The sequence below is a fragment of the Sphaerodactylus townsendi genome, linkage group LG08, assembly GCF_021028975.2.
Source record: "Sphaerodactylus townsendi isolate TG3544 linkage group LG08, MPM_Stown_v2.3, whole genome shotgun sequence".
NCBI classification, from domain to species: Eukaryota; Metazoa; Chordata; class Lepidosauria; order Squamata; family Sphaerodactylidae; genus Sphaerodactylus; species Sphaerodactylus townsendi.
Genome location: NC_059432.1, coordinates 94,396,989 through 94,469,077, shown reverse-complemented (window position 1 = coordinate 94,469,077; position 72,089 = coordinate 94,396,989). Strand labels below are relative to the sequence as shown.

Here is a 72,089-nt window from a genome sequence, read left to right as displayed (position 1 = left end):
AGGAAGGGGGAAGTGAGGATGATGTATGAGTCTGAAAGTGTATGAGTATGATGTATTGTATGAAATTGTATGAGTATGATGTATGAGTCTGAAATTGTGTGTATCGAGGAATGCTGCTGTAAATTTCGTTGTGCGTGCACAATGACAATAAATGCTTATGCTTATGTTTATGCTTATGCTTATGCTTATGCTTATGCTTATGTCTAGGCCATTTTAAAGTTCAAAGGGACAAGGGAGCCAACAATCATCTGGGTCATCTGTTTGGCAGTCCTGATCTCTTTAAATTTTAAAGTGTTATTATTTTATGTAAGGCCTGGCTGTCATAGAAAACAATAACCCTCTAAAACTGAATGGGATCAGGCACTGCCAAACAGCAGTTATGGTACCTGAAAAAAAAATTGGATGCCCCTTCTAAAAAAGCGGAATCCCGATTCCTGAATCAATAAGGGCAACCCAAAAAAATTGGGACAATAAAACAAGTTAATTCCCCCCTGGTAATCCAGATCTAAAATAATACTGATTTTTTAAAAGGACATACTCCTTGTTCCATCTACACAGGTGTAAAATCGAAATGGGAATTTTGAGGTTAAAGCAGCAGGGCTAAGTAATCCAACACCATTCCTAAAACTGGGCCTCCCTGAACCACAGAAAACAAAGCTGAATTTGACAAGTGGGCTCTCCTGTATTCCTTACTGGCCTTTAGTTGACATGCTGCCTGAATCACTGCATAAAGAAAAGGCCGTCCATGGGCATATACTTCCGCTGAGAGAACAGTGTTCCTTGGAAGACTATGACACAGGGTAGTGTAAACAGTAACACACAGCCCCAAGTGGCCTATGTGTGCCCATATTTCTCTTTTTAAAGTTTTTCTTTCTTTTTTTTAAGGAACACCTTCTGCTGCTTGCTGAGAGAAAACAGCCAACTCGACATGCTTTGCCTCAGGCTATCCATTTCTTTATCAGGTTTGCTCTCAAAATACAACTGTACGGATCATTTTCTTATCAGTTTGCAAATGCCATAATTATTTAAGAGGCATTTAGCAACAGGGGGAGACCCAGACTCAATGCCGTGTCACAAATTATCACATATCATGTTGAACTAATTCAGTGGCCATTTATGCATGGGGTTTCTCGCTGCATCAAACTTGCCTTTCCAACTGGGCACATTTTCATTTGCGCAACATCATCCTGGTTCAATTTTCATTTGCACAACTGTCCCGACATAGCTGTGCTGTGGGTGAATGAAAGGTTGAAGTTTCCGGATGTTGGCAAACAGCAATCTTTTTCTCAGTTTTGTCAGGAAAGCGATTCAGAAAGAGTATGCCATGCCTGCCGTGGGTTATGCTCTCTCCTCTCTCCGTCTTCTGCTCTCCAGTGAAGGGGATTGTTCATTCCTCCATTTCATCCACTTGCTCTCTGCCCATTTCACTCGCTCCCATCCCTTCAGTTTTTATACTTGTGAAATTGTTTGGCGCAATTGAAGGCAAGCTGTAAGTGTGTAAATGGCCTCCGCTGACTTTACCATTTTTGGAAGACGCCCTGGAACTGCGTGCACAGAAGCAGAAATCCTGCAGCAAATCGATGTGAAGCAGAGTTTCTTTATAGTGTGGTTATAGGAATGGCAGCCTAGAAGGCAAGTTGTGAGGACTTGGTACTACAGGAGACAAATGAAGTTTTTGCCCACAAGCAAGAGATCAGAGTAACAGCAGGAGGAGCAAACACTGGCAAATAGACTGTTGGAATGGAACAGACAATTGCTCGAGGATACACAGTGTAAATACAAGCATTAAAAACTGCGGTCAGAAAAACTCCATGCAGTCTGCCCTATCCAGAAAGATCTTTCCTGACATTTGTGGTTGAGGTGGTATGTGTGTGTGTGCCATCAAGTCACAGCTCACTTATGGTGACCCCATAGGGTTTTCTAGGCAAGAGACATTTTGAGGTTGTTTGCCATTGCTGGCCTCTACACAGGCTGAGATAATTCTGAGAGAATTGTGACCTGCTCACGGTCACCCAGGAAGCTTCACATACAGCAGTAGGAAATCATCAAACCCAGTTCTCCAAATCAGAGTCTCTTAACCACTAGCCCTTTGTGTAAATCGAACACATAAGTCTTTGTTTTGTGCTATTATCTTTAATTTCATACAATTGTCCTTTTTGGATGAAAGTGGTGGGGGGAATAAGTGATGCAATTGAATGTAAGTGGTGGGGGGAGCTGACAGGGATTTTCAAGGCAAGAGAGGAACAGAAATGTTTTTGCCATTGTCTGCCTCTGACATAAGTAGTAAAGAATATAAATACCCGCACACAAATTCTGTAAAAAATAGCATTACAATGGTGTAAAAGGCACAAGCAACTAGGAAAAATGCCAGCAACAAAACAGATGATATGGCAAGCCGAAACCAAAACAAATATGGCACCTTTGTATGTATTTAGATTGAATTTGGAAACCCTGTACACACAGAGGATGAGGGTGTTGTTGTTTTTTACTGAGCAGTTGTTATGGAATATTTTTTGCCCAAAAATACTCACGAACAAGGTGGTCAGCAGTAAGCAGTTTATTGAAGTGATGACTGCAGTCGCGGAGAGAGGGCACCTTGGTGGGTGCGGCTCTCTGAAGTCTGCATCGCAGTACAGTTCATTTTTAAGGCCCTGCTCTGCCCCTTGCCCACCCCTCTAGTGGACACGAGGTTCACAATCTGTCCAATCAACTTCTAACACATGTCCCCTTGATACATCAGGGGTTTTTCAAGTGTATCTACTAGCTAAGCCAGCATAGCAACAAATAAGTAAGATTTCAGCAGTTTCTATATGTGGCATAAGTATGTGTCAATTTCCCTTGTTCTTAGCTACTGTCTGGCTAGTTCCTTTTTCTCTACCCACTAGGTCCTCTTTTCCCATGGCTTCAATTGCCATTTGGATAAACAACTGAACTGTGACCATCACACTCAAGAAGGGACTTTCCATATCACAGTCACTCTTTTCCTAGGTTTGAAAAAAAACAGGCAGTGTTGCGTTCACAAAATAATATTGCTCCCTTATTTGCTACAGAAGTGTGATGGTCCATAGCTTTATATATGGAGCCAGCAAGGTGTAGTGGTTAAGAGCAGGTGAATTCTAATCTGGATAACTGGCTTTGATTCCCTACTCCTCCACCTGAGTGGCAGAAACTTATCTGGTGAACCAGATGTGTTTCCGTTCTCCTACATTCTTGCTGAGTGTCCTTGGGCTAGTCACAGTTCAGAACTCTCAGTTCTTCAGAACTCTCTCAAGCCCACCTACCCCACAAGGTGTCTGTCGTGGGGAGAGGAAGGGAAAGGAGCTTGTAAGCCACCTTAAGTCTCCTTATTAAGAAGAGGACTGCTTATAAATGAAAGCAAGCTTGACAACTATTTGAAAAATATATGGAATTCATTTTTAGTCAGGATGATTTACAGATTCTTGTCTCTGCAGTTTTGGCCCCAATGTCTACATGGGCCAATACTCCCATCTACCAGAGGCAGCTGTCTCGAAATCAACCATTTGTTATTTCTTGTTCTAAGACAGCCCACGTGTAACATGACATCTGCAATGCCATTTTAAAATTTTCATACCTGCTCAGCATTATTTATGGGATGCAGGCAATACCATGTCTGAGACATCTGCTTTTTCCTCACATCCTTTTTAAAAAATTTTAATATCCAGCCTGATGAAGGAGTCTGATGAACTTGAATGTTTGCTTACGTTTTTTGTGCCATTTTGGTCAGCGCAAGTAAAAGCTATTACAAGGTTCCTGTTCTTGGTTTCAGGTGAAAGGCCTGTAATTCTTATTGACCAAAGACAGATATTATGAAGCTAAATCTATTAAACATTTGGAAATATCCTGTGCTTGCAATCAATGTTTGCACTGTTCCAAAAAAACATATAACATGGAACAAGGTGATAGAAAACCTAATCTTTAGTGCAATTTCATTTATTTTTATTGTCTTTCATTGATGATTTCTTCCCTAAAAAGTCTTGAAAACATTTTATTTCTCTCAACCTGGGTTTTTCAAAAAATGACTGAAATGACCTTCTCCCCCCCAACCTTGGGGGAGACGTTTCCTGCCTGCTGAGTGAACAAAAGCAGGCAGGAAATTCTTTATTTCTCCTGCTCAAACCTCTTATTTTCATTTTTGCCATTTATGCCTACCATTTTCTGTTCTGCAGTAGAGATTCTCTGAAGGTTTCCTCTGCTTGCAGTTCATTTGTGCACGATTTCCATGTAGATGAATAAAATTTGTTTTGCCTAGCAATCCCACAAATGTGTCATTTTTCCTTTTTGTTTGTTTTAGGGGTATGTCTGTGAAGCTACATCATCAGGATTAGAGAAGCTGCAATATGTGCACATTTGTGTCACTGTATCTTTGCAGACATTCCCCGCAAAACAAAACAAAAAGGAAAACGACACATGCGCTGGATTGCTATGCAAGGCAGACTTTATTCATCTACTTACATGGAAATCATGCATGAGTGAGATGCAAGCAGAGGAAATCTCCATGGAAAATCTTCACCAAATGGCAGAGGCGCACAGAATCTGTGCAGCAGCATGCAAAATGGCGAATGCAACTGTGAAATTGACAAGCGTCGATTCCCCATCCACCATTAGATGTGCGCTCCTCACGGCAAATACCCCGGGGTCCTGCAGCACTCCCCACTACATCAGCAGTGACAACGGAGAGACAACACAGTCACCCCGATTCTGCTGCTCCTCCCACACCTCAGTGCGCGTCATTTCAGATCCTGGTCGGAAGTACACCTTTTTGAAACCGCGCGCCAAACACGGAGCAGGGGTCCCCTCCACTTTCACTTTTGAAGTGGGGGATTGAGGAAGAGCTCCGTGCAGCGGGCAGGAAAAAGATCCATTTTGGTTGGCAACTCTTTTGGCTGGATATTTTTGGCGGGCTACGTGCAAACTAAAAAAAAGCTGAAACAGATCTGTTTAAAACTTCTGCAGAGCATTTTATTTCTGCTGTGTGGAAAGGGACCCTGTTGGCCAGTAGGGTTGGTAAGATTTGAAATGTTTAAAATAAGGCACCTGGTTGCAGTCTGGAGAAGGACTCAAGCATGGATCTTATATATACTCTCCAATGGATTAATTTAAATTCTTTCTGGCATTCATATCAGTGGTGGGATTCAGCAAGTTCGCACCATTTTGGCAGAACCGGTTGTTAAAATGATGCTTGTAAACAACCAGTTGTTAAATTATTTGAATCTCACCACTGGAACTGGTTGTTAAATTATTTGAATCCCATCACTGATTTATACATTTATTTCATGTGGTTAAAAATCCCTGGCACCAAACAAACATACCACAAACCTTTTTTTCCAGTTTGGGTTTGTGCTACATTTAACCTTAGTTTTTTTTAGGATTCCATGTATTGTGTACCAAATGTGGAAATATGCCTGTTGTTCTATTCAGACCAAATGGTGACCATGTGTATTGGGAAAATCAGAAGTTGCACACTTTCCCCTAGTGGCTGGGTACACCCAAACATAAACATTGGCAAAAGTCTACAAAGCAAACCAAGTTCTGACAGACTAGACTAAACCCTCAGTCTTCATTTTTCTTTTACACATAAAATGGAGGATTCTACCCCTGGCCTGAAATGACTGTAGTGACTGCCTCATTTAAATGCTGCTGGGCAAGTCATGCTTTCATGTTGTGAGGGGGGAAGGGCAAGGAGATTGTAAGCCTCTTTGAGTCTCCTATAGGGGAGAAAGGGGGGATATAAATCCAAACTCTTCTTCTTCTTCATTGGGTAAGAGTTAGGTGAGCACTGTGGCAGAAGGGGTCACTGGCTGAGAATTACTCAGTGGATCAGAAACTACCCATTGGAAGTTGCTGTGCTTCTCCTTGTTTCATGATGTCATCATGAACCTTTATCACTTGCTGGCAGCTGCTGCCACTCTGTTCCTGGCCCTTCACCACACTCACTTGGACCACAGCCTCTGGTCCAGAAGGACCACAGAAGCAAATAAAGCACCACACTCTCTGCAGCAGCAGAGCTGACGTAGTATTTATTTATTTATTTATTTATTTATTTATTTATTTATTTATTTATTTATTTATTTATTTATTTATTTATTTATTTATTTATTTATTTATTTATTTATTTGGGTGCTGTGTGGTTTCCGGGCTGTATGGCCGTGTTCTAGCAGCATTCTCTCCTGACGTTTCACCTGAATCTGTGGCTGGCATCTTCAGAGGATCTGATGTTGGGAAAGCATTGATTGATTGATTGATTGATTGATTGATTGATTGATTGATTGATTGATTGATTGATTGATTGATTGATTGATTGATTGATTGATTGATTGATTGATTGTTAAACTTATAGACTGCCCTCCCCCCGGAGGGCTCAGGGCGGTTTACAACAACAACAAATAATAACAAGTAATACGGTGGCACAATAAGTACCGGTACAAATTAAAACATAGCATTTAAATCATAATATAAAATTTCAGAATAGCAAACAGATGGCGCCTAACGGCTAAAACTCCTCTAAGAGGGGGACAGCAAGGTCCCAGCTGTTAAAAGAAGGGGGAAAGGGAGGGGTATCAGCGGCTGGCCTCCCCAAAAGCCCGGCGGAATAGCTCAGTCTTACAGGCCCTGCGGAACTCATTAAGGGCCCGCAGGGCCCGGACAGCTGGTGGGAGAGCATTCCACCAGGCAGGGGCCAGGGCGGTAAAGGCCCTGGCCCGGGTGGAAGCCAGCCGCATCATGGAGGAGTTGACATTGCTTGCCCCAACTACAGTCTTTGGCTCTGTTCCTCGCATTGAAGGGGGGTGGAAATTTTGAATTTGCGAGCCTGTGTGTATGGAAACAGCGTCTGCTTCTGCCCCAGCCTCTTTTTAGCCTCAATGGATATGTATGAGGAAAAAAGAAAAAACCATTTTAAAGTAGAAATGCATATGTTATTGGAAGACTTGATGAAAGAGAAAATTGTCTACCGCTCTCTCTCACTTTTGCCTGGCATTATTTGCCTGAAAGAAACCAACAATCCACAGTCCACAGTGGACCTTTCTTCCCTGTGCATTTGGTAATGCTGTTTGCTAAAGTCAATCATGTTATGCATTAGCTAGCTGAGATCTGCCCTTGGTCAATAATCATCATACATATTTTAACACCCAGCTCTCTGTCTTCTATTTAAAGATGGTAAGCTCTTCCCCGTACTCCCGACAATGGTTGAAATTAAAGAATTAAACCTTCTTTCTGCAGATTTTAGTAACTTCCATCCATTCTAGTTTGCATTATACAATATGAAATATCATATTATATTATATTACATTATATGCTAAATTGTTAAGAACCGTGGTCTATACTACTGTGCTTAGCTTACTGAAACTACTACCGTGTGTAATTTTTGGTGTGTGTGTGTGTGTGTTAATACTTACGTTTTGCTTCTGTTCTGCTTTTAGATTTCTGATTGGACCAGCAGCCCTAATCCTATGGTATTAAATACCCCATCCTGTTGATTGCATTGACTCCTTTTGTGTAATTTGCCTAAAGTCCAAGGGGAAAGGCAAATTATTATTATTATTATTATTATTATTATTATTATTATTATTATTATTATTATTATTATTATTATTATTATTATTATTATTATTATTATTATTATTATTATTGTTATTGTTATTGTTATTGTTATTGTTATTGTTGTTGTGGTTGTGGTTGTGGTTGTGGTTGTGGTTGTGGTTGTTGTTGCTACTGTTGTTGTTTATTGGATTTTGTATCCCGCCCTTCCCCTCACAGGCTCAGGGCAGCTCCCAATGAATAAAAATGCATTGAAATAAATAACCAATTACAAGTGGGTTGGCTCCTGAAGACTCCAAGGGCTTGATGAACAGGATTCAACATGATGAAGGTTTCCAGGAGAACTCTCACCCATTACAACCACAAAAAGAAACCCTGAAACAATAAGCTCAACATTACAACAACATAGCAAAATAAACAACAATCTTCCAGTAGTTCCCAACAACATTGCAGTTACCTTAACAGGTGTTAGGAGTCTTATAAGCTCAAAGGTCCAGTCTGCTTGTCTCCTCAACTTCATGAGCTCTGCAGCCTCCTGCTGCTTTGAGTCTCCACCCCTTTCTGGGTCAACCCATTCTGAGCATGGGGTTACACAGGTTTCAGTCCCCATTATGTCACAGAAGCTTGCTGGGTGGCCTTGGACCAGTCACAGTCCCTCACCCAATCCTTCCTCACAGAGATGTTGCTGCAGCAAGAAAATGGACTGGGAAGAAAAATGTTGTAAGCTGCTTTGGGTCCCCATGGAGGAACAAAGCAAGCTGTAAAATAAATTTAAAGTGCTGCATGTTTCTTGACAAAAATAGAGGGGGAATTGTGGGTGTGGATGTGCATGTGAATTGAACTTAAAGTTGACATAAACAATTAAAATAGTATTGGGTTTGTGGCTGTGAAGCCTCACTATCAACAATATATGTGTCATCCTGTGGGAGGGAAAAAAGAAAGCTAGGGGTGGGTGAGAGAGAACATGAAGAGAATGAGAATCACAGGCCTTCATACCTTATAAAATAATCGTTCAAACCACTCACAACCACTTTCCTAGCTATTTGCAAGTGGATTTTGCCATTCTGCACAGCTTCAAAGAGCACTGAAAACAGTTTGAAAGTGCATTATTTTGCATGTGCAGAATGAGCCACAGAGAGAAAGAGGGAGAAAGACAATCATGGTGTGTGTGTGTGTGTGTGTGTGTGTGTGTGTGTGTGTGTGTGTGTGTGTGTGTGTGTGTGTGTGTGTGTGTGTGTGTGTGTGTGTGTGTGTGTGTGTGTGTGTGAAAGAGAGAGAGTATTTGAAAGAGACGCATGGTAATGACATGAGGAAGGGAAAGTCATGGGTGACATCAAGAGAGTGCACCAGGAATGGAAATGAGACAACACTGGAGACCACAGAGATTCTCTCTCCATTTGCTGATCAGGTAGCTGGAGGAGGGAAGGTTGTATGTTAAGGAATTATTGGTGACAACAGGCCCCTTGCCTGTTTTCACATGTTAGCTATGACCAACTAGTCCCAAGCTGCCAGATGAAGCGAACACATGAAATCAATTGTGTGGCAATAAATATGCGGGACTAGTTTACTGCAAATTCTTTCACATCAGTTGGCATTACGTTTATATTGCATATGATGCCTCTTTGCATATATATCACATAGCAGTAATTATGAGCTGGGTTTTGAGTTGCACATAGATTAGGAGCTGGGAAATAGGAGATGAAGCAAACTCTGATCTGAAATTAAGTGCTCGGGGAGCCAAGTGAAATTGTATATAAATTTAAGGAGACTCAGTGGATCATCTCAAACTACTTCCTATTTGCAGATAAGCTATCTGTTACATACAACAGGACCAATAATGGTCAAAGGCAAACAGCTATCTAATCTTGAAGATCTAAAGCTTCACTTTTCTGTTGTTGAGTTGTACCCAGAACAGAGATGTTTTCCAGATGTTTACCAGACACCAATGTCTCAATTCATGGACAGGTATTTATTTAGTATCTGGGAAGAAGGACTACTGGGCTTTTTCCCACAGGGGCAGTTTTCCAAATACTGTATGGTTTGAGGCTGTTGGATTTTTGCTTTGCTTTGCTTTGCTTCTGCCATCAAGTTGAAGCTGATATGATGAACCCATAGGGTTCTGGACTTCTTTAGATGTCTTTATTATTATTATTATTATTATTATTATTATTATTATTATTATTATTGTTGTTGTTGTTGTTGTTGTTGTTGTTGTTGTTGTTGTTGTTGTTGTTGTTGTTGTTGTTGTTGTTGTTGTTGTTGTTGCTACTGTTGTTGTTTATTGGATTTTGTATCCCGCCCTTCCCCTCACAGGCTCAGGGCAGCTCCCAATGAATAAAAATGCATTGAAATAAATAACCAATTAAAACTATTCCCCTAATTAAAACCAAAATAATGGTAATATTAATATTTCAATCCCACACAGTCTCCAACAATACATCCCAGAGGGGATAAACATAGGTGGAAAGAAGGAAAGGAGAAGAGAGGCCAGATAGTAGCAAGCATAACTGCCTCAACCGTATGCCTGGTGGAACAATTCTATCTTACAGGCCCTGCAAAATTGCATCAAGTGCCTCAGGGCCAGGGTCTTGCTAGGCAGAGCATTCCACCAGGTTGAGGCCAGACTGAAAAGGCCCTGGTCCTGACTGAGGCTAGCCAGACTTCTTTTGGGCCAGGGATCATAAATGATATAAAAATAAATAAGCCTTCGACAATACATTAACAATAAATAAAATATTACGTTACATTATAGCTGCCATGGCGTGATGGTTAGAATGATGAGCTGGGATCTTGGAGATACAGGTGTAACCTCTATCTGTGGGTTCTGTGGGGCAGAACTTGGAATGAGTTTGCAACAACACATTTTTAAAAACAAAATGGTTTACTTTCTTAACATATAACATATAACATCAACATTTAACATCACATTTCAAGGTCCTGTTCAGGTTGCATTTTCAAGTCCTTATATTTACAGTCTACTGATACTGCCAAGTCCAATTCTTCTTTGCAAGTGGGTTGGCTCCTGAAGACTCCAAGGGCTTGATGAACAGGATTCAACATGATGAAGGTTTCCAGGAGAACTCTCACCCATTACAACCACAAAAAGAAACCCTGAAACAATAAACTCCAACATTTACAACATAGCAAAAATAAACAACAACCTTCCCAGTAGTTCCCAACAACATTGCAGTTACCTTAACAAGGTGTTAAGGTCTTATAGAAACCAAGGTCCAAGTCTGGTAGCCTTGTCTCCTCCAACTACATGAGCTCTGCAGCCTCCTGCTGCTTTGAGTCTCCACCCCTTTCTGGGTCAACCCATTCTGAGCATGGGGGTTACACAGGTTTCAGTCCCCATTATGTCACAGAAGCTTGCTGGGTGGCCTTGCTGTGTGGCCATGGTCTGGTGGATCCACCAGACCACAGCCACGGCCACACAGCCCGGAAAACCCACCAGAACCAGTTGAATCCGGCCCTGAAAGCCTTCTGCAATACAAAGGTTTTTCAATATATTTTATTTTTCACAGTAACATAATAATAGTATGAAAGCAGCTAAATAACCAATGTTGAAAACGTCAATGGGCAAAATGACACAAAAAATAATCAGTGCAAAAAATGAGCAGTCAGAGATGTTTGAGCCGAATAATCAGGGATGCAAACTGCAATCCCGATTCTAATGTCCTGCTTTCCACCTACCAGCAAACCAGGAGGAAACACAGACTGACAGACAGTCTTGCAGAGGTGTCGGCTATTCTGATTATTAATAAAACAATTACCACTGCATTTTGTGAATTGTCTAAGCACACGCATTTCTCTCTCTCTCAGGGCTGATGTGAAGGCAATGTCAGGGCAATCAGATGGGGATGAACACAGACGGGGGAGGACGGCAACAAATCGTCTTCTGTGCGTGGGATCCAAGCCGCCTCCTCCTTCCAGCCTGGGAATAGCATGACTAATTCTGAGAGGCCGCTGTCACTGCTGCTTCTGTGGGAACAGTGTTCTCTGATCCCAACCCTGAATTCTTCTGCTAGCTGTAACCTTTTGCTGGTCGCCAGCCAAGCTCTGGGAGAACAACAGGGCATGAAAGCGCCACCTGGGGGCGCCCGCGGGCATCCGCAGTAAAGCAAAACCAAGCCGGGATGATTGTGAAGAGGGAGATTCGTGAGATGCGGCGGGGGTTTTCCGGGAGGGGAGGGGGGGCAGAATTGTCAGTTTGAAGAAAAACAACAACACCTTGTGCAATGCAGATTTTTGGGTGTGCAATTATGTGCGTGGATATTCCTTCCCCCCAGGCCTCTGGGAGTGGGGTGCGGGGAGTCCTAAACAGACGTTTCATTTGCAAATATTTAGAAGTCGGAGATTGCTGTAGGATCCATTTTTAGATGAGATGCTAATGTTGAAATCGCTGTTTCTGGAATGTTATGAAATCACGCTCCTTTCTCGCCTCCTCATTTTATTAGATTTGCAGCACGGACTAGCTACCGTCCTCCCTTCCTGCTACAGTGGCTGCGTCGCTTTCCCCCTTCCCAGCCGGTTTATACACTCCTGGACTTCTTCATAACTATGTGCAGTTCCCGCCTGCAGTTCTGAGCTGCAGAGATGCGTGGAAAATAAGGTTGCCGACCCCCAAGAAGGGTCTGGGGTTCACCTGCAAATACAACTGATCTCTAGAGTACAGAGATCAGCTGGAGAAAATGGCAGTTTCCAGGTGAAATCACTCCCTAGTTTTCCCCCTCTACAGGTAACCCCCCCCCCCCCAATATCTCCAGGCATTTCCCAGCCTAAAACTGGCAACCCTACAGAAATTTGACTAGTTACACTGGATTTCCTTTTAAATTCATTGAATAGTCCAGTTGAGTAGAAAAAAAAAATCTACATTTGCTCTGAATCCAGTCAGATTTTATGAGAGGAGTATGTGGAAACAGTAGATAGATAGATAGATAGATAGATAGATAGATAGATAGATAGATAGATAGATAGATAGATAGATAGATAGATAGATAGATAGATAGATAGATAGATAGAAAGAAAGAAAGAAAGAAAGAAAGAAAGAAAGAAAGAAAGAAAGAAAGAAAGAAAGAAAGAAAGAAAGAAAGAAAGAATTTTGTTAAGGCTAGCCCTAGCAAAACTCTTTTAGCATTATATTCAATGAATCCAGTTTTCGTTATGTAGGATTTTCCCACCCACTCATTACTGTAATTCCCATTTCAGATGAAAAGAGGGTTGCTAATCTCCAGGTGGGGCCTGGAGATCTGAAATTTCAACTGAACTTTAGACTACATTGATCAGTTCCATTGGGAGAGTGGACTGAATCCTTTGGACGGTAGTACCTCTCCCTTTCCCAACTCTCCAATGCCCAGCAGCCTCCCCCCACCCCCCAGCAGATCTCTAGGAATTTTCCATCTGAGAGTTGGCAATCCAAATGAAAGTGGCAGTTCTGTCGTGGTAATTCTGACTAGGGATGGGGGATTCCCCCACTTTTCGTTCCTTCTCCCAGATGACCAGTGGGGTGTTACTAGGCTTAAAATGAGGCTTAGGCCTTGATGTTGCTGGTGTGATGACATTTCTTGAAGTGATGACATCACAGATAATGACAGGGGGACACTCTGGTATTTGGGCAAAACTCTATGGTAGAAGCTGCTTCTACTATACTGTTTTTTGTCCAATACCAGAGCATCTCTCACATGTAATCACAGAAGTGATGTCATCACACCAGCACATTAAGTTCTAGACCTCATTTTAAACATGGTAAGATTCCCAACCCCCCTTCCCTGTCAACAGGGAACCTGGCAACCCTGTTTCTTACCACTCAATATCTTACCTAAACCCTTTCTTCAGAACGTGGCTTTCTACACTTTCTGCATCAGTTAGGCCTACAGCAATCTGGGCTCACAATCTCGTTGCTCTTTTTCAATAGAGTAATGAACCATACTTTGAAAAATGTTGAGCCATAATTGTTTATAGGCCTATTACCAGTGTGATATACACCACTGCTTACACACCATCTTTACTTGTAAACTTTACCTCTAGCAGGCTTACCCTCTAGTTTGAGAAACAAAGGATCAACAACCCAATCCTATTGGTGGGGGTGTGAATTTATTTGTGGAGCTTGCACAAGGCTGGGCAATGCATTTGCCGCCCTGCCCCCCAACCTGTGCAAGGGACAGCTATGCCATGGCCCAGGGCTTGGACTTAGCGCTATGGCTAAAGGCCATTTAATTCCAGTGTTGGGTTTTTTCTGTTTTTTTCCTGCCTCCCTGTGCTGTTGGAAGGTGATGGGCCAATGCAACAGCAGCGCCATCCCTGGCCACCTCAGGTTGTGGACAGTGGTGGGATCCAAAAATTTTAGTAACAGGTTCCCATGGTGGTGGAATTCAAACTGTGGTGTAGCGCCAATGGGGCTGGGCGGGGCACAATGGGGGCGTGGCCGGGCATTCCTGGGGCGGGGCTGTGGCAAGGAGGCAGCCGCTGTGCTGGTCCTTGGGCAGGAAACGAATGCACACAGGCGCAGGCTACCACACACACTGGTGCACCTCCTGCTAGACTGCTTCAAGTTCTGTGTGCTACTGCTGAGAGGAGGGGCATAACTAAGGCAAAAATCACGTGGCAAAATCACCAATTAGTAACCCCCTCACGGCACACACAAATAATTAGTAACCTACTCTCGGGAACCTGTGAGAACCTGCTGGATCCCACCTCTGGTTGTGGATTGGGCTGGCCATTTTTTTTAAGCAGTGCCATTAGTTGTTTCTCAGAGTGTCTTTAGAAATCGTAAACTTTCTCTGTATGACATTACCTCAAGAGGATGCAACCTCTCAGAAGTTACAGAAGCCATATAGAACATATACAGCTTACAAGTCCTGAAAAAGAAAAATAGGAAGAAGAATTAGTTATTCTGGCAGGAAGAAGGAGAGGAGCCACCCCCCCCCCCCATTGGCTTACCTGAGACATCTGCCTTAGCGGACCTTATTATAAACGCTGTCCTGCCACTAAAATACATTATTTTAATCAGGTATTTGGGCTGGTGCAAAGAAGTGACCTGTTTCGACTGGCCTGTCTATATGTGATTTTCTTTCTGTTTGTTATGAACTGAATTTCTAATAATAAAAATAAGAACTGAATTTCTAAAAAATAAAAATTGTCAAAGGCTTTCGCGACCGGAGTCAACTGACTGTTGTGGGTTTTCCAGGCTGCGTGGCTGTGGTCTGGCAGTTTTAAACTACCAGACCACAGCTACACGGTCCAAAAACCCCACAACAGCGGCAGCCAGTAATAATAAACAAGAGGTTAGAAAACACTTCCTTCTATGTGAGATACTTACAGTGCTATCTTAAACCATAGAATCAACCAGCAACCATTTTATCGGGAGGGGGAGGGGTCTCTTTTGTCTGGAGATCAGCTGTCATTCCAGATCTCCAGATCTCCACTGGAAACTGGCAACCCTATCCTAAACAGATGTATACCCTTCAAAAGAGCATAAAAGGTTATATCTCCCTATAGGATTACACCATTAATATAGAACATGTGTTTAGGGCAATCCAGAAGCTTATTAATCTAGAAATATGTTTTCAGGAGTAGCTGAGATATAATACATCATAATTATTAGCAAAATGAGGAAATAATTCCAAGAAATAGAATGTCATTTTTAACTTTTTTTCCCGTAGTAGCAGAAGAGGTCTAACAATATTTATGTTTCACTGTTCCTTCACTATTTTTTTTTCATTTTTTCTTATTAAAAAAAGATTATTCTATTTAAAAAAATTTGTGTCCTAAATAAAATTATGAGATAAATGTAACAACATTCCAGAATTAACAGAACCTTACCCTATTTTCCATCCATCATAAATAAAAATCTGCATTTTTAATTTTTATTGATTGCGAGTGGTTTAGTTGTCATTTGCCTGATTTCTCTCCCTCCCATGTGTTAGTGAGAAATTAAAACTGAATGCGGTTTGGTGGGTGGATTCTATGTTCAGGAATACAAAATGCTTCCCTTCAATTTCCCCCACAACTTCTCTGTCCACATAGTAAATGTTACTGAATATGTTTCATGGGCTGCTATTCTATAATTACTAGTCAGCTCCATTGTGAGATCTAGTTAGGGTATTGATACACATACTGCTTAGGTGCAAAGCAGGCTTTTGTAGGGTAAATGAACAGAAGATAGAGAAGAACCAGAAACATATCAAGGAGGGAAAGTGTCTGATTCACTGGTGCATCCTCTGTCCCTGTCCTGCCCCAGAATGCCCCCATCCCAACCTGGAACGCCCCCACCACGCCCTCACAACACCCCCACAGAAACGTGCGCCCGGTGCGTCCCCCCTGTCCCCTTGGAGCTACGCCTCTGAAGAGAACATTAATCAAAGTATAACAGAAGGAAGGTGTGGATTTCACTATTGCTGGTGTTGGATTAGAAGTGTTACAAACACACATGATTGGTTTTTTTTTTAATTTCCCTTAGCAGCCAGTGGGGTGTTATAATGGCATAATGCTTGGTGGAAAGAGAGGTGGGGCTATCATGCACTTTGTGGCAAGCGCAGCAAAGCAAGGGTAAAGATACAAACTATGTTGATCCAAATTCCCTAGTTCCTTGAAGTGTCAAGTAAATGTCTCAGATAAAGGGATAGAGACAGAGGTGGGATCCAACCAGTTCTCACCACTCCTCTAGAAGTGGTTACTAAGGGGTTACTAAAGCAACCTCCCTGCCCAATAGGGACTGGAGGTGCGTGTGTGCGGTGGCGCCACTGTTTGTATCCCACCACCATCGGAACCTGTTATTAAAATTTTTGGATCCCACCACTGGATAGAGAGCCAGCATGGTGTAGTGGTGAGAGTGTTGAACTAGCATCACAGGTTTGAATACCCACTCTGCCATGGAAGCTTGCTGGGTGACCCTTGTCCAGTTACACATTTTCAGCCTAACCTACCTCATAGGGTTGTTGTGAAGATAAAATAGAGGAGAGTAGAATGATGTGAACTGCATCACCATTGGAGAGAAAGGTAGAATATAATCAAAGTAAACATAATATAAAGATCTCTAATGAGGTTGAGTGTCAAGCTCTGTGTGAGATGGGAATACATTGTTGAAAAATGATGGAAAGCTATTCAGGATTTATGACAGGGCTGGTGTATTCTAGGACAACGGGCTCTTGATCAAGAGATAAATATTAGATGATTCAGATGACAGAGTGGTTGGAAGGTCCTTTGGAGGTCTCACAAAACCCAGGCCCAGAGGAGTAAATCATTAATCTTTTTTCCCCCATAGTTGGCCCTGGGTATTATGTAAATCTTGAGTTCAAGGTGAACTGCGATTGTATTAACCCGAGCTTATCTGAATGAATCCTTAGGAGAAAAAAAGAAAAAGGGCACTCCATCCCCCCCACCCTTCAAAAGAGAGGGTTGTTTTTGAAACCTTCAGCTCTACATTGGGGGCAAACACGCAGAGAGATTGCTGACAGTTGTTTGTGTGACTGCAAGTTCCCAGTTAACTTTGAGATGGTTCAACTTGCACCGTAACAAATCTGTTTCGATTAGGATTGCCACGATATGCGTTTGTGGCTTTATATATATTTCAGTGCAAGTCCTGAGGATTAGCGTGCCCTTGAAATCTCCGTAAGCTGCTTTCCCTAAAATGTGCTTTATAAGGATAATTCGTAAAACTGCATGAGATAAAGCACTAATTATGGTTATAAAAACGAGAGTGTATTGTTTTGTTCAGATCTGTTCTGATGTACAGTTCCTCCTTTTTACACGCACACAAACAATCTGGGTAAATTGAAGAGGAAATTCAAAACATCACACGTCTGTCATTAACTGTGAATGAAAGCCAGGAAATAAAATTCCTTTGTTCCATTTATCAAGTACATTCCAATGAGCTTCATTCTGCACTGCTTTCTGTCTCGCCTAAAAGTGTCTATAGTGTAAGCTACAGTTTCAAACGGACAGATTTTTAAACCCTCTTTGAGTGAACATGATTACTCATGGAGCAAGCTGAGAAAATATTTGTCAAGCTCATACTGCAGTGCACACTGGAACAGTGGGAAAATCAAGGTTGATGCTCACCTTTGCACCAGAGTAGACACATGTAAAATTCATGCATCCTGCTGTCAAGTGTGAAGGGTTGTCACAAACAAATGAACAAACAAACAAAAAAGCTGATCTAGCTGGGCTTCTTGCTTTGGGGCCAGTCGCCAAAAAAAGCAAGGTCTTTCCCCTCCCTTATTTGCTTTTTTAAAAATTGTGCATCTTATTTTGCTGGGATGTACCGGGGGTGTGTGTGTGAAGTGCCGTCAAGTTGCAACTGACCTATGACAACCCAGTACAATTTTCAAGGCAAGAGACAAGCAGAGGTGGTTTGCCATCGTCCTCCTTTGCATAATGACTCTGCTATTCTTTGTTGGCCAACACTGCTTAGCTTTTGAGGTCTGACAAGATCAGGCTAGCCTGGGACATCCTGGTCAGGGTAGGATGTACCTTCAGCTCCACCAAAATGGCTGTCTGTCTGCCAGAACCATCAAAATCCTCTCAGCTCTGTGTCTGGGTCTAGAAAAATGCTTGGTTCCATTTCCTCGGTATGTTTGCCAACTCTGAGTTGGGAAATTTTTGGAGATTTGGGGATGGAGCCTATGGAGGAATCTCGTTGGGATATAATGCCATAGAGTCCATCTTCCAAAGCAGCTGTTTTATCCAGGGGAAATGGTCTCTGTGGTCTGGAGATCAGATGTAATTTGGGGAGGTCTCCTGGCTCTCACCTGGAGCTGACATCTGTAATTACTTTAGTGCCCTACCCCTCGACCACCCACCACCAGCTAACAAATATGGCTGCCAGTTCTTGATTTCAAGAATTGGCAATCTTCACTCTTCCCTAAAAAGGCCCAGTAAAGCAAAGCTTCCTCTCTCCCTTACCACGTTTGATCAATATATAGCTATTAAATATGATCAAGATGGTGAGACACAACATAAGAAGCAGTGCTGGATCAGACTAGAAGTTCATCTAGTCCAGGAGTCTGCAACCTGCGACTCTCCAGATGTTCATGGACTACAAATCCCATCAGCCCCTGCCAGCATGGGGTCCATGAACATCTGGAGAGCCACAGGTTGCAGACCCCTGATCTAGTCCAACAGCCTCTTTCACAAAATGGCCAACCAGTTGCCTTGGAGGGCTAGCAAATAGCATATGGAGGCCAATACTTCCCTGTGATGTCAGTGCTATCAGAACTTTACTGCTAATAAATATTAGCAGCTACTCCGTTCGCTTCATCTGAATAATCATCTGTGCAGAGTTTCTTTTTTTAATTATATAATCAACAGCTGACACAGCTCTTTCAGAAGTGCTGATATTTAATACATTACAAGTGTTTGTGAAATGAAGGAAATTACTAAAAGTTTTATAATACAATATGTCACCGTTTTTGCATATTAATAACCTGGAACTCATCAGCTGTCTCTGTTGTTAGGAGAATTGTTAAGATGTTTAATGTTAAGGAATGTCTTTGGGTTCACTCCAATTCAGTTTATAGATCATTATTATTTGAATGACACTGTGTATTTATTGAAAGACTGAATAATGCAAAGCTTTGACTGACCTCAGTGGAAATGTTCTCCTTGTAAAGAGAAATTAGGAAGGTGTTTGTTTCAGTCCCCAATGTACAAACCTAAACAACTGTTTAGAGTGAATAAACACAAAGACTAATTGATGACCCAAAGAAAGAAAGAAAGAAAGAAAGAAAGAAAGAAAGAAAGAAAGAAAGAAAGAAAGAAAGAAAGAAAGAAAGAAAGAAAGAAAGAAAGAAAGAAAGAAAGAAAGAAAGAAAGAAGAGTGAAGGAAGAAAGGATTGGGTGTAGGTACCTGTGCTGGCACTCAATGAGGCAGTGGGGGAAATGCGAGGGGCAAAATGGAATCCATTGATGTTGCGATATCACTTTTAGCTATGTAATTGGAAGTGATATCACTGGGTCAGTGGATGTTCCCGGCGACAATGTCACGATTGTAGAAGCTGCAATATGTACATATTTGCGTTGCCGTCGTTTCACAGAAATACCCTCAAAACAACAAAAAAGCAAAAAAAATGACACGTGCACAGGATCATTAGGCAAAACAAACTTTATTCATCTATTTTTTTTGCACAGAAATTGTGCATAGATGAGCTGCAAGTAGAGGAAACCTCAGTGGAAAACTTTCACCAAATGACGAAGGCAGGAGAATCTTGGGAGCAGCACACAAAATTTCAGGCACAACTCTGAAACTGACCAAAGTTTCATTGGCCAGCAGGCGGGAAAAAAATAACCATTTTGACTGGAAACACTTTGTATTCTCGGCTGTGGGAACACAAAAAGCCAAAAGAGACCTTTTCTTTAAATGTCCTGAAGATGTTTTATTTTTGCTCTGCAGAAATTGCCAGTGTGGCAACATGATTATGTACTTGGTAGTGAAATCATGGCATCTCTGTGACATTCTAGGAATTTCCTAACAGAGCATCACTGCAATGCTGTGACATCACTTCTGGTTATATAGTAAGAGGTGATGTTAGTGCCCCACCCCAAAAGCCCCCAGAGCATTGTAGCAGCTGGCGGGCAATCCTATATTATACATTTAATTTAAAAAAATCCCCTGGTGGCAGGATGAGGACTGCCATTGCTGCCATGTGGGCACAACCAGGAAATATGAATTTGACCACCCAAAGGGCAACCATCCAGGTATTGTTGCCAGCCCTTCTGCTATGGCAAGAGATCTCCCACTGGCAACCCTCTGTTCCCATCTCCATTCATTCAAATGGCAGGAATTTTTAACTGGAGTTTAGAGTAGCATGACATCACTTCCAGGAAATGATGTCACGTTGCTTTCAGAATTGCTGAAAACTCTATCGTTTTACTATCGATTTTCCAGGGATTCCAAGAGCAGTGTGATCTTCATTTCTGTTTTCACTGGAAGTGATGTCATGATGGGCATAATGCTGGCATGCCTTCTATTTTCCTGCCCCCCCATCTCCCATTGGATGCCAGCCATTGGTTGGCTACCTAACATCTTGGCCTTGATACAATTTTTTCCCAAAACTTTCATGAAAAGCAGGTTGGGAAAAGACTGAAGACGAGCTGGGGAAACCCTGAGAAGTGCACAAATGCACCATGATGCAGAGAGGAATCCGGGAGAAGAAAACCTACTTTCTAACATCACTGAACCTGGGGCATATGACATATCATCCCAAAGAAGCAGATATACTCCAGCCCAGAAGGAACAAAGCTAGGCATGACTCTGGAGGTTTGTCTCTTCCTTGCCATCTCTAAGATCCTACCTAGTCTCGTTATTTACCATAATGTAAATGGCTAACCACCTTGCAGCTTTTAGTTTGTATGACTGATGCCCCTCGGTGAGGCAGTGCAATTTGTCAGTATTCACTTTCCTTGATTATTTGTTGCTGCCACCCCGACGTATTATTTTCTTTAATAAATAAATTAGTAAATCCAACCAGTGCTCTGTGTGGTTTGTCTTGATCTTGCTCGAATCACGAACAGAGCCGGGGACATGGTGATCCCACACAGCAGAGCGTAACACAATATAATGAGCTTCCCCATCAAGCGAGCTGTGAAGGCTGCAGTTCCTGGAGAGCAACAGATTTTGGGTTATCATTGCTGTATCTAATTGAAAAGTAGGTGACTCAAGTCAGTCATGAAAACTGTGAAATTAGGCCTTCAGCAAGGGTTTATTTATTTGATTTATAGGCTGCCCTTCCTCATCAGCAGGTTCACAGCGGCTCACAACAATCCCAACATGTAACAATAAAACCAATCGCTAATATATAATACATTAACATAATTATGTTCGTGCACCGTAAGTAATAGGTGGAAATCAATCAGGAAGGAATAAGAAAGGGAAAGGAACGGAACGGAAGAAGGGGTAGGGGCAGGGGCAGTAAAAGGGAGGCCTGTCAGGTTGAAAGCCCATTGCTACCCTCTGTCTTACAGGCCCTACAAAACTGAAACAAATCCTGTAGGGCTCTGGTCTCATTTGAAAAAGCCTTCCATCAAGCTGGGGCCAGAGTGTTGGTATTTGCAAGCGTCTGTCACAACCAGTCATGAAAGTGGGTCAGTCACAGATCTGTCTAAAGTTTAACTCTTAGCCTCTCCTGCCTCAAAAAGTGTCTGTTGTGAGGAGAGGAAGGAAAGGTGATTGCAAGCCACTTTGGGACTCCTTTAAAGGTAAAGAAATGTGTGATATGAAAACCAACTCTTCTTCTTCCATTTGCATTTACATCAAAGTCAGTACCATTAAGTTCAATGAAAAATACACAAGATAAATTCCCATCATTCAAATTGTTCATTTTTTCTTAGTAACTTCCATTTTGAGGTCTGCCAGGCAATTAACTTTCACTGTTATACTGGGAAGATGCTTCATTTTCCAGTCAGTAATTCAAGTAAAGTCACAGCTAGTCTATGCTACTAGAAAAGGGACTCATTTGTGTGTGTGTTTCAGTAACATTTCCTGAAATATATTGTTTCCTGATCTGATTTTTTTTAATGGCACTTCTAATATCATCTCAGGGTGTAGCAAAGTATGAAATGCTCCTTTAATGCCTGAAGAAAAGAATTCAGCCTATACTCACACTAATGCATTACGGCCGTGGGAAGGGAGGTTAGCATTCTTCTGAACATAACATGGTCATTATGTTAAAGCCAAATGTAAATATAATGAGGTGGATCCAACCACCATGCAGCTCTTTTCTTACCTAAGGTAACGAAGCCCTTTTCTTACCTAAGGAGACTTCCTACCAGCGAAGTGGCTCTTGCTCCAACAGAGGAGCCACCTAAGTTATAGGAAGAGTCAGGTGATGTTTGGAGACCTCCTACTATCTCCAGGCAATAGAGATCAGAGCACAAGGAGAAAATGTCCGCTTTGGCAGATGGATTCTATGGCATTCCATCCCACTGAATTCTTCCCCTCCTCATACCTTCCCCTCCTCGGGCTCCACCTCCAAAATATCCAGTATTTCCCATCCCAGAGCTGGCAATCCAAGTTGAAGGAAGGCTTCAAACTTTGCTCAGTGTAGTGGGACAATAGAGGGTAGAATTTCCCTCAACAAAAGTGCTCATCATGGCGTCGCAAAGTTTTCAGATCGTGAACAAGTTTTATAAGTGTAACCCCCATACCGGTACCGGCGCGGCCCAGAATGGGCTGGACCCAGTAAGGGGGTGGAGACTCGGAGCAGCAGAGAGGCTGCAAGAGCTCTTTTGCAGAAGAAGCAAGGCTACCAGACTTGGACCTTGATTTCTATAAGCCCTTAACACCTTGTTAAGGTAATTTCAATATTGTTGGGAACTACTGGGAAGGTAGTTGTTGTTTTGCTATGTTGTAAATGTTGGAGTTTATTGTTTCAGGGTTTTCTTGTGTGGTTGTAATGGGTGAGAGTTCTCCTGGAAACCTTCATCATGTTGCAACCTGTTCATCAAGCCCTTGGAGTCTTCAAAACCAACCACCAGCAAAGAAGAATTTGGACTTGGCAATATCAGTAGACTGTAAATAGAAGGACTTGAAATGCAACCTGAACAGGACCTTGAATTGTAACGTTAAATGTTGATGTTTTACAAGTGTTAATTGTAAAGAAAAGTAAACCATTTTGTTGTTTAAAAATTGGTTCTTTGCAACTCCTTCCAAGTACTGCCCCACAGAACCCACAAGCTGAGGTTACACAAGCTTCCCAGTGCAATTTGAATATTTCTTTTTCCTTCACATACCCCATTTTCTTTTCTCTCTCCCCCCCCCAATTATTTGGCCATTAGCTACGTATAAATGATGTGTAAATAATGTAAACAAAATTATAGGCATTTATTTATCTTAAATATTTGTGGCCTGCTCCCCTCCCTCCCCCAGTGTAGATCATAGCATAAATCAAACATAAGAATTTCAAAATTAATAACACATGCATTGTGATGAAATGACATGTTATATAAATAGAATAAACTACCATAAGAGAAACAAAGAAATGCTCAAGAACCAATACAACAGTGTGAGAGACCTAATCCAATGACTGGCAACATACAGAATAGGAAACAAACTCAACTGTCTACATTCATCCTTAGTTTAAAAAGTTAATTTCTCTATCTTGAGAGAATTCATGCAAGAGCCTTTTTAAGAGAAAAGGGCATTTGTACATGCTGAGGAAAGTCATACAAGTTACCCGTTTTGACATATTTAATTGTGGTGATTACAAATGAATTAGTTACAGGCATGTAAAGAGAAAACACAACATATTGAAAGAAAAACAAACATTCGCTATGGAAAACGCATTTAATTCTAGGACAGGATAAAATCTCTCTCACACATCACATAAGGATGCATCATTTCTTGTTCCACAGGACATAGCAACATATTTTGGGTCAGCCCTGCCTTACAGAGCAAAATGGAGATATTTCATAAAAGTGGAAGGTCTCATCTTGTGTTCCAAACTTGACAAAAGATCAGGATGAAAGATGCTGGTCCAAGATTTCCACCTTCTACTTTCACAATATAGAAGTTCAAGAAAGGCTTTTCTGTGCTTTGATGATGGAAAGTGCTGTCAAGTCACAGCGGTTTTATGGTGACCCTACGGGGTTTTCAAGGCAAGAGAGGTTTGGAGGTGGTTTGCCACTGCCCTCCTTCATGTTGGCTAAGAGAGAGTTCTGAGAGAACTGTGACTGACCAAAGGCAGAGGCGTTCCTCCCATTGGGCAAAGTGGGCAGTTGCCCAGGGCGCCACCTTGTGGGGGGGGGGGGGTGTGTGCCAAAAATGCAGGTGGGATTTTTTGAATTTTCAGTGTTTTTTCTGTTTTTGGCCTGCAGGGGGCGCGGTTTTTAGGCTAGCAGCACCAAAATTTCAGGGATTTTTCAGGAGACTCTCCTAATGATGTCACCCAGGTTTGGTGAGGTTTGGTTTACGGAGTCCAAAGTTATGGACTCCCATAGGGAGTGTCCCCATCCCCCATTGTTTCCCATGGGAGCTAATAGGAGATGGGGCTACACCTTTGAGGGTCCATAACTTTGGACCCCCTGAACCAAACTTCACCAAACCTGGGTGGTATCATCAGTAGGGGCTCATGAAGATACTCTGAAATTTTGGTGCTGCTATGTTAATAATTGCACCCCTGACAGCAGGCACACCCTAAATTTCCACAGATTCTCCTTTTAAATCCCCTCTTCCTGCCAATGCTTGTTTTTTTCTTTCTTTTATTCTTTCAATGCCTAATAAAGGTTGTTATTGTTGTTGTTGGGGGGGCATCAAACTCAGGTTTTGCCCAGGGCTCCAGTTTGCCTAGGTACGCCACTGCCAAAGGTCAACCAGCAGGCTTCATGTGGAGGTATGGAAAATCACCCCAGTTCTCAAGAATACAGTACACTGCTCTTAACCACTGGCTTTCTTCTAGGCTTTAGATTATAGAAAAATGTTGCTAGTAAGAGTAGAAGACATTGAGTTGGATAGACCAATGACTTTGTTCAAAGCACCATCAAATTTCAACATTTCATCATTCTCAGGAAGCCTGTGGAGAATAGATCTTTAAGGACAAGCTTACCACTGACAGTGACAATATTTGAAAAATCTTTTTTTTCCTTTAAAAAACAAATCAAAAGAGGCTATATTTTAGAAGCTGTTACTGAATGCGGTAAACCAGTTTCCTTAATGTCTATGAAGCATAACAGCATTGAGAAACTAAATTTCTGCCCTGGAATAGAGGAAGTTGATAATTTCTACAGCTCTGATGGGAAGATGTCTGATAATTCCCTGAGGGAATTATTCTGCCTTTGATCCACACATGAAACTCCTTTCCTCATCAAAATGAGTTGTGCTTGCATAACCATAGCAATACATCACCGTAATAAAGGTCAATGGAAAGCTCACATAGAAATGAAATGCAGGATTTACTTGAATAAAAAATGAATAACAGTATTGGATAGATTGCCCAGCGTAGACAGAAATGTTACCATTTAGGACTTAAGTGTCCCCCGAGCAAGGAATGACAATGTAGGCCAGTTGCCTGAGGCAAGATTAAAGAATGGCTCTATGATACTCATATTCTGCACCCAAGAGTGTCTGCTGCATTTTTTAGTCCAAAAGTAAATTTTAAAATGGTGGCTGCAAAAAAAAGAGAGCATACTAGGTGCAGGGGGGAGGGTTCATTAAGGAGGACATCAGAAGTAGTCCCCCCCCCCAACCCTCCATCTGACCACATTTAATTATTTCCTAAGGAGAAAATATATATCTGGCCTCTTCCCTAATTTTATGTATTGACTTCTGTTAGAAATAACAAGCAGGGGATCTGCAAAGTTTTGTGGGAGGGAATCAAATTTTCTCCTTTCTCTCTATTTCCCCTTTCATTTCCCTGAAACCCCACATTGCCTCTCCCTTTTTCCTGCCTCCTTTCCATCCTACCCATCAGCCAGTGACATAGGGTTAGATTTTTTTATGGTGGGGGTTGGGGGCGGGGCCATTTTCCCCTGAGGTGTGGCCATGCCTCCCCAAGCCCCGCCCCCAGCCCCAGTGCTTATAAAAGCAGGCCAGGGACTCCACTGCCCCCCCCCACTGGCTGGGCTCCCAGCCAGCAGCCAGCAGTCCCTTCTGCCCTCCGGGCAGAGGTGTAGCTAAGGAAAATGGAGCCTGGTGCAAAACTTGAGTTTTGTGCCCCCCACCCATGGGTGGCCACTGTGATGCTGGAATCCACTCCCAAACAGCATCACTTTCAAAGATGTTTAAACTAGGGACAGATTCTCCTTTTAAATCCACCTTAAAGGGAGAATCTGGGGTCCCCAGTTAGAAAAAACATTGAAAGTGATGCTGTTTTGGGGTGGATTATCCCCCACCCTGAAACAGCATCACTTTCAATGTTTAAACTGGGGACCTTAGATTCTCCCTTTAAATCCATGCTGAAGGGGGTGGATTTAAAAGGAAAACCTGGGGAAATTTATGGGGTGCCTGTTGTCAGGGATGCAATTGTTAAGCTAGCAGCACCAAACTTTCAGAGCATCTTCAGGAGACTCTCCTGATGATACCACCCAGGTTTAGTGAAGTTTGGTTCAGGTGTAGCCCCCATCTTCTATTAGCTCCCATTGGAAACAATGGGGGATGGGGGCACCTGTTTTGGGAGTCTATAATTTTGGACCCCGTGAACCAAACCTCACCAAATCTGGGTGGTATCATCAGGAACGTCTCCTAACAAATCTCTGACATTTTGGTGCTGGTAGTCTAAAAACTGCTCCCCCTGCAGACCAGAAACCGAGAAACATTCCAAAAATACAAAAACCCACAAACGGGGGGGGGGGGAGCTTCGGACATGTAATGGGGAGGCTGAACCCGAGAACCCCCCCTTGCCTACCTCCTTGCCATCAGCCAACCTACTGTTATCTGTCCTCCTGTATTCAGTTTCCCCTCCTTCTCTATCCCTGGCTGCATCTCCCCACAAAAAAGTCTAGCTTCATTGTGCAATACTGGCTGCCAAGCTCACTTGTGTAGTCCGGAAGCCTTGCAGTGTGTGTGGGGGACTTCATTTTCCTCTATAACTCCCCCCCCCTTGCACTGGCAACCCACTGTGACCCCTCCTTCCTCCTGGCAGCCCCCATATCCTCACCTTTCGCTGCTTCCCCTTTCCTTTCCTTCACACCCACAAATCAAACTATATTTTACCTTCAGCAATATTTATTAATACTTTTCTCCATTCGGCTCCCTTTTATCTTCCCAATAACTGTGTAAAGTAGATTAGGTTGAGAGTGTGTGACTGTCCTAGTGTCACCCAACAAGATTCCATGTCCACATGGGGATCTGAACTTGGGTGTCCAAGGTCCTAGTCTGAAACGCTAACCACTACACAATTCCAGCTTTTGTGGAGTGGCTGCTATTAAATAATGGCAAGCATCTGGGCCTAGGTCATTCATGCAAGTCCGGTGGTAGCAATTCACCAAAGCCTTTCTACTAATTTTCACTCCATTTTCATCTAAATCTAAACCTATTTTCATTTATTGTTCATTTATTGCTGCATTGATCTTTCAGCAAGCCTAACCCTGCTTTAAATTTCCCTTTGGTTTCTTGAATCTTGTGAAACAGATCTCTTCTAGCTTTTTTCTTCTCTTTCTTTACACCAGTTGTTATAATAGCTCTCTCTATGGCATATTTCTGGAATGCTGTATTTAGACTTCTGATTCTATATGAATATTCTTTGTGCATCCTTCCTTGATAATATCTCTGGTTTTAGCCCAGAGTTCTTCTGGCTCATGTTCACTTTAACTTAGTAATGCAAATCTGTTCTTTACATGCTCTTTAAACTCTTCAGAAATGTTAAGGATTGTATTTAAAGAATTATGAATATGTTGATGTTTTTTTCCTTCAACGGTATTCCCAGTTTTTGGACACAACACCAAGGATCTGTACCACAATCAGCTCCTGGTCTTGTTTTAGCAGAGAGAATAGAATAGAATGTTTCCATTCCATCTTTTGCTCGTGATTATGTAATCTATTTGATTTCTGTATTGGCCATTTGGTGATGTCCACATTACAAGTTCATGGGTTGCATGAAACAAGTTCACGATGAACAAATTGATATCTTCACCAAATTCTACGAGACACTGTCCGACTTATTGTAGTGCTGTTACTCCAAATCTTCCAACAATATTTGATTTTGCTCTGTTCCCTAATTTTGTGTTCCAGCCAAATCTGATTGTCAGAGCATCATATTTATGTGTGTGATCAATTTCTTCCTGGACTCTTGTATTATTTATTTATGTATTAAATGTATACCCCACCCCTCCCCAGATAGCAGGACTCAGGGTGGTTTGCAGATGAAATAAAAACATCAAATGGCACTTAGGCTCATTCTGCACATGCAGAATAATGCACTTTTCAAACTGCTTTCAGTGCTCTTTGAAGCTGTGTGGAATGGCAAAATCCACTTGCAAACAGTTGTGAAAGTGGTTTGAAAATGCACTATTTTGCGTACGCGGAAGGGGCCATAGAGAGTAGTAACAAAATGCATTAAAAATTAACTTTTAAAAAACTAACCACGACGGCAGCTAAGGTTACATAATACCTCTTGATATTAAAACAACCATAAGATTAGGTGCAATAAAATTAGGAGGGAAATGTATTACAAGTAGCTTAATTGATGGCTAGAGAGAGGGGCTGGGGAGAGGAAGATAGGAGCAATGGTGGGATTCAGCAGGTTTGCACCACTTCGGCAGAGCCAGTTGTTAAAATGGCAGGACTCAGGGTGGTTTGCAGATGAAACAACCAGTTGTTAAATTACTTGAATCCCACCGCTGGAACTGGTTGTTAAATTGTTTGAATCCCACCGCTGGATGGGAGGGCATATAAAAGGGAAATTTGGGTCCACCAGTAGATGTAATCATCACGGAGGTACAGCTGTTGCTCAGCCATAAGCAGGGTAGAACATATCTGTCTTACAGGCCCTGCAGAATTGAGCAAGATGTTTCAGGGCACAGGTTTCCCTAGACAGAGAGTTCTACCAGGCAGGGGCCACAGACAAGAAGGCTCTGACCCTGGTTGAGGACAATCAGATAGACTTTGGTCCAGGAATTAATAAAGCACCTCCTCAAAAAAACTCCTATCTCTGGCCACTATGTACTTAATTCCACTTCTATGATACCAACAGCCACCGATAGTGTTCATGTTCATATGGGAAGAGGCAGCCTTTCATATATCTTGGGGCAATACTATCTATATGCCCCCATCACCTGAGTAAAAACAGTCTATTTATTTGTATATTTTTGAATGGTGGCAATAAAGCCATTGCTGCTGGTTTCTAAGCTGGGGATTTTAAATTGGAACACAATGACTCAGACTCCAAGAGAAATGTTCACTCGTGGGAGCATTTTGGATAAATTTAAATGCTGTTCCATGTGATAAATGAGCTAATAAAAAAAACAGATTTATTTTTTGTAACAGATTTTTCCTCAGGGCTGAGACAATATGTGGAACAAGGATTCAGTGGGAGTGGATTTCCTCTGAGCCAAGGAGCACAGATGTATCCGAGTGATAGATTGGGAATGACCAAACTGTAAGAACTGAAAGAGTAAAAGAAAAAAAGAGAGAGAAAAAATAAAACCAGGGACAAGTTCATCATTGTGATGACTACATTATATTTTGAGACGCAAAATATATTGATCCTTTTATTTTTGGGTGGTTGTTTTTTTTTCTTCCAAGGAGGAAACACTTTTGTAGCGGACATGGCAAGGAAGTTTGGTAACTTCCAAACATGATCTATGCATTGGTGCTAGCCTGCCAGTACACATGTACATAATGGGCCTTTCCCCACTTACCTTCTGCTGCGCGCTACTTGGACCAAGTAGCGCAGGGTCCCGCAGCACTCCCCACTACAGGGGCGGTGACAACACAGCCACCCTGACGCTGCCGCTCTCGCGCCCCCTCAGTGCGCATCATTCCTGGCGCTCCTCAAAACGGCGCCTTTTGATGAGGGGGGAAGCCCAGGCGCGTGCCAGAAATGACGCGCGCAGTGAGTAGCACGCAGCAAAGGTGGTAGAAGGAAAAGTGGGGAAAGGCCCAATATTTGAAAAGGACTATTGTATTGTGGTGGGAGGGAAGGTGGCATGGTATAGCTGGATATTGTCAGATCTCATAAATTAAACAAGGTCAGTACTTGGAAGGGAGACCACCAAAGAAGACTGAGCAGGGGAAGGCAATGGCAAGCCACCTCTGCTTCTCACTTGCCTTGAAAGCCCCTTATTGAGGTCATCATAAGTTGGCTGTGACTTGGTGACACTTTATGCACACGCACACACACACACACTGTAATGTAGCCATCTCAAAACCACATTGACTCATCTGTGAAAAGCTTTCTTTTGGTGATTACGTACCCTTCCACCAGACTGCTCAGCCTTACATTTGCAACTATGACAGACCCCAGTGGTGTTCATAAATGTTTATCTGTATCATAAATGGAGATCGCAGCAGGGTGACTGCAGAGTCTACTATTCCTGCAATCCAAAATGCAACGGGGGTTGGTGTTATGTAATGTTACATCACTGAAGGAGCTTTCTCCCAGATGAAAAGCAGGAGACTTGACCATGCAGATGCAGGCTTATGTGCCAGCCCAGCGGTCTGAAGGATCAGGCCATGAGGGACTGACCTGGACAAGCAGAAATGCCTAAGGGATAATGTCTAGGTGAGCTTTTGTGGAACATTAAGAAGATCATCTGTCAGGCAAAGGGATTGACCCAGATAGGGTGAAGAGTGTGGAAGGGAATTTTAATGAATGCCTATAGTGCTAAGGCTATGCAGAATGGGAAAGAGCTCTGAGCTATGCATGGTGTCACAATAAAGCACACTGCAGGGAAGTCCAGTACAAGGTCTTAGCGAGGTGAAGCTTGACAAAAGAGAGGAGGTAAGTCAAGTGTTGGAGAAAACAACTCAGCATGCCTGGGCATCGAGGGGGGGGGGGAGCATGCTAAATCTCTCTAAGGGTGTGTTATCTCTTGGGATGTTCCTCTCTTTGTATGTATCTGGGAGCTGACTTCTTTTTGACTCAGTAGCCACTGCTTTTTCTCCACGTGGACTTGCATGGAGGTGGACCCTTCTACAGGTGTCTCCTGTAGAAGCAAATACTTCATATACCCCAAACGTTGCACTCACATGATGCCACAATAGGTGGCTACTTGCATAGAGAAGTATGTTCTTTGGATTAGGATTTCTATCTTTCTTTCAACTGCAACAATAACGTGAACAGAATCTACTTGAATAAATGCATGTTTTACCTTTTGCAATTACTTTTTGGGAAGACTGATGTTACTGCGTTCAGCATCACGTTTCCATGACTAGGTAAAACTCTGCCTCACGGAAAGGGGTCCGGAAGCTGGCAGAATAGAGCCCCATTGCTATTCTGCCTTTCAGAGCAATGACTTGAACAGGTAGGTCTCAGAATCATATAGAGTTGGAAGAGACCCCAGGGGCCATCAAGTCCAACCCCCTGCAATGCAGAAACACATAATCAAAGCACTACGTCCACAGCATTCCCTTCATCTACCAACCTTGTCACTCTTATTTTTAAAAAGTGATACGATTAGTCTGGCATGATTTGTTTTTCAATCTTTTATCCCCCTTGATGGGGGAGGTGGGAAAAATAAAACGTCCCCTGCTCTCTGCACAAGCAGGAGATGTTTTCAAAGCGACTTCAGGATAAAAGTTGCTAGTTTTGTGTTTTCACTAAAAACCAGGTGGAGCTGAAATAAAACATCCTGGAGACATTGTGAGAAGGGGGAAACTGTGGAGTTCCTCCCCAAAGTGCTTCTTTTAACATTCTCAGGATGTTTTATTTCTGTCATGCAGAAAGGACCAATGAGTAGCCTGATCTCCGACGTTCTCTGAAGGACAAATTTTTCCAGCTCTGCTATATACAGTTCTGCAGGGTCTGTAAGATGGCACTGTTCCTCAAGTCCTATGGTTGAAGGCAATAGTATTTCCAAGAAAACTGACCTCCCTGTCCCCTTCCTTCCTTCCTTCCTTCCTTCCTTCCTTCCTTCCTTCCTTCCTTCCTTCCTTCCTTCCTTCCTTCCTTCCTTCCTTCCTTCCTTCCTTCCTTCCTTCCTTCCTTCCTTCCTTCCTTTGTTCTCATCCCCATCAATTAGTCGGTTTTAGTGCCATCGAGGTAGCACACCAAGAACTGATGTTTTAATCTATGTATTCGTTGTAAACTGCTCTAAACCCACCATGGGGAAGGACAATCAATCAATCATTCAGTCAATCAAATAAGCCTGAACCAGAGATCTCCAGAATGGATACTGGGACCTCATGAATGCAAACCTTGTGCCAGACCACTACAATACAGATCCTCTGTTTATTAACTGACTGATCACTAGCACTGGAACAGGGATGTGATTTTCCTTGCCCATATTTGCCAACACTCAGTTTGCACAACCATTTTCTGTGACACTGTGTGGACAGGGGGAGGTACTGGTAGTTGGAGAGAGTGGGCACTTGGGTAGACCAGGAAGTTAAAACTGTTCAGGAGCAAATCCAGCTGAATGGCTCCTATAGCAGTAACAAGTCACATCTGCAGCACTAGTGGAACTATTGAGAAGGGCCTCTGTTGTCAAGGGACATCCAGGGACGGTGCCCACCAGGAGCTTTCTCTGTATAAGCAAATGGCCAGTCTATCCCAAGATGGATGTCTTGTGGGGTCCAACTATGATTTTCAAATATTAGTAACATCTCTAGATGGTCTAGGAGAGAGGGAGTGTACACAAAATAGATAAAAGAAAGGCTTTAGTTTAAAATAATAATAAGATAAACTGGAATTTTATACTTGCTGTTGCGGGTTTTCTGGGCTGTGTGGCTGTGGTCTGATAGTTTTTTGCTCCGTTGCCTTTTGCCTGCATCAATGGCTGGCAGCTTCAGAGACATGTCATGGTAAGATGTGATCCTCTTTGTGGCACAACATATCTTAACCATGGCATGTCTCTGAAGATGCCAGCCATTGATGCAGGCAAAATGTTTGGAGCAAAAACTACCAGACCACAGCCACACAGCCCGGAGAACCTGCAATAGCCAGTTGATTCCAGCCATGAAAGCCGAAGCCTTTGACAATACATGGAGTTTTATCACTAGTGAATGACTCGCTAGATTGGTAATTAGATTTGAAGCCTTCATCAGGTCATGACTGATTTAGAGGAATTATCCCATGATGAAATGCCATATGAGTATCACTGGAGGTTTCCGCCTCATGACTACCGGTGTCCCAAATGAACTCCTGGAGAGTCCTGACATTATGCAGTATTACCGCTAAATTATGCCTTTAATTTTGATAATCCGCTTCCTCTCTTCTCTCCCCAAGCTCGCATTTGGCTGCCTGTGAAACATAAAAATCTCAGCTGTGCTCATTCCTTTTGCAGAACCTGCTATTATTCTGAGTATTGGTCACAATCCAAACTACCAAAACCCCAAGCCGAGATCCCAAGTTCTGCTGACAAATGCAGATGTGAAAACATAAGTTTTGCCAGAAGGTTCAATGGCACAAATGAGTGACAATAAATGGTGGAAAACTGTGCCTCCTCTACAACGCTAAGGATATTCCTGGACATTTTTCAGCACAACTAGGATAATGTGAAGTGGAACACCTGACGGTAATATGGCCACTTTAGGTCTTGGACTTTGTTTCGCATCACATGATGAGCTCATAGCATATTTCATAGAATCACAGAGTTGGAAGGGGCCACACAGGCCATCTGGTCCAACCCCTGCTCAATGATCAGTCTACAGCACCCCCAAATGTTTGTCCAGCTTCTTCTGAAAGATTACTAGTGAAGGAGAGCACACCATCTCCCTAGGTAGCTATTGCCACTGTTCCATACCTCTCACTGTAATTCCCCCCCCCCTACTATCCAGTCGGAATCTGTCTGCCTGTAATTTACATCCATTATTGCGAGTCCTATCCTCTGCTGCCAACAAGAACAGCACCCTGCCCTCCTCTAAGTGACAGCCCTTTAAATACTTACGAAGACATGTTATCATGTTTTATTTTTATCTCACTGTAGCTCCAAGGATGCAGCTTGAATAGCCCACACTAGCCTGAGCTAGTCAAAGCTTGGTAGTGAAGAAGGGTCAGCTGTGGTTAGCATTTGGATGGGAGACCATCAAAGAAGACCAGAGTTGCTACGCAGAGGCAGGCAAACCACCCCTGCTCATCTCTTACCTTGAGAAACCCAAAAGGGATTGCTGTAAGTGTGTTCTGCCTTGACAATACTTTTTTTGTTATTAGCTCTAAGGAGCTCAGGGCCACACAAGTTGTTCTAATCTCGCCATTCTTTTATTCTTCACAATAATCTTATGAGGTAGGTGAGGCTGAAAAAGAATGAGTGGACCCTGATCCCCCAAGTGCAGACACTGAGGGCGTTTTCCCACTTACCAGTAGCTGCGCGCTACTGTAGGCAAGTAGCGCAGGGTCCCCCGGCACTCCCCACTACAGGGACGGCGACAACGCCGCCGCCCCGGCGCTGCCGCTGTCGCGCCCCCTCAGCGCACGTCATTCCTGGCACTGAGAGCAGCGCGTGGCATAGGGGGGTCGTGGCAAGTGGGGAAACGTACTGAATCCAGCCATTCCCAGTCTTCAACTCTGCCATGGAGGCAGGACAGTTAATGATGTGTGAATACAAAAGGATATGGAAAGAAACTTTCCACAGCAGCTCTTCGTTCCCTCTGTCCCATTTTAGGGAAATTCTTTTCCACAATTCACTAAAGACCAAGCTTGAGCAACTATGAGATTAAGGGTTAAACTGGCAGTGAGAGAGAGAGGGAGAGAGAAACTTAATGACAGTATAATCAAATTGTTTTAATGGGATTTTTATGCCTTTAAAATGTTGCTTGCATCATGCTTTCAGGATGGCTCAACCCATACATCTAAATAAATTATAACAAACTAAATTAGGTGTGTCTAATGCATGGTTCCCTCCTAAACAGAGGTATGCACTTCTAAACCTGTTGACTTCCATGGACTTAGAAGGGTATAACTCTGTTCAGGATTGCAGGATTACTTTTTCAGTAGGACAAAAAAAAATGGCCTTCTTGTCTGAAATCAGTTTACTGATATCCAGCCTTTCCTTTCTGGAGCTGAATGTGGCATATGAAGCAAGCCCAAACAGTCTTTGATCCAATTTCCTACAGCTTCTTCACTTTGACTACATTATATATATATATATATCGTTCCCTGTAAGGTTCAGAACTTGGATAGTCATCCAGTAAGGAGGCTTTTCAATAGGTTTCTGTTTATGGGTCTTCTATCAGTCTCCTATCCTGGAAATGACATGCCTAGGCAGTATCCTGCACAAATTAGTTCTAATTTGTTACCTTAAAAAGGCAGGACACTTCAGAACCAAGTCATAACTTGGCTAAGGGTTTGAAAAGCTTACAGAATGAGATGGGAAGGTTTCCAGTTGTAACGGAGACCTGCAGGTTCAAATGACATGTTAAACTGGCTGGAGTTCAGTCTTGGTGTCTGTGGGGGCCTTCTCTCTATGTTAATGTCAAGAAATTTGGGGATCTATCAATAGAAGAAGAAAGAAGAGTTTGGATCAGGGGTCTGCAACCTGCGGCTCTCCAGATGTTCATGGACTACAATTCCCATCAGCCCCTGCCAATTGGCCATGCTGACAGGGGCTGATGGGAATTGTAGTCCATGAACATCTGGAGAGCCGCAGGTTGCAGACCCCAGATTTGGATTTTATACCGCCCCTTTTTCTCCTGTAAAGAGACTCAAAGGGGCTTACAATCTCCTTTCACTTCCCCCCACCCCAACAAACACTGTGAGATAGGTGGGGCTGAGAGAGCTCAAAAAAGCTGTGACTGGCTCAAGGTTACCCAGCTGGCATGTGTTGGAGTGCACAGGCTAATCTAGTTCCCCAGATAAACCTCCACAGCTCAAGTGGCAGAGTGAGAAATCAAACCTGGTTCTCCAGATTATAGTGCACCTGCTCTTAACCACTACGGTGCAGCTGCTTTGAAGAGCCAGTGGGGTGCATTTCTCAGAGTGTTAAGACAAGGACCCAGATTTGAATCTTCATTTTGCCATGGAATCCAGTCACACTCTCAGCCAGGGTTACTGTGAGGATAAAATGAAGGAGTGGAAAACAGTGTACTATGCTTTGGGTCCCTATGCGGAAGGGGCAACAGGGAGGGAGGAACTGTTGACTCAGCAATATGCACAAGATAGGAGAGGGACATGTGCTGAGAACTACTGGAACTAGGATGGCTTACAAAACTTGCTGAAGACTTTGCTTACCATTTGTGATTACATTATCTGAATCACGTTCATATGAAAATGCTTTTTCAGTGACTGAACTTTTGATATGGTCCCTGGGATTACTAGAAACACTATCCTTTAAATATGATTAACAGAAACTCCAGGCAGGAGACACTGAGGCCGTTTACACACTTGTGGTCTCCTTCACACTCAACGTACATTCCCTTTGGATTGGATTCTTGGTTATCCCCTCTTCAGGACTCACTGCGGTGTCAAATCAGAGAATCCCTGAGGTTTTCAAACCCTCCTTAAGTATGACTTTTTCTCCTCCTCAAGGAAATTGAAGATCTATATGTGCTGTGCTTTCTTCGGGTTTTCTCCCTGCCTTCCTGCAGCCACACGACAGCAGTTCCTCCCATACTTCGAGCTACCATTTCAGAACAATCAGAAGGTCTTTCTTTCTTTCTTTCTTTCTTTCTTTCTTTCTTTCTTTCTTTCTTTCTTTCTTTCTTTCTTTCTTTCTTTCTTTCTTTCTTTCTTTCTTTCTTTCTTTCTTTCTTTGCTGAAAGTGTATTACTGAAGCAATAGACCTAATGAAATTGACAAGAAATTGACCAGGTCTAACAAACAATGCTAGACTAAGAGGGCCCCCCCCCCCCCCCCCACAATGGAGGTTGCATAGAAACAACAAGGAAGTGGCAAAGCGGGATAAAATGGTGGATTGGCTCAGCTAAGGACACTTCATAGGAGGAAATTCCTGTGTAAACAAACAAACAAACAAACAAAAACAGGAAAAACCCACTGCAAAGCAAACAGCCTGGGATCAGTAGTGCAGAGGTAAATGGTCTCAGAGATAAAATCAGGTGCCCTCTATAGACCCTTGACTGCAGTCATAAATCCAAGTTACACCCTTCCAAATCTACTGATTTCAATGGACTTAGAAGTGTGTGACTCTGCTTAGGAGTGCACTGTTTATTTCTGAACCACCCTCCACCCCAGCATTTCCAGTATTTTGTGCTATTCCTACCTGGGATTAATAAACAACTTTCAACTACACAGGCAGAGTCTCCCATATTGAAATTATTATGAGAACTGACCTGCTGAGAGCAGAAATCACAAGAGGCGTGTCTGTTGCTCAGCCGTACCATTTCAGACCACAGAAAAGACACCACGCATCTGAAAATTTCCAAACATAAAACACTCTTTGCGTATACATAATGGGCATACTTGAAAGATTCTAGGATACCTATTATCCTGACAAGCTAGTTTTCTAGCAGAAGGGACATTTTATACAGAAAAGCAGACCATAGATTTTACCATGTAAACTATGAAATTGTACAGACTGGCAACAGATGCATCATGTAGATGTCAATGCATATGTTTTACATAATTTAGCCATATGGAGAGCCATGATTAGGATATGCATTAAGCCATTCACATGGGCTAGTTCAGCAAAGATCCCTAAGAAGCCAACAGCCATGATTTCACTAGGTTGAAACCCATGGTATGAATTGGCCTTCACTCTTCAGCTACCGAACAGGAGCCAGATTAGGGGTGAATCTATATTTGATGGATTCTATATTTAGTTTGGCTTCATCTCATCCTGACTGCTACCGTTAAGTATTCATTTATTTATTTTTTATCACGGTTTGTGTCATGACTTCCAAAAAAAATGACATACAGGCTAAACCATCTGTGAACACGTGAACATTTTTAAAGGCAAAATTTGGCAAGAGCAAAGAGAAACGATCAGAAAATAAATCTCAGAGGTTCATGAATCACCAAGGAAAACCAAAACCAAAATGGAGGGTATCCAAACTGAATTCGCAGGTTTATGCCATTCAGCCTTCTCCCTCCGTTGCATTGATGACTCTTGTCACTTTCTCAGCATAGCTCAATGACACAGGAGGGTGGATGGAAATGATCCCTTAATCTGGCCAGGAAATGAGGTTCTCCTGGGAGCTAATCTCATCTTTGTTGCCCCAACACAGGGTCTGGAAGGTCAACAGAGAGCTCTGGTCCTCAGAGCAATTTGGAAGCTGCCTCAAACACTCTGCCGTTGGAAGCTGCCTCATACACTCTGCCTTTCGCCAAATGAATCATCTTCACGACTCCTTTGTGCTTCACCCTCCCACTTGGAACTGCCACATGTTCCCCTGCTCTGATGAATCTCATCTCACCACCAAAGTGAACCCACTCTGTTCTTTCCACACAGGACATGCCTGTGAAGCTACACATTCACGCTTGCACTGTGGGTATTATTAGCTATGCAAATAGAGCTCGAAACGCAGCACTGGGTGCGTAGTGAGGCTTGTTTCTTCCCAAATTCGGATATTTTCACCCTTTGTCTTTTCTAAATTGAGCCTTTGACTGAATGGAGAGACCTAGCAACACCGCTCACGCCTCAACCTCTTTGATTTGAGTCAAAGCTTAACGGAGCCTTATTGGAGTGCCAAAGATCAGTTTGATAATGTTATGTGGTTATATGTGGCACTTCAAATCATGACTGGATCACCCGTGAACATGGACAGAATGCTTCGTCCTCACACCAATGAATAACCACAACCTGACCCATAACATCTCATTTCAGAGAACAGATCCACAATGCTTCATCATGAGAGAGCTGGGGTTTACACCGGAGAAGGAACTAGTGTTGTTTCGACACTGATGATTTGCTTTGGCTTGGATGCTTTTGGGAAGTGGGATTTCCCTCCATTTCTCCACAGTATCATGGGGCTTCTGTGTACCACTTGGGTTTTCTGTGATTTTCTCTGCAATCTTTCCCCAACCTGCTTCGCAAAACTGAGCTAGCTGCTACATGGATAGGAAAGTCACAGTAGCCATTTTTCCTGGCCCCCAATGGCAGTTTTTTCCTTCCCTCCCATCAGGGGACCTTTTAAGGCTTTCCCCAAAACTAAAACACCAATTGGATTATCAATGTAGTGGTATACTGTTATGCCGGTTACTATTTTTTAAAAACATTCAGTAAAAGTCCCTTCCTGTAGTGTGGAAATAGGGGGTGACCAATATGAGGACTGGAGTAAGGAAAATACAGAGAAACCCAATATGCGGAAGCCTCACTTCCACGGCATTGTTAGCCACGGCATTGTTAGCCACGGCATTGTTAGCCACAGCGTTGTTAGCCACGGAATTGTTAGCCACGGCGTTGTTAGCCACGGCGTTGTTAGCCACAGCTTCTGAGGGGAAAGTCCTAGATGAGATGTCAACTGCAGGACCACCAGTGAAAATAGTAATTGGAAACCCACAAGGACTTGTGGGAGGCATTTTATTTCCCCCTCTCCCACTATTTCTTCTTTCCCTTTCCTGAAAGCCCCCATAGCCTCTCCTCTTTGCTTGCTTCCTTTCTAGGGTGGCCAGCTCCATGAGGGAAATTCCTGGAGATATTGGGGTTGTGAAAGGAAGTGACATCAGCACGATATAATGCCATAGAGTCCACTCTTCAAAGAAGCTGTTTTCTCCAAGGGATCTCTGTCATCTGGAGATCAGTTACCATTCCAAGTGATCTTCAGTCTCCGCCTGATGGTAGGCAACGCTAGTTCCTATAAAGGAAACAGCTGCTTTGCAGGGTGGAGTCTGTGTCATTATACTGTTCTGAGGACCCTCACCCTAACCCTCAAACCCCAGCCTCCCCTAATCCTCAGGTATTTGGTAACTCCACTTCCTTCCCAGCCAACAGCCATCCTGCCTTTATCTGCTCCTCTGACTTCAGCCTTTCCTCTCCCCACACAGCAGTCTCTACCTAAAATCTTAGGCCCAGTTTTGTGATGAGTTTTGTAAGGACCATTTACATGGCAGGAGACCCTCAAGGTCTTGAGGGGTGACATCTCACTTTCCCTGTATTCCCCTTCCCACATTATTTCCTCCTCCCCTTCCCCTGCTTCATTCTCTCCTCAGCCATTTACCAACCTACCTTGTACCTCACTCCCATCTTCAGCTATATTTGTTATTTATTTATTTCATTTTACTCCACCTTTCTTCATAGTGGGAACTAAAGCAGCTTACATTATTCTCCTCTCTTTCCCTTTATCCACACAACAATCTTGTGAAGTGGATTAGGTTGAAAATATGTGCCTGGTCCAAAAACGCCCTGCCGGCTTCCACAGCAAGACGGGAATTCAAACCTGGGTCTTCCAGACCCTTCTCTAAAGCTGAACAGCTACACCGTACTCTGCTATGAAAGCTTGCTGGATGATCTTTGGCCAGTCACACATTCAGTCTAATTCACCTAGTAGAGGTGGTTGTTGTAAGGGCAAAATGGAGGCAAAATGCAAGTTTATTTATTTATTTGATTTGCAGACCGTCCCATCCCCAAGGGGCTCTGTTGTATCCTGCATTGAGCCACTGGAGAAAAAAAGTGGGATCTAAATATCTAAATAAATAATAATAGTTTCTGATTTTTTCAAACATGTCACTTAGGTTCTGATTTTTTCAGGCACATCACTTAGCTTCTGACTTTTTTAAACACATCACCCAGTGGTGGGATTCAAATAATGTAACAACCAGTTCTGGTGGTGGGATTCAAATAATTTATCAACTGGTTGTTTGCAAGCACCGTTTTAACAACCTGTTCTGCCGGAAGTTGTGCGAACCTGCTGAATCCCACCACTGACATCACCCCTCCGTGGTGATCCTTATTCTGAAGAAGCTGAGCCTTGTGCATTGAGAATTCTTTCACGGGTGCTCTTCACGACTTGCTGCAGGGCCAAGACCCTGCCCCCAAAGCATGCCCCAAAGCAGCCCTCTTTTCTCTTTTGTTACTTTGTTTTCTTGGACTCCTGGGGGAGCTCCCCTGCTTTTCTCTTTCTCTCCCCTTGCTACGTCTGAAAAAAAGGGTCAGGGGAGGACCTGTTAGAAAAGGCAATGAGTTGATTTTTACACAGCAGAATGAATGGAGCATTAAATGACTGCATTAAGAAGGGCTGCAGTGAGGCTAATGGTGGCCTCTGGTGGAAATGCAATGCTCTAATAATGCTCTCAGAAAAGGGAACTTGCTGGGCAGGGTTCCTTGTCTTTTTCATGGTAAAAGTGTGCCCACGGGTCTCGCTTCTAGAAAGCAGGGTGGGACAGGAGCATCCTTGTAATTAACAGGAAAGGCTGCCAAAAGAAGACTATCACGTTTCAGACACAGGAAGGGGGATCCCGTGACAATTAAGATTACCCGATCATGTAATGTTTATTAATGTTCGTTTTCTTTAATTTCCTGAAAAGTCCTTGTGTTTACTTAGATTTATAGCATGCCCTTTCCATTGAGTTTCACTGTAACACACAAACAAATATATACATACATGCACACACAGGAATGAGAGCAACAGAGAGAGAGAGAGAGAGAGAGAGAGAGAGAGAGAGAGAGAGAGAGAGAAGTAGTAGTAGTTTTAAAACATCAACCATAAATAGATTACACGGACAGGTAGAAAGACGGCACTGCATATCCATTAGCAAGCAAGCACATGCAGACACACACACACTAATAATGTGCCTCTGAAGGACAGCGCCCTCAAAATGAAATATTTCAAGGTCAACATGTTACATTTGTTTCAGAACAGAATCCTGATTATGGAAAAAATGTGCTTTGTTCCACTGTTTCCCCATAGAATTAAGGATTTGGTTATTTTAGCGTCCATAGATCTTGTAAGAACAGTGAGGAAAAAATTAAATGCACATAAGGCATGGGAGAAGCTTCTTCTTCAGTTCTGACTTGACTTCTACGAAGAATTGTTTGTTTACGCTTCCTGTTTGGTTTTATCCCCAATGGGGACCCAAAGTGTCTTGTGACATCATTTTCCCCTCCTCCATTCTGTCCTCACATCACAACCCTGCGAAGTAGGCTGGCTGAGAGACAGCATCTAGCCCAGGGTTATCCAACTTGGCATGGCAGAGCCAGGCTTTGGAACCGGGGGCTTCCAGATTCTAGTCAGGCACTGCAACCTTGACTCGCCACCGTCTCCAGGATTTGCATGGTGTGTATTTCATTTCATTAATTTAAAAATGCAAAGTACTCAGAATGACTGTGGAGGCATTATAGATGCACAAGGTCACGATAGGAATGTATGTGAGCCATACAGTGCATGCCACAAGTTGCTATGGGATGAGCTGGTCAGACTCAGAAGGGCTGATATTGCCTGTTTCTCAGCCTGAACTCAGTTTCTCAGCCCCCAAGCCCCAAATAGCTGCCTATTACAACAACAAACACTTTGTTCCAATCATCCCACAGCAACCACCTCCTCTAAACTCAAGTGGATCCCTACTTTTCCACCGACTTTCTCCGAAAGCAATGGTCTGCAAGGATCAGAATACAGATCGACCGCTTCAGAGCTCCTCGAGGGTGCTTCAGAGATGAGGCAGGGCCATTCAGCAAACTAAGAGAACAGCCTGATCGCAAACATTTATTTCTTCCCACTTCCCGCTCTGGTTTCCAGTTGGGCGCTCGGATGCTAAAATCAACACACACACACACACACACACACATACCCCATAAGCTTGAAGCCGGAGCATGACCCAACCGACCAGGTAAAAAGTAAGCGGCATATGGAAGCTCTTTCTTGGCCAGCTCCTCAAAATGTTCGTGGGGTTTCCCAGAGCAGGCTCGGCGCTCAGCCCGATTCAGAGAGAGTGCTTCCTTTCCAAGTGCTCAAGGACCACTTCTTGGGAGATCTCGACCAGGGAGAAGGGTTGTCAGTCCAGCGCTCCGCTTCAGGCTTGAAGCTAGGGCAGCCTCGAGCAAATCCACCCCCCCCCCTCAGCCTGAAACTACTCGACGTGGGGAGGATGCTCCCCCATGCCCAGTCTCCCACCCCCAAACATCTTTGGAGGAAAGGCAAGCCAAAGGGCGTGAGTCTGAAAGGGGCTGCTCGCCGGTGGGCTCCGAGGCACTCCTCTCGGCTGCTAGGCGGCTGCGCCTCCGCCCCCTTCCCCCCAGCCCAGTTTTTTTCATCTGATTTTTTTCAAACCCCCCTCCCCTTCCTACGAAACCTGATTTCTGCGCACCAGTGACTGCAGCGGCTCTCTCGACTGCAGGATCCCCCCCCCCCCCCCGGTCGCCTTCCGCAGCCAATATCGAAGCATTTGAAGATCTCTCCCCCCCCCCTCCTTTTCTCCCGCTCCCTCCCTCCTTGTAGCGATCTCGCCGCCTGCCCGAGGCTGGGACGAGGAGCCAACCTGCCCGGCCATTCGCTCCGTCTGGCTCGCTCCCCTCCCCTCCCCTCCCTCCCCGGACCCGCCCGCCCGCCCGCCCGGCAGCAGCAGCGGCAGCAGCAGCAGCACCAACCAGCCCCTCTCCCGAGGGACGGCGCGCAGGAAAGGATCGCGGGCAGCAGCAGGCGAGGCCAGCGGGAGGATCCGATGCGCCGTCGCCGGGGGGCCGGGCAGGCTGGAGCAAGAGCCCCGCGCCGACGCGGCGAGCCAGGCGGCGGTCCGGCTGCAGCCCTCCCGCCCGGAGCCACGCGGGCGTCCTAAAGAGGCGGCCGGGCGGTGCTTCTTCCTCCTCCTCCTCTTCCTCCCCGCCCGGGCGCCATGCCTCCCGCGCGCCCTTCGCGGCTCCGGCCAGCCCGATGCCCCCCTCGCCTCCGTCCCGGGCGCAGCCGGCCAGGGGAAGGCGAGCCCCGCGCAGGATGAAGGCGGCCGGCCGGCGAGGCTGAGCGGGACCCGGGCTGCTCCCCGCGGCCCAGCATGGAGCAGCCGCCTCGCCCGGAAGAGGAGCCCGGCGAGAGTTTTGCCCTCCGGAGCCACGCCGCTTGGCAGAGACCCCGGCGCGGAGCCAGCTAGGTATTGCCTTTGCCCTTCTTCTCCGGCTAGGTCGAAACCCAACATGGAATCCGGATTGCGGTGCTTGGGTGGAAACGGGGTGCCTGGCGGGGGAGGTTCCCCTGCCCATCACCCAGTGATCTGGGATGGCGGAGCAAAGAGCGGCTGGCTGCATTTTTGTCCACCATTGCTAGCCTCCCCCCCTTCTTTTTATGGCAAGGGTCTCCAGATTGATCCCCACCCCCTCCGCAGAAGCCTTGGATTGATCTCCCCCCCCCACACCCACACCCACCCACCCATGCTTGCTTCTCCCCTCCCTCTGGCTGCAGCGCATTAATGGCTCCAATGCATAACTCTCTTCGGCCGGCGTTTATGGTATTATTGTTTTTAATGATGCATTTTTTTAAAAAATAGCATCGCTTCCAAATGCAGCAGGACTTGTTCGAAGGGGGCGCTTCTGCCGAGGAAGCTATTGTGGGGCTGGGATTGTGGGGATCCTCCACCGTGGAGGCGTTGGGGTGAAGGGGTAGGAAAATGGGGTGCGGGCAGCTCTGGCTGTGCACGTGTGAACCTGGGGGTCACCGGCTTCTGTAAGGCTAGCAGTGAAATCCCGGACTAGTGCGGACTGGGGGTGGAAGAGCATCACTCCTCCAAGGAATGGAAATCTGCCACCTGTCCCTACCCCCCCCCCCCCCGAAAGCAGACCTTCTTGATTAGGAAACTGGGCTCTCCTTTGCCCTGAATAGAGTTGATTGGGAGATTATTATTTTTTAAGAAACATTCATTTGGGGGGGGGGGGGCTTTAAAAAGACACCTGGTTCCTAAAAGGGGAAAGTTGGGGAAGATGCGGAGGGACAGGGAGATTTTGAAAGCTTCTGCTCCACAGACCCTCTGCTTCCAATGAACTTGTGCCAAGTTAATTTAGGGGGACCCAGGCAGAGACTGAGCATCCCTACCCCTTGATCCACTGGAGTGGGAGTTCCTCCCCTTCTTAGAGAATCTTCTGGGTGCCCCCTGATCCGCTAGCTTTAGCACCTCTGTATTTGACACACCTCATTTCTCTGGCCTTTCTTTTTGGAGCCAAGGGGGGGGGGGTCTTGTGTCCAGCAGTGTGCCAGAGTCAACCGAGGGGCAGGGGAGAGAAATCAAGGGGGCTTGGGGGTGGATGAGGTAAGATAAGGAGAAAGTGGCAACGATGGGGTTAAATAACACCCTCCCTGTGGAAAGAGAAGGGGGAAAACACGAAGTGTCCCAGAGGCACCCAAGTGCTTCTGACTTTTGCCTAGGAGATTTTATTTTCTTTTTTAAGCTGGAAGGAGCCTGTTGGATGTAGTTGGGATGGGTTGAAGCCTTGCCAACTGCAGGGGGAGAGGTAGTGGAAAGAGGGACTGGGGAAAGGAGGGGACAGACCAAGAAAGAGGGAGAAGGGCTTATCCAAGCCCCCCCCCCCCTTCATCTCCCTCTGGCGGGACAGGTTTAGGGGTGACAAAGAGCTGCAGGTATTGGCTGGGAACAGCTAACTCAACATTGGAGTTCAGAGGCAGGAAGGTAAGGATAGTTTCTTGGTACTCCAGGGGAGGGGAGGGGCATCCTCTCCCGTTAATGATTGCAGCTCTCAAGGATTTGCTGCGATTTGCACACCAGGCAGCTCAGGGGACTTTCCCTGCCCCCCCCTTGCCATGCCATGGGATATTTTTAAGAGGGAGGGACCAACCCCCCCCCCCCCCCGCTGTTTCTTGTTTGGTTGTTCCTTCCTTCCCCATCATCATCATCCCCCCCTGGTACTCCCCCACACAACCCATCCTCCCCCTCTTTCTTCCCCCCAAGGGGGGGAGATCGAACACCCGAGCCCTTGTACAGTCAGGGCTTCCCAGACGAGCGCCCCCCGCCCCCCACCCATGCCAAGCTCGCCCGCCTTCATTTGTTCCCCATTCTCGAAGCTGGGATTCATGACGTGGGAAAGCCTGATCCGGGGGTAACGACGGACACACACACACACACACGCATACCCACGGTAAGGGAGGAGGAGTGCGAGGGAGAAGCCCCGAATCCGGATCTCCTGCCGTGGACCTTCCCTCCCTCCTCTCCCAAAGATGAGCTGGTGGTACCCAGAGAAAGCAAAAGGCAGCAGAGCCGGGAGGCTGCAGCAACCCCTTCTTCGCCTCTCTCCTCCATTGACGGTGCCAAGCAGCATCTCTGCATCCTAAAGAAGCTCATTGCATTCCTAGCACGTCTCATTTTTGCTTGCTTCCCCCCCCCCCCTTCTTTTGCCTCAGCCCTCAGCAGGAGTATAGAACCAGGGAAAGAGAGAGGGGAAAAAAGCAATCCTTTTTTTAAAAGGGAAAAAAAAGCTCTTGACGTGATACGTTTATATTTATATATTTTTTTTCAAGTATGTTCAGCTGTTTCATTTCCTTCTCCCAAATGTGCTAAAATCTCTCCTTCGACCCCGGTAAGTACAAGCTCTTTTTGGATCTCCCCCCTTCCCCCTTCTCTGCCGGGGAAGAGCTTTTTTTAAAAAAAATGCAGGAGCGAAAAAGAACTTAAGTGGCTAGTATATCTTTTCCCCCTCCTCTGAACAGACGGGCAGGGAAAGAAATGCTGAAACCGTATTTCTCTCCTTTCGAATTATGGCTGGTATTTTCCTTCCAGTGGACTCCACAGTTTGCCTGCTTTGTAAAGGCTTCCTTTGGTTTTTTTTTTTTTAGTCCTGATTGTATACTCCCCCTTTTCCTGCATTTGTTTCGAAAGATGTAATTTTGGTTTTGTTAGGATCTCTCCCCCCCCCCTTGTTTGTTTGCTGATGGGAAGGGAGGAATTCCCTTCCCCCTGCATGGGAAGTGCAAGATAATCCATATATGTAAAGCTCTTTTGCTGCGAACAGAACTAAATACCAAGAGCCTGGCGGACCCGTTTGAATGGGCAGCAGGCGAGGAGGGTTTGCAAAGCCACCGTTGTTAGGATCCGTGGCTTCTTAACAGTGATTTATTCTCATGCGTTGGAATGAAAGGGGAAGAAAGGAATGGGGAGGGGAGGGGAAGACACCCCCCCTTCCCCATAGAGGAAGCTGTAGGTCACAGGGACTCCATTTGCCTCCTCAAGTGGCAAAATCTAGCAGATTCTTTTGTGAGCTTCTACTGTAAAGCGAGAGTCATCACTCCTGTGGTTGGTGTCGAGGTAATTCCCTCCCTCCCACCGTTTCACTTTCAGCCTCTCTACCCCTGCTCCCTTGGATCACCTCTGGATGATCCTGGGGGCACCCTCTCCTTCTTCACAGTCTCCCTTTTGCCCTCTAAAAGCCTTCAGCTGTTACATCCCCCCTCTGGATCTTCAGCTCTCGGGCATGTGCTTCCCCAGGATTAATCATCTCTAAATGCTTTAATCAGCTGAAATGACTAATAGGGAATGTGTGTTTATCTGATACTATACCAGTTGCGTTAATCCATTTTGCGCGCTCAGAAGGGAAGGAGGCTGTTTGGAGACGGGTGTCGCTAGCCACGTCCGGTGATAATAATCTTGGCCACCGACATTTCCATAGGGAGCAGGAACATCGGAAACTTGAGCATCTCCATTTCCTTACAGTGGCTAAAATAGCGGTTGTTGAGCTGGATATTATAACCGAATGATGCCGGATGGTAAATGTTTGTGTCTTTGCCGAGATACTTTGCACAGCATGAGTATATGTACTGGATAGAAATCTGTACTATCAACCTACCCCTTTCTCTTGTAATTAATGCAGGTGCCAATGTAATATCCAGATGACATACCATATGCTTCATGAGCATTGGCTGTCTCTGGTATCCAAAAATGTTTCTATGCCTCTCAAAAAATGTAGGCCCTATATGTTAATTTGCTGTTCGCTATTAATTCATTGCTGTTTCATTTGCTCAACAGTCTAGAATAAGGCTGGTACAAGGGTGAGAAGGCCCTTGAATGATTAAACGTTTTAATATCACTTAAGTCGACTGGGTGATGGCCTGACTTAGAAAGGCCACAGATATTTTTGAGTGCTTTTGCCCAGCAATTGCTGAACTTCAGGGCAACTTAAGAAAACCTTGTTGAATAGGACTTATTGTGCCTTTCAGCCGCCTGAGAAAACGGATGATCAGCTATAATCTATTTCTGTTTTGATTTCTGTTGCAGTTTTGCCATCCCTCACAACCATGAAGTCTCCAAAGGCGAGCCCACCTCGCAAACGAAGGATGCTGTGGATTATTCTTCTAAGCACAATTGCCGTAGCATGGACTACTCCCATTCCCTTAATCGAGGACTCGGAAGAAATTGAGGAACCTTGTTTTGAACCTTGTTACTGTGAAGTCAAAGAGAGTCTTTTTCATATACACTGCGACAACAAGGGATTTATAAATATTAGTCAGATCACGGAATCCTGGTCGAGACCTTTCAAACTTTACCTGCAGAGAAACTCCATGAGGAGGTTATACACCAACAGTTTTCTCCACTTGAACAATGCTGTTTCTATTAACCTTGGGAACAACGCTCTGCAAGACATTCAGACGGGGGCCTTTAACGGGCTCAAGATTCTGAAGAGGTTGTACCTGCACGAGAACAAATTGGACATTTTCAGAAATGATACTTTCCTGGGTTTGGAAAGTCTGGAATATCTGCAGGCAGATTACAATGTCATTAAGCGGATAGAAAGCGGGGCGTTTCGCAACCTGAGCAAACTCCGGGTCCTGATCTTAAACGACAACCTTATTCCCCTTCTCCCCACCAATTTGTTTAAGTCTGTGTCCTTAACTCACCTGGACTTGCGTGGAAACAGACTAAAAGTGCTGAGCTACAGAGGGATGCTCGACCATATTGGCCGGAGCTTGGGTGAACCTCAGGTGGAGGAGCACCCTTGGGGCAGTACGTGTGAGATGGTGCAGCCGGGGTTGGCTGGAGCGCGTGGGTGGGGCCGCCCTTGTGGGAGACATAACTTGTGAGACCCCTTTCCATTTCCACGGGAAAGACTTGAGGGAAATCAAAAGAAATAAACTGTGCCCGATGCTGTCTGACTCGGAGCTGGTCAGGTGTCCCTCAGTTGCCCTCGAGCAAGGAGCATGCGTGGCCTACGAAGCCTTCCTCCATGTTGTCCTCCTTCCATTTCACCGCTTCCTCTGTCGAGTACAAAACCTCGATTAAGCAGCCCAGGCCCACAAAACAGCATTGGGCGCTTCAAAACTTGCCCCACTGCAGCGAGGGCCCCATGCCTAGCGCCCATTCCAGCCTCCCGGCCCTTGACAGACGAGGCCTCCCATCCCCATCATATGCCCAACCGGCTGCTCTTGCAGTTTGCACATCAATGACTTGGGCCTGACGGTCAACTGCAAGGAACGAGGGTTCCACAACATCTCTGAGCTCCTGCCCAGGCCCGTTAATGCCAAGAAGTTGTATCTGAGTGGGAATTTGATACAGAAAATTTACCGTTCCGATTTCTGGAACTTTTCGTCCTTGGACCTCCTGCACCTTGGAAACAATCGAATCTCCTACGTGCAGGATGGGGCGTTTATTAACCTGCCCAACCTGAACAGGCTGTATCTGAATGGCAATGACATTGAGCGGCTGACCCCGGGCATGTTCAGGGGCTTGCAAAGCTTGCATTACCAGGAGCTGGCGGTACGACCAGATCAGGGAGATGTCCGGCCTGCTGCCGGCAGCCTGTGCCCGGCAGAATGCTGCTACTCGGCGTGACAGCCTGCCGAGGAGGATACCTGCCCACAGATGCGGCGGGGAACCTCCCTGCCGAGGCTAAACACCGAGAACCAACGGTTCCAGCCGCGCCCGGCGGCTGGGCCGGTGCTGCAGGCACCTCGGGCATGGTTCATGCGATGGGTTGAAGCTCAACCCCTGGGATTGCACGTGCGACCTGGTGCTTTCGGCAGAGTGATTGGCCGTAATGATGTCGCATGGTGGGAGAGGTGCTTTGCGCCACCCCGGTCTCACCCGGCAGGGATAAAGCCGCTCCATGGAACAGGTTGCTGTGTCCGGAGCTGTTGCATGCCGCTGCTGCCTCACCCGCCCCACCAGCCTGGGGCCCCCCGAGCTCCACCAGTCCCTCTCCCTATGAGCTGCTCCCATGACCGGCGGAGGTTGTACTGCTCTCTGTGCTCACCGGCAATCTACTGCTCCACTGTGCTTCTCTGCGTTGCCTCATCGCCTCTGGGCCTTTTTGCCAACCGTCCCCGCCAGCCGGCTGAAAACTACCCTTCCGGAACAAGCAGCGGCAAGAGGCCCTTGACTTAACAGGCATCCAAATGCAGTGTCATCATCTATTCGAGGAAGGAGGAGGTGGGGGGATCAGTGCCTCCCCGGAGAAGGCACCCCCTGTGGGCCACGTGGCGCGACTACATCCCACATGCAGTGACTGGATGCGGCGCCCATCGCTGAGAGCAGGGCGGAGTGGTGAACGGGGAGCCCGGGCGACACCGGGGACGCCGCGCTGGGAGGAGGAGGTAGCAGCTGTGTGGGGGAACAGTTCTCCGACCCCACTAAGGAAAGTGGGAGCAGCAGTTGCTACAGGACCTTGCTGGAGAAGGAGAAGGAGTGGAGCCTGGCTGTGTCCATCGCGCAGCCGGTGACGCTTTAGTGACCAGCCAACCATCACTGCCACGCATCATCCACCGGGAGGCCGGAATCGGTGGGGCAAACCTCTAATGGGGGGCCGGGCTCCGGTGCGCCCTGTCTTTCCCGCATCGAGAAGAACGGTGGGGTGGTGCTGTTCCCCCCTAGTGGTGCTGTTCTAGACAGCAGGGAGAGGCCGCCATTAGCCCCTCCGTGCACAGTGGGCTTTGTGGACTGCCTCTATGGCACTGTGCCCAAATTAAAGGAACTGCACGTGCACCCCCCTGGCATGCAATACCCAGACCTGCAGCAGGACGCCAGGCTGAAAGAAACCCTTCTCTTCTCGGCTGGTAAGGGCTTCCCAGACCACCACCAAACCCCCCAAAGTGAATACCTCGAGTTAAGGGCCAAACTCCAAACTAAGCCGGATTACCTCGAAGTCCTGGAAAAGACCACGTATAGGTTTTGAGAGAAAAAAAAACTAAAATAAAATGTCTAGCTTTTACAGCCAAATCCTTCCCCTCACAGCACCCCCTGCCCTCTCCTCTCTCTTTCTCCCCTCCCTCTCCCGAACCACCGCATGCTGATACTAGTGGATACAGCTCTGCACTTTCCCCCTGCCAGATGTTGGTTTGGAGGAAGGGCCCAACTCAGATGATCATTAATCGATAAAGTGCCTTTTGCAGACTTTTGCCAGCAGATGTTAATCAATCATTATTTTTTTATACTGAAAAAAAAACAACTAAACAAACTGAGACTTTGACTGTGCCATGTTGTCTAAGGTATAAGAGTATTATTATAATTATTATGGAGGATCCAGGTCTCGATCCTGACAAAGTAAATCCGGTGTGCGTTGCTCTCTCGCTCACTTTCTTTTCCTCTCTCTCTCTTTTTTTCTGTTGTAGTTTAAACTTCTTTCCATTCTGTCTTTTTTTCTTTATGTCGAGGGGAGGGAGGTAAAGTTGAAGACAGCATCGTTTATGGCTTTGTTTTCTTCTTTCCTACACCATGGCACAGATTATGTACTTTTATTTAAAACGGGGACGGGGAGCCAAACAAAAAAAAACCCCAACAGAAATGCAGTTTGCTGCATGTCCGGAAACTGCAAGAAGGGAAGGGAGGGTCTTGTTTGAGCGTTCTCTCTCTTTTCTTCTCTTTCACGTACATGCAAATGAAACGAGTGTCAATACATGATCTCCAGACCTCCCCAATTAGCGTCCGAGCCATTCCTGTTTGCCTGAACCTGTTTTGTTCTCCTATACCCCTTCCTATCCCCCCCCCACCATTTCCCTTCCTTCTGTAGAAGAGGACCAGAGACGTATTGCTAGTGCCCCCCTGCCCCCCTGCACCCACGGCCATCATCTCAAGTGAAAAAGCCCTGCATTCATTCCCCTGTGTGGCTTTCTTAAACTTAAGAAACCGTCATTACCATTTCATTATTAAATTTTTTTTGGGAGGCCAGCAGCACTTCTAATTGAAGAGACTCCAATATAATAAATATACAGGGGAAAATAATTTTCTTTTTTTAAAAAAAGAAAAGACGTCCTGGTACCTACCATAGACATCTTTGCTGAAGCACTTTCAGTGTTCTCTTTCTCACACCACACGCACACACACACACACAAATACCAATGTGCATATATTTATTCTGTACTTTCAAGTGAATATAAAATTGTAAAGGTAATGTTTAATCATTGTACAGTGATGCGTCTGGTATAGCTTTCCTAATAAAAAGTTTTGAAAAAAATAAGAGAGCTATATTAGAGGATACAACAGCTTGAATTTTAAACTTCAGCTATGCCCTTTTCATACTGATACTACTTTTTTTGTTTGTTTTAAGCCCATGTAAACAATGCAGTTCACTGAGACGTTCACAAAACAGAGAATAGAAATAACAATTGGTATATTTCTACTGTCAAAACACTATTTTAGACTTTAAAAATGTGCTTTAGAGTTTCCCCTTTTCTCTCTCTCCCTCTTTCCCTCTCCTTCCATTTCAATGTGTTCTGCCTCTAACTTAGTGGGTCCCAATTGAAAATATGCAATAGATTTTTTTTTAAAAAAAGAAATTTTTTGTAAGGGGTATTTATGTTCTGTTTGAAGGAATATGAGGGGAGAAAGTGAGATTTTCAGTTGAGGTTAGGTAAAGGGTTTTCTTAACGCAGAGAAGAGGAAATATGTTGAATGATGGGGGCATGCAGAAAATCAAGAGTAAATGGGTCTTTTTTTCTTTAAATAGCAAATTGTTTCGCTCATCTTTTTCCCATGTGGATAAAACCTAAAACAACTGAGCAAATTAGGTCTCATAGCAGGAATTGAGTTTTGGCCTTTTATTCCCCACCTGTTTGCTGAAATAATAGCTGGGGATGAGGTGATATTTCCTGTCTGTTATGTGGATTTTTTTTTCTGCTTTGCATTGATATGACGCTGCCAAATTGACTTGTTAGAGCATATTATTCTTTTTAAAAAACTTTCTATTAGAGTGAAACCAAAGCAAAGATGAGAGGGTTGTGTGTTTTTGTTTCATTTCTTTTCAAGGTATCTAGCTGGTATCTTGTCTCTTGTAGAACTGGGTTGACACATGAATAAAGCCGAAGGAAAGCTTTGTTTGGTGGAGGAAAAAATCAACCGATATGGCCAGTAGATGGCGCCCGCGCTCCAGCCATTGCCGCTACGGAGACCAGAGGTTACTTTTGAATTGTGCACAGCCCATCCGGTGCTTTCCGCTTGGACTCCCGAATCTGTCCTTAATAGAAAATCATCACGTTGAATGTACTTCACCAGACGTCACTAATGCCTTACATCAAGATAGAGATCAAATTAAAGGGGAAATGTGGATATTGGTTACTTTGGCGTGTACAGTTGCACCCTTGTCCTGCAGATATCAAGCAATGATTTTTATATTTATATACATATATATATATATATACACACACACACATACATAATTGTGTGTGTGCGTGTGTATAAGACCCACCTGCAGAGAGGGAAATATATTTGAAATAAAATAAATCTCAAGATATATTTATTTGTCTTACTTAAAAAAACAAAAACAAAATGTTTATCCAGGGAAATGAAAATATGCTTCCTACTGCGAAGAAAAACAATTCTAGCAGCCTTTAATGCTCTTGTAACATATCACATTTGTTATGGTTTTGTTACGGAATTATCACATAAAACTGCAACTTTTTGGACTGTGAGTTGGGAATAAGGTCAGACTTCATCCATGCCATAATGTCATATACGTGCTAATCATTTCTACTGAAAAGGATCTGCTCCTTTTTATTACTGTTATTATCTTAGTTTGATTTACAATGCAGTTAAAAGAGAGAGAGGACATTTTAATTTAAGTCTTTTTCACGTCGTTGGTTAGTGTACCTAATACAGTTTATGTCCAGATATCTTATATTCACTGGATTACGGTCCCCATACATCCCTGTTATTACAGCAGAATTAAAATGGGACCTTCCTTAGTTTCTTGATGTATTCCAGACCGTGGATTCAAGACTGGCACATTTGTGTGTAAACTGCTGTCAAGTCACACTAGACTTATGAAAACCCAGTAGCGTTTTCAAGGCAAAAATCTAACAGAGGTGGTTTGCCATATCCTGCATATACTTAGCAACCCTGCACTTCCTTGGTGGTCTCCCATCCAAATACTAACTTCAGTTGATCCTGCTGAGCTTCTGAGATCAGGCTAACCTGAACCAATCAAGTCAGGGCTTGGCATATTTAGACAACTTTATCCTTTAGTTTCATCTTAGTTATATGAAGAATACGTTAAATGGTTTTCCTTGAAGCAGACATCCTATAGCAGGCCTGAAGTGTGGCAGCCATGTCTGTTTTACCCAACCCTACTTTCATATGGGATGCACTGAACCAAGTTTGGGCACGAGGTCCTTTGAGACTAATGGGCTGTCTTAAATTTGTGATCTGGACTGGATTGTTATGCTAGCTTAGTCCCAAAATATCTACCAGGCACACCTGTGTTGGAAATAAGCATGGGAATTGTAGAATGTATGGAGAAAGGGCCGATGTATTAAGCTGTCTGGTACTGAACCAATATTGCACATTCTTATTGCCACAGCTTTCTATGGGTTTTTCTGATATCTGAGTTGGTTTAATTGGTGATGCCATGGATTGAACCTTGGGCTTTACACATGCAAGAAAATAAATAAACCTAAACCCAAAAAAAATACACCCCTCGCTCTAACCATGGGGAGTGATCCCTTTGCGAAGTTGTTCTGTGCAGTCTAGAATAAGGGATCTTTTGGGTATATGAGGTGATTGTAGAATGAAAGAAACCAAATTCTGTCAATTATTTGGTGGCTCAGAATAGAGTAACTATTATCTTGTCCAGGTGGAAAGGAAAAGCAACCATGTCCCCACACGTAGAGAGAAATTTAGCCTAGACTGTGGCTGGCATGATGGCCAGGATAACACCTGTATTTCAAGTCACATCAAGAGCACAGCAGGATGTGATGGATGGGAGTAACAAAGGCTTGAGGCATGTGAAAGGTTGCATTTGGACTCTGTGTTGAGGTTCATAGATCAAAAATGCACCAAACAAAAATCAGGATGTGGTCTAGGGAAAGATGCTGTTGTCTTAATCCACCCCTGAATGTGACCCTAGATTGCTCGAAGCAATTCCTGCAAACCTGGAACCATTCTGTGAATATTGGAGATGTTTCACAGAAAACAAAAAATCTATACGCCTTTCAGTTGCTTCCATCTTATCAATTAAGTTACGGTGTACACATCATTTTTCCAGTTTGTACTTCTAAGGTTTTCTTATTGTTTTCTTAAGCATATATATGTTTGTTTTGTTCAAAAAGGAAAGATACTTTGAAGGACAGTCATTATGCTTTCATTGAGAATGCTGCATGCCTGATCGATATTCGTTATTGTACAGAGCAGCTTAAAGTCCAGAGCTGACCATGAGGGTGCTCAATTCATTTGAAAAACAGAAATTGCACAACAAAGCAGAGTGGGAACAAATGCTTATAAATGATGTTTATGTTTTATTTGTACTCTCCATTGCAAGAGCATCTCAAACATAAGGAGCAATTTTCACCTGGAAATGGTGGGGCTGTCTTATTTATTCACTGGAAACAACTTTAAGAGAATGGCATTTTGTATTGAAAGAGATAAAAATGTTGGCTAAAACCCCCCCCCCAAACTAAAACCTGAATTATATTTCTTCCCTTGCACTTGCAACTTTGTTTTTCTTGTATGTTAAAGTCCACTAAATCAGCAGCAGGTACAGATTCTGCATATAGCCCTATGACGTTTTTCTGCAAATAGTGTTTTTTTTTTAAAAAAAAATCATGATCCTAGATTCATTTCTAATGGGCAGAACTGTTGATGCTCATTTATCAAAAGTGGGTCATTGTATTGGTGACAATTTGCATTTGTTAATCTGAGCAATGGCTAATGAATGGACTTTGTCGATTACTGTTAGCAGCATTGATGGAAGATATAGTGGTGCTCGATGGGGTAAAATGGGATTGCCAACATCCACAGGAGAGTTATGTGTATGTGAACATGGTTCAAATGAAAAACAAAAACCCTTTGTTTGTTTACTGCCATTTCAGTGTAGTTGATAGACAAGCAATGTCTATTTGGGTCTGTTGGTGTTTTGCTAGGCATTCTATTGTAGAATTCTCCTGTAAGTGATGCTTTGATCCCTTTGGGATGTGTGATAATCCTTGCTGGGGGAGGAGAAAAAGGTACAGCTTGATGAGCAGATGGGGGCAGTGAAGCAGTGTCAGCTGCCTAGCAACCCTGGCATTCCGGCATCCTCTTCACGCATAAGTATGGAAGAGCCAAGCTCAGAAATCACAGAAATTAAAAGGGGAGGAAATCTCATCTCGCCTGAAAGAATGCTTTTGAAGAGCAACGTTGGGAAATTAAATGCCGTAAAAGGCAAACGCTATGGCATTGGTGGTGCATTTGAGAATTCTGGTCAGCTTCTGGTACATATGAGCCCTTTCCTATGACACCCATAAAACTGGGACAGAAATTGATGGCATGGATCCAGTGATGTGCAAGCAGAAGCCTAAATGGTCTCAGCACAGTTTAACTTGTGCAATGTCTTGTGAAACACGTAGCACTTTGCTCCCTATACATTTTAGTGCCCAGAAGTTTCGTTGCACAAGGTCTTGTGCAAGCAGAACCGCAAGACACTCTGTTTCACTTAGTGCAAGTGCCTGCCAGAATCTTTTTATGTTGGTGCATTTCAGCTTGTGCAAGAGCTCTAGGGCAAACAGAAATGTTGCAATCGATCTAACTCTGTATCTGAATTGCGTATTCCAACTGGATATCTTCTTGTAGGCATGGAGGGAGAGGCCAGTGGGTCAACTTAATTTTCCACTTGGAAGAAAAAATGGCAGTGTAAAAGAGATGGCACTCTGTTTTGATCACAAACTCGGGTGGGGTGCGGATACACAAAAATTTATTTTCACAGGTATAAAAAAACCCCTTGTTTTAATTCAGTGAGTTAAATAATGGATATTTTGGATTATAGCAAAGCAGACAAGGACACTGTATTGGATATTCATTGATATCAAATCTAGTATTTAAAGTATATATCTTATAAAGGATGATTATATTCAGGCATCCAGGATCCAGGGCAAATGAGTTACAATTGCAATCTTAAATAGAGTTACGTTCTTCCGTGTTCATTGAAGTCAATGTAACTTTGCTTGGTATTGCACTGTAAATTAATGAGGAAAAATATAGTGTGAATTCTAGTGAATCAGCTGGAGTTGAATATGGGTTCTCTATGTCACATGGGTGTCACATACCAGGTTCTGTTAATGATTCTAGCAATTTAATGGAATCAAGAAAAAGGTTAGGAGACATTTTGCAGGAGTCGTAGTAGAAGAAGAATTTGGATTTATACCCCACCTTTCTCTCCTGTAAGGAGACTCAAGGTGGCTTACAAGCACCTTTCCCTTCCTCTCCCAACAACAGACCCTTTCTGAGTGAGCTGAGAGAGTTCTGAGGAAACTGTGACTGGCCCAAGGTCACCCAGCAGGAATGTAGGAGTTGGGAAGCAAACAAATATGGTTCACCAGACGAGTCTGCCACGCATGTGGAGGAGAAGGGAATCAAACCCAGTTCTCCAGATTAAAGTCCACTTGCTCTTAACTGCTACACCTTGCTGGCTCTGTATATACTTAGATTTAAAATGGAACTGGAAACACAATTATTGCAGATTGTTCTGACAGGCCCTTACAAGTCAATTGAACACCAGTAGGCACCCAACTCTGCCTTTGAGGGAAGTCAATGTTTTTCTTAGTTCAAAAAATAGGGAAGATGCATTATCAGAAGCTACCTGGTCAAGACTGCATGCCATAGTCAAAGGCTTCTTCCCAGTTTTCTTGCTTGGTGTTAGTGGAACCAGTCAGAGAATCAGAACCCCCTTCTTTCCGGTTCCTCACTTGACCATCTGAAGAGTTTCCTGTGAGTATGAGAAAGTTCATACCTTGACATTCTCGGCAGTCTCTAAGGTGCTACTGGACATCTAACTAGCTGTTCTACTGCAGACCACTACAGCTACCTACTGAAACTTGGTTGACCAAGTTAGTGGGCACAATTTAAATACTTTTAGGATCATCTGTACCTTTCCAGAATTGCTTTCTATACGTGTCCCAAAATGTGGATTATCAAACATATTTGGGTAGTGCTGAAGGTGAGCTCTCAAACGTGTTGTCATAGCACCACCTGCATCTGTATGAATCCCCCCAAGACCCATGTTGTTCATTAGTGTAACAACATGCATATTCAAGTGACACAATTCTGGGTGATCCAGAAATGCTTTAAAAAATAATGTAAGGATTGGGCTGTAAGTGATTTGAGCATTATTGAGATGTTCTTAAATGCTGATTATTAAAACATTCATATGGAACTCAGGGATTTTATGAATCAATGTAATATGGTTGATTTTTAAAAATTCATTCACCTGAATAAAGTGATTTGGCCACAGGTGTACCAATTATACCAGAGATCTGACGTTCTTACTTGGATGATAAGTCTCAAGGTCATTGTTCAGACACTTGGCAAATGTGCGTTATGTGATCTTGGTTGCTCTTAATGAATGTTTACACAAAAAAAGCTGTGTTAAATGTCAACTCGTTGCATGTTGTGGGCACAAGACATGATGTTGGGCTTGGTAATCATGCGACAATATGATTATGGACATTTTCTTTTATTCATATGTTCTATTTTGTAAAGGAATATGGCATTTTCTTTCCTATAAACAGGATTTGTTTGATTTTTTTTCTTGATCTGACCTACATTTATACTAATTCTTTTACCCACAGAGGCAAAGAACTTTGTATATTAAACTGTAGAGCAACACACTGTTGTCTGGAAAAAAATTGAGGCATTCATTTCCTTTTTCCAAAAAGGAAATTTTCCAGGAGTTTTACCTCTTTCCCTCCTATGTCACCATGAACTTTCATTCCCAGTTGCAGATACTTATATGTATATCCACTAGCATATCCAGCAAAAGAAGCTCATGTTGCCAGACTGAAGAAGTTAAATGTCAGAAAGCTGCTGAAAGTCACAATAGACAAGACTGTTTATATGACCCAGTGTGCTGATCCAGTCTAAACTTAGCAGCTTCATATGTTTACATTAAGAAACCTCATGAGGCACAGAACTTCCTAAATTGTGCTCTGTGTATCTCAAAAAATTCCTACTGAAAAAAGCTAGAATGTCAGAGATAACATTTCTAGGCTCTTCCTTGGCTTAACATTTTCTACCTTGAGGGTTTTTTAAAAACACAGTTTTCAAATATGAGTTCTTCCACTGGCTGTGTGGAGTGGTATGGTCCCAGGAAGGCTGTATTATGTATTTTTTTCTAAAAGTATACTTCCATGGTTGTACTGCTATTATATGCATATTCAGTATATATATCAGACCTGTTTATATGTTAATGTAAGTCTGACTGAAACCAACAGGAATTTCTTTTCTGCATTTTCTGCAAGCGCCAAGTGCCAGAAAAGCACTACAGGAGTCATAAACTGATTATTTTTGGAGATTTGGCAAAAAAATGTCTCTTCGGAGGTATAAAAGTCTTCAAATAATGCCTTATGAAAGCTGTGTGCAAGAGCTATTCTGCTGAAAGTTTCAAGGTCAAGGTTACGCCAGTGTGCAAGAAATAGTCCAGTGTGATTCTTTGTCCTGATAGATGGAACTTGTTGCCTTTTTAAAAGAAATGCTTTTTTTCTGTACGGTTCTAGAGTTAAAATTATTGGTTTGAGGGCTATATTTTGAATCTGCAAAATATTTTCAAATGCGAGTTGGAGGGAAGAATCCCTTTTTGTGATATGTATTTTACAATGCAGTCTAGCTTCTAAATTTTATGGAGGGAGCGTCTTTTTGATTGTGTGATTTGGGTTGGATCTGTAGAACTTCCCCCTGAAAGCCACATTTGAGAGGCATTTGGGGCTGCAGTGGGGCAGGGGTGAGACGGTCATCATATGTGGACAGAAATGGTCCATCAGATCCAAGTCTATGTGCTTCTTTAGGTGTTGTTTAGATACTTGGATCAGGCAGCAGTCAATGCATCAGTGACATATTGCAAAAGCCAGTGTGCTGAACTAGGTTCTGGGAAGTCTGAGTGCAGATTTCCACTTTGCCATGGAAATTCAGGAAGTGATATTAAGCCAAGCAGTCTTTCTCTGACTGACCTATCTCAAATGGACTCTTAAGGATTGCATGGGGAGAGATACGTTCTGTATGCTTCTTTGAGGTTCTTGAAGGAAGGGTGTGATAAAGAAACATATCAGATCAGCAGATTTCAAACGCAAGCAACTTAGGGACAACCCCCCCCCCCCCCCGGTTTAAAATATTTCTGTACCCTCCAGCTCTTCACTCTTTCTTCCTTACTGGCATCCACTGTGTGCCAGAGACAACCACCATCACCCCTTTCAGAGTTGCTGTGAGCTGTCCATGACCCATAGAGTCTACTCTCCTCATGTGTCCTTAAGCTACATTTAAAATTAAATTTAAGAAACATGTTTCCATTATTCAAGGTTAGGTTGCATGTGGCAGCTGATCATACAGCGCCCCAGCTCAAAAGACCCTGACTCAATCAGCAGTCTGTCCCACCCCTTGATTGGAAAGGACTTTGCACCCAAGGAAAGGCAATTTTAGTTGGAGAATAACTGAGCAAGCAAGGCTCAGTATTTTCAGTATTTTCAGACCTGCTCACCAAAACAGAAAAACAAACAAACAGAAGTACTTTTATTTAGAGAAAATCCATCATTGGCAAAGAAAGAAATTCTTTACTATCTATATGAAATACGCACAGTTAAGAACCCTCAGACAGGAAGGCTCTTATGGAACATACAATATGCCATTTAAATTTGGAAACGAAAGCAATATTTTTTTCCATAATTCAGATGCAATATATTGGTTGGATCCAGCCAGATTTTCTGCTCAGTTTTACCCATAGGACTTTGTTATCCACAGGTCCCATGACACCAGCATAAAATTTCTCCTTCCTTTTCCACCATCAGCAAAGCTGGCTGGGCCCAGTCCTCTTCTGGTTGGACTCGGAAGAGCTCTCACCACAGCTGTGAATCTGCTTTCCTGTCCCAATGTATTTCTGGTCCGCTATGCTGGTGTGACATAGAGGCAAGAACGCAGGATTTAGAGCAAGATCCAGAGTCAAATGCTATTCAGTCATGAGGTTCACTGGGTGACATCTGGCCAATTAGTCTCTTAGTCTAGGCAACCTCTCAGGGTTGCTGTGAAGATAAAAGGGAGGGAAGACCCATACAAAGCACCTTGAGTTGTTCAGACCTAAGGGAGATAAAATTTAATTCATGGTATGTTTTTGCCAGTGAACCATATGTAGACATTTTTCCTCATTCACAACATGACTGAAATGGTTCTCATAAATCTCTTTTCAAATATATGCTCAATGTGAGGAGAGAACACGGGTAAAAGCTGTGTGAGGTCACACAGCAGCCAGTCTTTATCTGTAAGGTAGAACATAAGAACTAGCCTGCTGGATCAGACCAGAGTCCATCTAGTCCAGCACTCTGCTACTCGCAGTGGCCCATCAGGTGCCTTTGGGAGCTCACATGCAGGAGGTAAAAGCAATGGCCTTCTGCTGCTCCTGAGCACCTGGTCTGCTAAGGCATTTGCAATCTCAGATCAAGGAGGATCAAGATTTGTCCAAGCCCTTTTTAAAGCTATCCAGGTGAGTGGCCATCACCACCTCCTGTGGCAGCACATTCCAAACACCAATCACACGTTGCGTGAAGAAGTGTTTCCATTTATGAGTCCTAATTCTTCCCCCCAGCATTTTCAACGAATGCCCCCTGGTTCTAGTATTGTGAGAAAGAGAGAAAAATTTCTCTCTGTCAACATTTTCTATCCCATGCATAATTTTATAGACTTCAATCATATCCCCCCTCAGAGTAGGGTGTGGGACCCATAGGAGCTCCACTCTCCCTTTCCCAATGTCCTGCTTTCCCCCAATACTAACTTCCTCAGCTTCTGTTCACCACTAGGGTTTACACGTTATTTTGCAAAAATATTGCTTGAACTCTTTTGAGTATCAGGGTGGGGTGTTATGCAAGTCCAGCCAGTGCTACAAATAAGGCGAGGGATCTCAAAAGTAGATCTCTTTTAATGTTAGGTTTGTCTCCCCACTGGTTTCCTACATTTGTAGAACTCTAAATCATAGCTGTTGGTAACCCCCTATTCTAAGGATTGGCTTCTCTGCATAGGTGTTTGCCCTTGGGATTATCATCTTTCATTTTTGCTTTGTTGCTTAAAAGGAAGTTGATCTTCTCCCTTTAGGTCTGTATGCTTAAGATCTCGTGAGCTCAGGAGCAACTTTACAAGAGTCAATTTTTTTCCTTGATTTTTTAAAAAAATGAAACACAACAGGGAACCTGCAGATGTGCTCTCCTAAGATTTCGTATATTAGAAACTCCTGTGATCATGTGTGACAATGTCATGTGTGACTCTGGACTGAAGTGAAGCTCTTAGGGGGGTATGTACCGAAGAAGTTCTGTTCATCAGCAGCACTTCTGAATACAGCATGTATGTTCTCAAAACCTTTCTGCATTACAGACGGGGATTGAATGACGTTTGTGTTTGTTGTTAACCCTACAATGTCTGCTGACATCTGAAAGAAGGCATTACAATCAGGCACCAAAGTCTGGTATGTACAGACTCCTTTCACTTATAATCACTTGTAATGGATTTGTGGCAAAATTTGCTCATGTTAACAGTCTAATTTTCAGAGGTGACATGAAATTTTGAACATTGTTAAAGTGGGAAAATTTTCCAAATTTCGTGCTTAGGACTGGTGATGCATATTTCTCCCACGGAAACATAAAATGTCAGTACAGGAGACACAGATTATGCCAGGGTGAAATAAATTGTTCATACTCTTTCTCAGAAACAGACGCACTGAGCACAATCTATTCTTCCTTGGCATGTGGAGAAATTTGTGGCAGAATGCTCAGCAGGTAAACATGCTTTGCTTGGGCATCCTGGATTACCTGCGAGTTGAGCTCCTGAGTTGATTGTCTCGGCATTCCTTGGTGAAGTTCATCTTTAGCACAGCATCATGCGGAACAGTTTTGAACCTGCGCAGTAGAAACCTGGTTGTTACAACTCGATGGTGTCATCATTATTCAGCAGCTGATATAATGCACAGAATCACTTGCCGTTTGTCCCCTCTTTGCATGTGACCAGTTGGGTTCCATCCATTCAATTTTAGAGGTTAGGTAGAACTCATTGCCAGCTTCTGTTCCTTTTGTGCCCACTCATTCAGCTGTGTCAGTTCAAGGAATGATCACAAGGACTCGTCACAAGATTAGTTGAGTCCGTTTGCAGACACTTAAGGCTTGGTGGGGGCAATGTGTAGATGACTGGGAATGGCAATTGCAAACCACCCTGTAAACACAGTGTGCCTAGTAAATGCCATGATATGACATCACCCCGTGGGTCAGTAATGACCCAGTGCTTTCACAGTGGACTACTTTTATCTATAAGGCATACTGGGGCAAGTAAGCAGTAAGTCTCAATTCAAAAATATTGTTTAAAAATTACAACGTGCTTTTAAAATTCAAGGTGGCCGTTCCAGGCAAGTGGTAATAGGGCAAGAAGTGGGGGGAAAAACCCTGTCTAATCCTGTGAGAAAACAGTGACATTGTGGAGAACAGATTTCCAAAGCATCCACACTTGCTGAAAAATCAGTTCCAAGAGTGAGCTGATCTGGCCGATGTTCAAGCACAGCTAATTCTTTTCCATAATATTTAACAGAAGAGAAATTTGCTATTTCAGTCTCAAGAATGCTGGAAATGAAACCCAAGAGGTTGGATACAATTCCTTCTGTTAAGTGAAATCTAGGAACTCCTGTAACGTTGTGAATATAAATCAGTAGTGTTGAGACATGGGGTATTCCTGGGCTGAAAGCCCTGTGGAAGCTGATCAAAGTTAGGTCCATTTTGGGGGAAGCCCCTGGAACACCCCCGCCCATGCCAGTGCACGCTCCTGCAGGGGAGGAGCACTGGTGCAATGGCAGCTTCTGTGTTTCGGCACGAGGAGCCATGCAGAGCCCCTCTGCTAATGTATCCCCCCCCGCCCACTTGTCCCTTGCACCAGTGTAATGGGTACTTGTGTCAGTGCACCCTTGCACAATATCCAAGATAATTCTCCCTTCACCCCACAAATTGCACTCTGAGGCCCCTTCTGCACATTCAGAATAATGCACTTTCAATGCACTTTGCAGCTGTGCAGAATAGCAAAATCCACTTGCAAACAATTGTGAAAGTGGATTGAAAGTGCATTATTCTGCATGTGCGGAAGGGGGGCTGAGTTTAAAATAGATCTAGATGTAGAGGAGCAGTTGCCTTCTTCTGCTGCCTGTTTTCTGAGATATTACATGTGGTAGATTTGCCAATTTGCAAAGAACACTGAAAAGGGTACAGAACTAGTGCTGTGGTGTCTTGTTGGGTGAAAAAAATAACAGTTTCTCAATCGTATGTTTGAGCCTTTGTAGGACTAACTGATGTCAAAATGGAGGCCTTTGGCCAGGCCAAATTCAAAATTCTCTATGTGCAATCAGCGAAAAACTGGGCAGATTCATCTTAGTTCAGGAGGGAACAAAAACAAACAAACCCTAGGATATTTTGTCACACAAACAGAGTACTCTAATGCTTTGCAAATGTCAGATGCAAGGAGGGTTGGTGTAATCTGGGGCTTGCTTGCATTAGAGAACTAGTGGGAATTGCACAAAATGCTTTACCATTCAGGTACACTTTGCCTCTATGCCATTAAACCAGATCTCAAGTTTCTGTATGTCTCGGATAATCACCAGTCAAGGGACCGACATCCATTTAGTAACACAGCGAATGCTGCTCACTTACCTCAACAGCGGGCTGCTAAGGCAATGCAGATATTGAAGTGGATGTACACTGCAGTTGTCAGAACAGAAAAATATTACTTTGCTGAACCAGATGAAAGTTATCTTAAAGGCAGCACTGTGCTGCTTTTCTCAAGCAGCGTGTGTACAGTGATACTTCTTGTAGACATGGGAACTCATGTAACAGTCAGCTATATAGCCATTGACAAGTCTATCTTCCGTCGTAACCATTACCATAAGAGCAGCAGTGGCGTAGGAGGTTAAGAGCTCATGTATCTAATCTGGAGGAACAGGGTTTGATTCCCAGCTCTGCCGCCTGAGCTGTGGAGGCTTATCTGGGGAATTCAGATTAGCCTGTGCACTCCCACACACGCCAGCTGGGTGACCTTGGGCTAGTCACAGCTTCTCAGAGCTCTCTCAGCCCCACCCACCTCACAGGGTGTTTGTTGTGAGGGGGGAAGGGCAAGGAGATTGTCAGCCCCTTTGAGTCTCCTGCAGAAGAGAAAGGGGGGATATAAATCCAAACTCTTCTTCTTCTTCTTCTACTACCTTCATGTAGGTTTGGAGTGGGCACTAAAATCCTTTTTTTTAATGGGAAAACCCCCACTCAGCCCAGTTCCATTGTCCTCATGATGGTAGTATATATTGATTTGGGGTTTATCTGAAAACTTCTGTCCCCACCACACTTCCTTGTCACACCACCAAACACAACTGTGGAAAAGACAATGTTGTCTACTGATCTGCCAGTGCCTGGCACCATTGACCACTAGTTACTGTCATTTGTGACGGATCGTCTGAGGTACTTTCTCCCCTGCCTTGGTAAAACCTAGTTATAACTTTGCCTGTCCTTAATACCAAAAAAGAGAAAAGAAATTTAAGGCAAAAGAAGAGAAAAAGTGAGGGAAAAGGAAATGGGATGTTTCAGACCAACTTTATACAAATGTATCTTATTCAGAGAGCAATAAAGATTTAGTTTCTTTACAGAATATGTGTGTCAGTGTAAGGCTGAACACACTCAGACAAAGCTAACTTTAGAAAAGGAACTTTATTGATTTATGTCGCCCTAACTACAGGATGCTGGAACTGAGGATTCTTGTCCTCAGTTCCAGTATTTAAACTATTTACAAAGACAGACAGCAACCAATCAACTCTTCCCCTCCTCCCAGCTCCTGGTCTCCCATTGGTTCTGAAGCTCTGGTGGAATGTAGATTCTCAGTTTGTTTTCCCGCACTTTTTGGGAAAAGGCAGGAACCAGTGCATGTTGGGAGTTGCAGTCCTGACAGTCAGTTGGGAAAGAACACCAGTGATATCTGGACTACCTTGGCCTCTAAAAGCTATTATTTTTCCAAGGTTTTTCCTAACCCTTTTGATTTTGTGAGAATTTTTAAAAACTGCAGATCTCCTTACCTTACACTCGGGGTGGGTGGGTGAAGAGACTTGTAAAGGTGGCATGGACCTACACTGGCAGATTTGCCCTCCCTGGGGCACTTACCTCAGCAGAGAGGCAAATATGCCGGCATGCGGCTTCCCTGGTCATTTGGGATAGCCAGACGCAGCACTGAGCAACATATCAGCCCTCCCACACCAGCACAGCAGATGGTGTGGGTATTCCTGGAGGTGGAGCCGACTTTAGTTGGCTCCCACCCTGGGTTTGAAGCAGTTGGGCAGCATAAGTCCTTTAAGTTTTATGGAGAGCTTTCTGGCGGTGGTGGGTTTTGTTTTATTTTTACCTTCTCAGCACTGCCGGAAAGCCCACTGGGGCTGGTGGCGCAGCACAGCATAGCAACAGTGGTATCCCTGCCCATCCAGACCTCTGGATTGGTCAGACTTTTTGGCTCAAGTCACATTTGACGTGACATTGCAAGCAGTGTATGAAAACACTTGAGAAAAGAAGCTTTCGTTTCTGTGAGCGTTCTGAATTGCTTACACGGACCCCTGGGAGTTATACTATGAAGGTTAAGTGGGAGAGGCTGTCTAATGCTCCATTTCTTTTAATTTGCTTTTTAAAAGTATCCTATTTATATGCACTACCCTAGTGACATACATCTTCTCTTTTTCTTTTTCTTCAAATCTGAGTTGGAAATTCCTCTCTAAACTCCATCGATTAAAAAACAGATTGTCTCTATCTGCATGTGTGGCATTCCATGTGTGCGTGTGACTTCCCAGTGCACTGACCAATGACAGTGGCATAGTGGCTAAGAGCAGCAGTGGCGTAGTGGCTAAGAGCAGGTGCACTCTGATCTGGAGGAACCGGGTTTGATTCTCCGCTCTGCCGCTTGAGTTGTGGAGGCTTATCTGGGGAATTCAGATTAGCCTGTACACTCCCACACACACCAGCTGGGTGACCTTGGGCTAGTCACAGCTTTTCGGAGCTCTCTCAGCCTCCACCCACCTCACAGGGTGTTTGTTGTCAGGGGGGAAGGGCAAGGAGATTGTAAGCCCCTTTGAGTCTCCTGCAGGAGAGAAAGGGGGGATATAAATCCAAACTCTTCTTCTTCTTCTTTCATTCAGAATTGGTATACAATATCAGTGCCCAGGAATACAGGTCCTGTGACAATAAGGATCACAATAAAGGTTCACATAGTCCAGAATTCGCTTCTGGGAATGCCACTAACTAAATATGAGGACACAAGTCCCTGTGCAGCTGTGGCCCTCCCCAGGATCTGTAATGTACTGGCACACTGATTCTGAGCTTGGAGGTTCTGTTTAGTTATCATGGCCAATACCCAAAGCTAAGCAAGAGACCACCAAGAGAATTCCCTACTAGAAATAATAAAGGCCTGATTCACAACTGCAAAATTATCATTTGATATCTCTCATTTCCTGTAGATCACGACTGGCAGTGGAACATGCAATTGCATTTTGTTGAAAAGCCATGCGCATGGCAGAGTTCAGATGGGTCATCTGTGCATGGACATCTGTGAACAAGCCAGGCCATAGAAGCCGTTTTGTTTGACACCAGAGAGCATTTTACACTTGACCTAAATGGTATCCAATAATAGGCTTAGGTTTTGGGAGCGTGCACGGCACCGAGAGGTGACAGCACGCTGATCTTTTTTTTTTATCTTGAAGCCAACTGAACCATGAAAGTGTTTGAAGCAGAGGTATGTGGAGATTTTGGAAATAAAACAAAACTCTAGCAATGTGGGGCAGAGGAAGGAAGGAACAAGGATTTCGGAATAAGCAACAGTTCAAAGGAAAGGGCCGCAGACTTCCGTAAGCCGCTGTCAGCGCCGCACACTTGAAATGATTCCCGATCACTAAATTTCCACATGCTTTATGTCAGATTAAAAGTAGGTCATTGCAATGTGGATTAGCTATTCAAGCTCCACTCCCCTGAAGTGAGAGTCCATGTCACAATCTGGCCACACGCTGTGGCATGCAAAGCAATTTCTGCAGGCAGGTGCCACCAGGACGAAATAAGCTTCCTGGTGTTTTGGGAAACAGCTCTTCCATTTCATGGTTGCCAGAGCATCGTGAAACTCTCATGTGGCCACCAATCTATCATCATTTGCAAATGCTAACATTATTAAGGAGAGATGAGGCAGGGAGGCAGAGGGACAGTGAATTATTTTCTCCTGAAATCCTTTTCCAGGTGGAAAGAAAACAAGTCAGCAGTTGGCATGAATTTACTGAGATTATATACATGGGATTTTTAAAAATGTAGGTGGTTGAATGAAATCTTTCTTCTTTTTTGATGTGGGTCTATTAGTTTATCTGGGAAGTAAGACATGAAGAAGCATGTCACAATTTTTCTTTCTCAGCCTGATCAGAATGTAGCTCTTTGAGCAGATTTGCATTATGTACCATAAATCAGCGTGGCTGTTAGGACAAAACCAAGATAAGATAAAGAGCTTCATCCATCTGTAAAATGTAAACTGGAGCCCAGTTTGTATCAGGGCAGTGTGTGGAATGAAGCAGAAGGTTAACTCTTCGGGATCTGTTCAGTTTTGTCAAACAGAAACATGCCCCCCACTTCTTTATTAGCAATTTAAAGTGAGAAAGAAGAAGAGTTGTTGTTTTTTCATACTGCGCTTTTCTCTACCAAAAGGAGTGCCATCACTCCTACCCCTCAACAAACACCTTGTGAGGTAAGGCTGAGAGAGTCCTGCAGAACTGTGACTAGTCCAAGGTCACAGAGCAGGCTGAATGTTGAGGAGTGAGGAATCTAATCTGTTTCTTCAAATTAGCATCCTCTTCTCATATGGAGGAACGGTGAGTCAAACCCACTTCTCCAGATTAGAGTCCACCACTCAGAACCAGTACACCACATCATGTTTTCATCTAAACTCCTAGTAATAGGACAGCAGAGCCAGTTTCATTAATGAAGAAAGTTGAAAGGCTGAACTCATTCCCTACCCAGTTCTGATAAAAAAAACTGTGATGGAGATCTGTGATGTTCACCATATCTGCTATTGCTTTTGGGGTGCCAATACATGGATTTGAGGCTTTCAAGTCATACAGGTATTGCCTTCATTGGAATTCTTGGTCATGCAGTGGACATCCTAACCAATACTCCGGATGGTATATGCAGCAGCCACTTTTATATCATGAGCAGAGCAGAACGGTTGTTTTTTGCTGATGTATTCAGGGAGTCCATTTGGACCAACCATTTACAGCTTGTATTAGTTCCATCTGGTGATCCATCATCAGTTCATATACTTAGGCTGATTCCGCATGGGCCAAAAACAGCAGTGTGAAAACAGTGTGAAAATGGTGTAAAAGGGTTTAAAACGGTGTAAAAGGGTTTATACTGTTTTCACACCGTTTTCAAACCGCTGTTTTTGGCCCATGCGGAATCAGCCTTAGAAAAAGGAAGAATTTTTCTGCTACATGTCAGGTCAAGCTAAGGATCAAAGTGGAGTCTTCTGATCAGATGCCTCTTTTGGTAATACAATCCAGACTGAACAGTGTTAGAAGAAGATAAATTGTTAGTTTTTCTTGGGGCAAAGAGTCCAGTCTTTAAACATTCATTGATTCCTCCTAACATCCTTTGGCTATAAATGTTTCAGTCTAGGCCTACGTTTTTGTCTAAATAACAACCAGACTCTGTGGCTCAGAGTGGCTCACACTTCTCTCCTGGTCTTCCTCCAGATGAGAAATTCTGCTAGTTTTATCAATATGGTTTATTTATTCATCTTAAAAATAATTTCTTAGCCAAGGAAAGTACCTTCCAGATTTGCCCCTCTATTTTAACCATCCTGAGTTACCTTATAGATGGCATCTCGACATGCTGTGATCAAGATGGATAATTACTTCTCTTTTGTTGTTTTTTGTTTGATCCATGGTCATGTTCTGTGTGTGGGGTTTTGAGGGTGGGGTGGGTGGGGATGGCGATGGTCAGTCTTTGAATTGAACATTTGATGTCATTTTCTGGGCAAGAGCTGTATAAAACCCAACCAGTGAAATTTCAGCAGAAGATCTTCTAAAGCTTTGGATTTATTTAACAAACTAAATCCTCTTTTTTCGTGTGTATGAACAGCAATGGCAAATGTCAAGCCAATATCAAACTGTGATGGGGGATGTGGACAGAATGCGCCAAAAAGGGCTGCTGGGAGGTTCCAAAACTGTCTTCTGCTAGGAGCTAATTTCTCCACTTCGACAGAACTGCCTCTGTCTCCCCACCCTGTTCTCGCATAAATGTGATATTTAGCAGGCTTGTTCTTTAAAAATAGGTCATTTTTCTTAGAAATGTCATATTTTTTCCTGGTAGAGAATGTGCTGAAACTAGACACCACATGCAGTTCCGAGGACATTTGTTTTCAGCATTTTTTAGAGAAATTACTATGAACATGTTGCTTTTATTAACCTTGAGCACGATGTCTCATATTTAGTACCCTGTTTCCCCGAAAATAAGACATCCCCTGAAAATAAGATGTAGTAGAGGTTTTGCTGAAGTGCTAAATATAAAGCATCCCCAAAAGTAAGACGTAGCAAAATTTTTGTTTGGAAGCATGCCCGTCGAACAGAACACAGAAAAATAAGACATCCCTTGAAAATAAGACATAACGGATCTTTGGGAGCAAAAATTAATATAAGACACTGTCTTATTTTCGGGGAAACAGGGTATGTAGTTAGGAAACTTAGAGGAAGGATGGATAAGAATAAGTGCTGTAAGAACAAAATGTGGTTTTGTCAACCTTAAATATAGGGTTAAAAAACCCCAAACATTTCACCTATAGTGGATTGGACCCAAGACTCTTTTCTGCAGATGGAAGGAACTGTGCTTCAATTCCAGAAGGAGCCTTTGTCTATTGAAGGAAAAATTGCAACAGGGTTCTTTGGACTTCACTAGGACTGAAGGGTGTAACTCTGTTTAGAACTGCCTTCTGTCTGGGGCCTGAAAGCCTTTTCCATCTGAAGATTCCTCACTTAGCAGGAGGAACATTTTGGGTCCAAGCCTGAAAGAGTCATTTTTAAAAGTATATTAATTTAAAGTAAATACAGTAGTAGTGTCCTGACCTAGATGGCCAAGACTAGCCCAGTCTCATCCCATTTCAAAAACTAAACAGGGTTGGACCTGGTTAGCACCTGGATGGGAGACCACCAAGGAAGTATGGGGTTGCTAATGCAGTGGCAAACAGTGGCAAACCACCTTTGTTAGACTCTTGCCTTGAAACCCCTATGGCTGTGGTGGCGAGTCTTTGGCACTCCAGATGTTATGGACTACAATTCCCATCAACCCCTGCTGGGAGTGCCAAAACAAGCTGGAGTGCCAAAGGTTCGCCACCACTGCCCTATGGGGTTACCATGAGCAAGCTGCAACTTGATGGCACTTTACAAACACACAAAATGATAATAAAACACCTCATCATTTATACACATTATCAGAGCACTTCTAAGCTGGAAGGAGGTTGCCTAACACTTATATCGCAATCCTAAACAATCATCCTAGACATTGACTTCAATTGACACAATTCTGTGTGAATAAACATGAAACAAATCCTTAAAAAACAACAACAGTACATCAACTGAATGCATTAATTTGATGACTGGAATTGTTTAGATGTTATTTCAAAAGAGAAAACTATCTTTGACGATACCAGCTATTATGCTTATGTAGCATATGCATATAAATGCATTATTAT

General features: G+C 43.8%; 2 protein-coding genes and 1 pseudogene across 2 annotated transcripts; 2 read left to right on the top strand and 1 right to left on the bottom strand.

The window, feature by feature from the left end:
• Positions 1–35,953: 35,953 nt before the first annotated feature.
• On the bottom strand, positions 35,954–42,993 carry LOC125437800 (UPF0329 protein ECU05_1680/ECU11_0050-like). Its single transcript, XM_048505798.1, has 3 exons — positions 42,762–42,993; positions 37,370–37,448; positions 35,954–36,862 (listed from the first exon to the last, which is right to left on the bottom strand). Exons 1-3 carry the CDS (start codon positions 42,764–42,766, stop codon positions 36,581–36,583), a joined length of 366 nt encoding a protein of 121 aa, XP_048361755.1. The 5' UTR covers positions 42,767–42,993; the 3' UTR covers positions 35,954–36,580.
• Positions 42,994–43,436: 443 nt separating this feature from the next.
• Positions 43,437–49,727, top strand: SLITRK3 (SLIT and NTRK like family member 3). The gene is given in 5 exon segments (XM_048506930.1): positions 43,437–44,054; positions 48,177–48,921; positions 48,923–49,063; positions 49,065–49,258; positions 49,261–49,727. Coding segments are annotated over 4 exon segments (1,527 nt in total). The 5' UTR covers positions 43,437–44,054; positions 48,177–48,196.
• Positions 49,728–50,239: 512 nt separating this feature from the next.
• On the top strand, positions 50,240–55,814 carry LOC125437801 (annotated as a pseudogene).
• The last annotated feature ends 16,275 nt before the right edge of the window (positions 55,815–72,089 follow it).

Excerpts from the sequence above, each read along its gene's own strand:
- LOC125437800 (XM_048505798.1), bottom strand. Across the intron at positions 36,863-37,369 it reads GTGATTTCTGCTCTCAGCAG|GTCTATTGCTTCAGTAATAC; the intron begins GTCAGTTCTCAT and ends CAATTTCATTAG.